The sequence below is a fragment of the Dryas octopetala genome, chromosome 9 (assembly GCF_963921425.1).
Source record: "Dryas octopetala chromosome 9, drDryOcto1.1, whole genome shotgun sequence".
Classification (NCBI taxonomy): domain Eukaryota; kingdom Viridiplantae; phylum Streptophyta; class Magnoliopsida; order Rosales; family Rosaceae; genus Dryas; species Dryas octopetala.
Genome location: NC_141374.1, coordinates 3,700,299 through 3,772,020, shown reverse-complemented (window position 1 = coordinate 3,772,020; position 71,722 = coordinate 3,700,299). Strand labels below are relative to the sequence as shown.

Sequence of the window (71,722 nt, the reverse complement as noted above, 5' to 3'; positions counted from 1 at the left end):
CTTCTCTTTTACCAAATGGCGGTGTCTGACATTGTATATTGTTTTGATTGTTGTTGTATTTGAATCATTCATTTCCTTTAAAATGTTCAAAATCTGCCTCGGTTTCATTAAACTCTTGAACATATCCACCAATAAAGAACTCTCTCATTCAGATAATCTGTCCACAAATAAATGTCCTTCACCATAATCCAAAACCCTATGGTTATGCACTCCACATACCACAGTTAGCGTCCATTCATCATCATTACTAGTGTACACACCCTTTAATGAGAAGGGGCATCCACATCTTTTCGTAATAGAGTTTCTACCATCCTTAGGATGTTTTACCAAACAACTATTGACATCAGACTTGGATGGCCTACATAGACCACTTTGTTCGCAACCAAGGAACACTCTAGCTTTCTTCTTCCCCACCCCTGCTGCATTACACATCATAATGACAATGACTATGTTGTTTGTCCTTCCTTGTGCATGCGCCCAATTAACCAAATTATCCCTCGAATGAAATTTATGCACATATAATTTGCATTATTCACATTTCAACTACATATGCAAGATACATTTTCCAAAAAACAAATTGATACCTCGTTTGTTGTGAATTCATTATTATAGTCATGTGAGTATTCGATCAAACCTCGACCTCAGCCCCAGTGTAGGCTCCAACCACACTGTTTCGAGTAGAAGCACCACCATATTGCTCGTCTTACACATAAAACATGAAAATGGTGTTATAAGAGTGTGTTCGGCATAAGGTTTCTGAACAAAATGACTTTATTCGGTAGGAATCTGCCAAATAAATACCCATCATTCGACAGGGCCTACCGAACGAGATCAATTTTACATAAATAAAAAAATTTCATTCGGCAGATGTCTTCCGAACATATATAAATAATTCGGCAGATGCTTGTCAAATGTTGTAAGTTTACTCGGCGGGGAGTCACCGAATGGTTTTTTTTTTTTAATTTATTTGTAATTTTTATTCGGTAGATATTCACCGAATATATTACTTATGTTTGGTAGATATATGTCGAACATTTGAGAAAAGTTCGGCATTGGTTAATCGAACGAACAACGAACAAAAAATGAAAAACACAAAAAATTACTATCATACTTAAGGCAAATAAGGGACACGTGGAGGCTCCATTCATCAAAACTAATATGTATTTCTACAATATTATTTCCTATATGTAACAAAGAGAGAAAGCTTAGGGTTTAATGAATGAAATATGAAGAAATGAGATTATGAGAGGAGAGAGTGTGCAATGAGAGTTTTAGGATTGTTGTGGTTTGGGTTTAGGAGTGTTGGTTGGGGTGTGTAAGGAGAGTTTTTTTTTCCAAATAATGTGGGTTGTCCTTTATGGTCTTTTCCCTTTGTGTCAATTAGGTAAATTCACAAATTAAGTTTTTTGAGGTATACAAAAAGAAAAAAAGGGGTGTGCAAATAGCAGTTCTCTAAAAATAAAACAAAATAAGCTTGGGTGGGGTATGAGGTGAGAAATTGGTGTGTAAGAGTATGCACAATGAATGTGCTAAATGCTAAATGCTAAATACTATTGCAATAATAGCAATTTTTTGTGAAAATGAGCTCCAATGAGAGGAGATTGCTAAATGCAATTTTAGAAATTGCTAAATTTAGCATCAAAATTTAGCATAGCAATTTGGAAGACCAAGAAAAAGGTGGGGCCCAGCCAAAATAAAGTGGAAATAATTTATTTTAGTGGAATCTAAGTGTCAGTTATTTATTGGATACTTGTTATTTGAATGGGCCCAATTATGTAGTGTGTAGAAATCCCAACGTGAAAGAGCAGAGAGTTTAGCAAGTAAATGCTTTTGGGAATTACTTTACACGTGGCAGCCTGTAATTTACTGTATTTGGAAAAAAATTGCAGCCAATGGCCACATATAGCCTGTAATTGCAGCCAACGGTCATATGCGACAACCAATGGTTGTAGGGGTGGGCATCAACCCGTCCGACCCGCGACTTCGACCGCACCGCCGGCCGTTTAGCCTCAAGCCGACCCACCCCGATAGAGGCGGCTCGGGTGGCGGGTTCCGTCCTCTACCGCCCGTCGAAGCCGAGCCGAGCCGCGAGAGAGAGTGACAGACGAGAGAGAGAGAGTTGCAGATGAGAGAGTGAGTTGCAGTGAGAAAGAGAGAGAGAGTTGCAGGAGAGGGTGAGAGTTGCAGGAGGTCTTCTCTTCTCCTTTTCTTTCTCGGCCAAGCCGTTTTCGACTGCTTCCGACCCGTCCCCGACAACGACCCGAGCCGATTCTCACCGACCCGTTTAGTCGAAGATGGGTTGGGCTCCAAGCCGACCCACCCGCCCGATGCCCACCCTTAAATGGTTGCGTGACACATGGCTGCAATGATAAAAACAATTCAATATGACCGTTTGTGGTTTTTTTTTTCTTCTCGTTTTCTTCTTATTTCTTCCAAAGGGTTTAAATTTCGATTTTGAAGGGGTCCGAAATTTTAACACTGATTCGACAATATTTCGGAATATTTCGGCGAAATATTCGAAATTTCGCCGAAATTTTAGGCGAAATTTCGAATACCCTAACAGCCAAATTTTTTTAATTTCAGAGAAATTTCGTCGAAATTTCGCTTAAATTTCGTCGAAATTTCACTCACCTCCCAGAAACCCAGCCGCCTCACGCAGTCACTTACCCAGAAAGCGAGCCGCCGTCGCCTTTGTTCAGCTTCACCACTCGGAAATGCTCGTCTTTCGTGGATCCGGCAGGGGGGAACGCGGCAGGCGGCGCGGCAGGGGGGTGTGGCAGCGGCGCGGCAGGGGGGGCGAGGCAGGCGGCGCAGCAGGGGAGAGAGAGAGAGAGAGAGAGAGAGAGAGAGAGAGAGAGAGAGAGAGAGAGAGAGAGAAGAAAAACAGTGGAAAGGTTTTGCTGGAGAGTGGAGACTCGGAAAGAAAGAAAAGGGAAGGAAGGAAAGAAAAGGGAGAAAAAAAAAAAGAAAGGAAAAAAAGAAAAAGAAGGAAAGAAAAAGAAGAAGAAAAAAAGAAAAGAAAAAAAGAAAAGAAAAAAAGAAAAAGAAGAAGAAAAAAAGAGAAAAAAAAAGTAAGAAAGAGAAAAAAAATTAAAAGGTTTAGGGTAGATTGGAGTTTGGGGCCTTTGGACAATTGTAAAGAAAATAAAATAGTTTGGGTTTTTATTTGGCTTTTTTGGAGTTTCATTTAGTTGTTTTTAAACCCTAAATTTGTAAACTCTAATATATTTCAATATAAAAAATAATTTAAAATACTCTAAAGAGTCTAAACCCTAATATCATATACCATATCCTAGTTTGAGGTTTTTGGGCAATTGAAAAAAAAAATGATTTAAGATTTCGTTTGGCCGTATTGGAGTTTCGTTTAATTGTTTTTAAACCCTAAACCAATAAACTCTAGTACCTTTTTATATAAAAAATAATTAAAAATATCCTAAAGGACCTAAACCCTAATATTCTATACGATATCTTAAATAATATAGAGTATAGATTATAAAGTATATAGAATTTAGTGTATATATTATAGAGTATAAATAATATATTAATTTTATTTATTCATTATACTAATTTTATTTCATAGTATTTACCTTCAGCGCGCATTATATTCATCTTATATCACATGAAACTTACTATATAATTTGGTTTCTTCAATGTTTTTTATCAATATAGTAGATAATATGTCAAATAAATATATAGTAAAGTTTCATTCAAAATTTCCGTATTTTGATAGTAATTTCCATCGTTTCCGTTTAATTTCTGTCGAAATTTAAAAATCTTCGAAATTTCTGTCGAAATTTCCATCGAAATTTCCTCGAAACCCGAAATTTTATTCCTTGTTTCTTCCTATATTTATGTTACTTTGTGGTTTGTTTTCACCACTTCTTTTTTTAGTACAACTTGTTATTTTTATTAGTTTGGTATCAAATATGATCAAAAGTAAGGAGGCAAATTATTCTCCCGATAAACGAGCTGTCTTGTGCAATGTTTATGTAGAAATTTCTCAAGATCCAATTGTTGGTGCGGAGCAACCCGAAAAATTTTTCTGGAGGCGAGTACGCGAAAAATATGTCCAGATAACCAACGACTACCGATCAGAAGAATCTCTAAAAACCCAATTTGGAAGAATCAAGACGAGTGTCGTTTATTATCATGATTTGCTTACTCAAATTGAAATTGAGCATCATAGTGGGTGGACTCAGGTCGAGAAGGTAAGATTATTCATCTTTTTACCATTACAATTATAATTTTTAGTCTTTGGTTCATATCTAATGATTTGTACCCCATTTCTAGATTGCGCATGCTACAAGCTATACGTGGAAAAGGACCCAAAAGGTTTCAAACTCGACCACTATTTTGAAATTTTAAAAGATTGTCTCTTTGTACTTCCAAAGCCAATCTATATAGGACAACCTGACCTTGAGGACACTCCAGTATCGCAGCTAGTCGATGGAGTTAATCTTGATGACGATAAAGATATGCCCCTGCCTTCTCCGGATCATTATCAAGAAAAAGGCTTATTGGAAGGAAAAAGGCAAAAGAGGCAATGAAGAGGATGACACACGATGATTCCGCTCAACAACGCTCAAATGAAGTGTTGATGAACATGAGTAGAGCACAAAATCGTTTAGCGGAAGCACGTGAGGCACAGCTTGCACTTCAACGGAGTGAGTCTGACAAGCGGATTCGATCCAGGAGCGTGAATCCGAAATAAGGATTCTAGCGATGGATACTTCCCTTATGAATGGTGGAACAAAGACCTTTTTCGAAGAACAACAACATGTCCTGATGGCCAAATACTCAACTAATGCAAAAGGATCCACCATATCAGAATCGAATTTGGATGGCTATGTTCCTTCATTCGATCCTCCATATTACCGTTTATTAGTTTGATTTTCTAGTAGGGTTTATGATGTATTTTAATCGTATTTATTAGTTTAATTTTCTAGTAGGGTTTGTGATGTACTTCCTTTATGTTATCAGATTAATCATCAAACTCATATTTCATCATAAAATTAAAAACATTACAATTATGAAATTAAAACGATATACGGAAAATTAATGACAATAAAACATGAAAAACAAAGACAATAAAACGATACATAGAAAATTAAAGACGATCAAATATAAAAGCCATATGCTAATTTCCACTGCCTTTTCGCGCCCATAGATGCTCAATAAGATCGTTTCAAAGATTAATGTGTGTGTTTTCATTCCGAACATTCCTATAGCGGTCCATTGAGAAAGTCTTTGGGTCATAATGACTCACCACAAAATTACGTCTTACGGATGTAGAGCGGCCTAGTTCTAGTGGAGGCTAGCTCGGCACTAGGTGTTCCTTCTTGGTGATCATAATCTCTAGGGTTGCATCTTCTTCCTCATCTTCATCATCTGAAACTCATTCGTCCTCCACGATCATGTTGTGTAAGATGATGCACGCCTTCATGACGTATGCTTAGACATCCACGTTCCAAGACATGGTAGCTCCTTTGACGATTGCCCAATGCGATTGTAAAATCTCAAATGCCCTCTTCACATCCTTTCGATATGCTTCTTGCATTTTTGCAAAGTGTGCATTCTTGCGATTGCCTAGTCGCATAATGGTCTGCACAAAAGTTGCCCACTTTGGGTAGATCCCTTCCACAAGAAAATATGTCATCTCGTATTCATGCCCATTGATGGAGAAATTAACCTCATGAGCCTTTCCACGATATAGATCCTGGAAGATTGATGATGCATAAAGGACATTCAGGTCGTTGTTACCCCCAGGCATCCTAAAATGCGCATGCCATATCCACGTGTCAAATGACACCACAGTCTTTCCATGATATAGATCCTGTTGGATCCTATCAAATAGGGAGAGGTATATTTTGTATCATCACCGAAAGAAATTGCTATCGTAGGTTGGGTTAGGGGCGAAGTAGTCTAACCAAAGTCGTTGAGCTCTTTCAACCGACCATCGGTACACGTATTTACGCCTTCTCCTCTCTTTCATACGCTCTTCGGCTACGCTTTCTTCCTCCATTTGGGTGTACACAACAATGAAATTTGCAAGATTGCAATCCTCCTCATCACTAAAGCCCTACGAGTAAGGATCCATTAATTTGTTGGGATCCATTGAGAAGTTAGGTGTTTGATGTTTAGGAGGAGATGGTGTTTAGAATGACAAAGTGTGTATGAGGAGATGAGAGTTGTGGATGAGGAGTGTGTCATATGGTTCTCTTTATAATGGTTGAAATGAGAGGTAAATGAGAGTTAGTTGAAGAGTTAGATGAGAGTTAGTTGAAGAGTTAGATGAGAGATAGATAAAAGTTAGTTGGGGAGTTGGATGAGAGATAGAGGAGAGTTAAGTGAGATGTTGATGAGAGGTAGATAGAAGTTAGATATTAAAATATGATTATAAAAATAAAAAAAAATTTAAATATATTCAATATTGGACTCATATTAAAGATCAAATTAAAATATTTCCAATGATATAATTATTAAAATAATCTAATTTATAAATTTTGATTTATTAGAATATATTAAAGGATAAACATATTAACATTTAACTATAGCTTTTGTGCCATTGGAGTAAAGCCAACAAAATTTCTATATTATATTAAAAGGCGTTGAGGTCGTTTACTGTTTATTACTGTAGTTTAAGAACAGTGCTCTCCATCGTAAAAAGACTTTTTTACCCCTGGTTTGATTTTTTTGGGTCGCTGGCCTCTGTCATTTGGTGGGTTGGTTGGGCTGTTTTGGTCATTTTCGCTCTCTTTCCTTTTTACCCCTGCCTTTTCTATTTTTTTTTTATGCCCCTTGCCATCGTCATGCTCCTCTGTTTCCCCTCACATCTTTTTTTTTTTTCATCTACTTGCCATTGTGAGAATAGTGGGGTTGGGTGTGCCTTTTTTGGCATTCACCTGGGATAAGGTTTGGTCGATTTTAGGTTAGATTATAGATAGAGAGACAAAGAGACATAGAGAGGGTTGTGCGAGAAGGAAAGGGGTTTCGAGTTAGTTTACAAATAGAGAAAGAGACAGAGAGAGGAGATATAGGGCTGTGTGATCTCTCTCTCACTCCGACACTCCTTTATCTCATCTTAGGCTCACTCGATCTCTCTCTCACTCACTCTCTCATCTCTCTGCTGCACTCGATCTCCAGTGTCCACCGCCGGATCCCTCTACCTCCAGACACCACAACACTCCATCAGAGAGTCCAACGACACCACACGAAAGGAAGTGTATACTCAAAGCCCATTTTGGTCATTTACCTTTTACATTCTCTTTATTTTCGGTCTCATCCCAGATGATAAGAGTATAAATCAAGCTGTCCCACAAAAGGAAGTGTATCAATCTCAAAATACTTAGGACACCCATATGCACACTCATACTACTCATCACAGTTGAAGCAGTACTGCCAAGCCATGCTATGGTGTCAAAGTTGTCGAGAAAGCAATAGAGCATCAAATAATATTCTCTCATATCAGTCCAAATATACCCAATGGATCTATCCTCTAGAATTATCTATACTTGTATATAAAACTAAACTTTATTGTACATGAAATGTGTGTGATGAATATACAATTTTTTTTATCACCAAAATCTCTCACTCTCTCTCTGAATCTCTCTCATCATCTTGTCCATTTCTACTACTTTTATCTTGGTATCAGAACCATTACTCAATGGTTCTTGATCCTCAGCTGCTCCAACTATGGCTGATCCCCAAGAAACTCAATCAAATACTTAGACCCATACCCTATCCTCTGACACCATAGCCTAAAATTTCAACTCCCTGTTGCAGCTCAACATGTTGCCAACCTTGTTCCCATAAAACTCACTCGAGAAAATTTTCTCCTCTGGAAAGACCTCTTCACACCTGTTCTCTTGAACTATGATATGTTGAGTATCATTGATGGGATTGAACAATGCCCTCCATAAAAAAAAGGGCCAACCCTCAGATCAAACAAACGCAGCTTATACCCAGTGGGTAAAGAAGGATAGAACATGTAAAATTTGGATCAATGCAGCTTTCTCTGAATTAGTTTTACCATACACTGTTGGGTGTGCAACAGTTCGTGCGCTTTAGGCAAACCTTGAGAAACGCTTTGTTGCTATTACCAGGTCTCATTTGTTGCAACTCAAAGCTAAGATCCAATTAATAAAGAAGGGTGCCTCTTCCATGCTTGAATATCTTCAAGCCATAAAAGAGATTGTTGATAGATTTGCAGCTGCTGAAGCTCCACTTGTTGACAGTGACCTCATTGCACATATACTCCCTGGCCTTCCCTCTGACTATGATGCTTTCGCTACATCTATAAGGGTAAGATCTGAACCTGTAGACCCATAAGAGCTTCATGGTTTTCTTCTTAGTGAAGAAATTGTTATTGACTAAGATCTTACCCCATTATTATTCACCCCATTGACAATCCCACACATGCATTCTTGGCCTCTTTCTCAAAACCAACCAGACCCACTTTCTTACATAATTTCTCATCTAGACGCAACGATAGAAGGCCAAACTCAAACAGAGGTCGTGGAAAACCTTCATTCACCCCAACCAACATGCCACCAAATCATTTCCATTAACCAAACTACCAGTCTCACTCTCAAAACTTTCGCTCTCATTTCCACAACCTTACTTCTAACCCTCATTTTCGTTTCAACAACCCTTCAAGAGTTCCATGCCAAATTTGTGACCACACTGGCCACACTGCATTGGATTGCACTTTTCAAGGAAGAGTTCCACATGCTCGACTCTCAGCCATGGTGGCTTCTAGACCACCAACCTTTAATCCCACAACCAACTAAACCTGGTATGCTGACTCTGGAGCTACAAAGCACATCACCAATGATTTGTCCAACCTTTCAATTCACTCAAATTATGGAGGTTCTGACAATGTAACAGTTGGTAATGGGCAAGGTTTGAATATCCTACACTCTGGCCACTCAAATGCATATCTTTCTCAGTCAAAATTCAAGCTTTCCAATATTTTACATGTGCCTCAAATACGTCACAATTTGCTTTCAATTCACAAATTTGTTTCAGATAACCACTACACACTAACTTTTACTCCTTCTTCTTGTATTGTCAAGGACATTTCTTTGGGGAAGGTTCTTTTCCAAGGGCCAACTAATGGTAGCCTTTATCCTCTCCCACTCTCCATTCAACCTACACAACAACCAGCAGCTCTAGTACTCAGTACCAAGGCACCATCTTCTGTGTGGCACCAACGCCTAGGCCACCCTTCTTTTTCAGTTCTTTAGCTTGTATTGTCTGCAAACAACCTTAGTGTTTTAGGTTCTAAGAATGACATGCCTTTCTATTCTGATTGTCAATCAGGAAAAGGTCTAAGTTATCATTTTCTCAATCTCATTGTAATACAACCTATCCTCTACAAATTGTACAGTCAGATCTTTGGGGGCCTACTCCTATCCCTTCAGTTAGTGGCTATAAATATTATATCAGCTTTGTTGATGATTGGTCTCGTTTTTGCTGGTTGTTTCCACTTCATGCAAAATCTGATGCACTTTCAGCATTCAGATCCTTCAAAAGTCTTGTTGAAAATCAATTTGATCTAAAAATAAAAACTTTGAGAAGTGACAATGGTGGTGAATATTCTAGTGTTGCCTTTAGAGAATTTGTATCTATCCATGGAATTAACCATCAATTTAGTTGGCCTCATACACCAGAACAAAACGGCTTGGCTGAGAGAAAACATCGACATATTGTTGAAATGAGCCGAACACTTTTTGCACAATCACACTTGCCTTTTCATTTTTGGGTTGAAGTTTTTCAAACTTCAATTTATCTTATCAATTTACTTTACAAAATGTGTCTCATTTGGAGAAATTATTCACTTGTAGGCCAGATTATAATTTTTTCAAATTTTACGGTTGTGCTTGCTACCCTTGGCTCCGCTTTTATTCCTCCAACAAGCTGGCATTTAGAAGCAAGTTGTGCATCTTCATTGGCTATGGAATCAATCACAAGGGATATCACTGCCTTGATCCATCCACATGCATAGTCTATGTATCACGCCATGTTGTTTTTGATGAGAAGCATTTTCCCTTTCAAAAAGCATAATGTCCACCTGCTATTTCCAATCCTTGCCAAAATTCCACACATGTTCTACTTCCATTACCACCTATTTATGTCCATGATGCACCCTCAACAGCACCCTATTCACCCTCTCCATATATCGAAGACCAAATACTACCAACCTTACCCTCACCACCTCCCCAAATACTCATAAGCTCTACTACCCAACCATCACCAGCTCCCCTTACTAACACACACCCAATGCAAATCCGTTCCAAATCTGGGATTTACAAACCCAAGGCTCTCACAACACGCCACCCTTTCTCCAGTGCTCTATTAGCCTCTTCCAGTCCTCTCTCGGCTCCCACCACATTAAAACAGGTAGAAAATGATCTTAGATGGTAGGACGCTATGCAAAAGAAAATTGATGCCCTACACACTAGTGGCACCTGGACCCTTGTCCATCCTTCACCCACTCAAAACCTTGTTGCCTGCAAATGGGTCTATAAAATAAAACAAAGAGTTGATGGTTCCATTAAGAGGTTCAAAGCACAACTTATCACCAAAGGCTTTCACCAATAAGAAGGGATTGACTATTTTGAAACATTCAGTCCAGTTGCAAAGCCAACTACCATTCGCATTCTGTTATCACTTGCAGTTCAATTTGATTGGCCAATTTCACAGCTTGATGTGTCCAATGCATTCCTCCATGGTCATCTTGAAGAAGAGGTATTTATGGCTCAACCACCTGGTTTTGTTGATCCTCTTAAACCTCACTATGTATGCAAACTTCAAAAGTCTTTATACGGGCTTAAACAAGCCCCAAGAGCCTGGTACGAAGAACTATATCATGGTCTTCTTTCTATGGGATTTGTGGCATCTTCTGCTTACTCATCTCTTTTCATCAAAATTGATCAGCACATCACGCTCCATTTAGTTTCTGTTGATGACATAATCCTAACAGGCAGCTCCCCCACACATTGTCAATCTCTTATCTCTCAACTTAGTACCAAATATGCCATGAAAGACCTTGGCCCATTACATTTCTTCCTTGGTTTTAAGGTTTATCGTGATACAACATCATTTTCTTATCCCAAGCCAAATACACACATGATCTCCTTTCAAGAACTTCTATGCTAGACTCCAAACCATACCCCTCACCTTCCAGCAACTCTAAACCTGATATGACCTCTGGAGATTTGCTCTCTAACCCTTCTTCCTATCGATTCATTGTTGGTGCACTACAATACATTACTTGGACTCGTACAGACATCGCCTTCTCCATCAACTAAGTCTGCCAACACATGCATTCTCCAAGAACATCACACCTTGATGCTGTCAAACGAATATTGCATTTGCTTAAGGCAACCCTAGATCATGGCCTCCGCTTCCGTAAAGGCCACACCAACCTCATAGCCTTCTTAGATGCCGATTGGGCTGGTTGCCCGATTGACCATCGCTCTACTTCCGTCACTGTGTATTCCTTGGCAACAACCCCATTTCCTGGAGTGCCAAGAAGCAAACCATAGTTGCCCGCTCCTCCACCGAATTTGAATATAGATGCCTTGCTCTAGTTGCTGCCGAGGTTCTATGGATTTGCTCCTTGTTTAAAGATATCAGATTTTACCTTCCAAGTCTTCCTCTCCTTCTCTGTGACAATATTAATGGGTTTGCCTTAGCTGCAAACCTAGTTTTCCATGCCCGCATGAAGCATGTTGAAGTGGATTACCACTTCATTTGGGAGCTTGTAATTATAAGGGCCATTAACATTCATCATATTTCTTCCGGTGCTCAATTGGCAGATATCTTTACCAAGAGTTTGCCAGTTCATCGTTTTAAATTACTTAGTTCCAAGCTCCTCACCTCAGCTTACGGGGGGATGATAAGAGTATAAATCAAGCTGCCCCACAAAAGGAAGTGTATCAACCTCAAAATACTCAAGACACCCATATGCACACTCATACTACTCATTACAGCTGAAGCAGTATTGTCAAGCCATGCTATGATGTCAAAGTTGTCCAGAAAGCAATAGAGTATCAAATAATATTCTCTCATATCAATCCAAATATACCCAACGGATCTATCCTCTAGAATTATCTATACTTGTATATAAAACTAGACTTTATTGTACATGGAATGTGTGTGATGAATATACAAGTTTTTTTTTATCACTAAAATTTCTCACTCTCTCTTTGATTCCCTTTCATCATCTTGTCCCTTTCAGTAACTTTTATCTCCAGACACATCGATCTAGGTTTTGCTGTTTTTGTTTGGATTTATGTAGTGAATTGAATTGATTTGTGTTTGAATTTGTAGGTATACCCAAAATCGATTTGTAGTTCATGTTCGAGGAAAGACAAGGTTTCATGATGGCAAGAATTATGTTAGCATTTTATAAAGTTCTGCATGGTAACTATAGGTCTGCTCTACCTACTTTGGGAGTGCCTCTGCCTCAGCGTATAGAGGTTCGAATGCTTTATGAGGCTTGAAGGTGATTTCTTTTTGTTTATATTGATTAGTTTCTAATTTAGGCAACCCTAAACAACACGTTGCTCACTTTGTCGAAACCTGTAACAACGCTGGAACAAAGGGTGATCACCTGGCAAAGCAGTTTGTACGTTCCCTTAAAGGGAATGTATTTGACTGGTACACTGACTTAGAGCCCAAATCCATAAGCAGTTAGGAACAAATGGAGAGAGAGTTCTTGAATCGTTTTTACCGTACAGTAAGCATGATGGAGCTCACTAATACAAAGCAATGGAAGGATAAGCCGGTCGTTGAGTACATTAACCAGTGGCTCTTGTTAAGCCTTGACTGCAAGGATAGGCTTTCTGAAGTATTAGCGATGGAGATGTGCATACAGGGTATGCATTGGAATTTGTTGTATTTTTTGCAGGGTATCAAGTCCAGAATGTTTGAAGAGTTATCAACTTGAGCACACGATATAGAGTTAAGCATAGCCAGTCATGGTGGTAAGAAAGAGCCTGTTGGAGATTATAGAAAAGAAAAGGTGTTCGGCCCAAGGATAGTTAAGGACAAGTCCACAAAGAAGTCCACCAAAGAGGCAATGGCGATCAATACAGCTCCTATCAAAATTTCAACAAGTGTTAAAAGAAAAGAAGTGCAGAGAGTTGAGCCAAATCTAGAGCTAGGGAGGAGAAAACGTACCTTGAAAGAATTAGAGGAAAAGAAGTATCCTTTCCCAAATTCTGATGTAGCTGGCATGCTAGAGGATTTACCCGAGAAGAAAGTAATCGAATTACCTGAATGCAAGAGGCTAGAGGAGATGAATCGAGTTAACAATCCGAAGTACTGTAAATATCATCGCTTAGTCATTCACCCAGTGGAAAGATGCTTTGTCATAAAAGAGTTGATCATGAATCTTGCAAAGCAGGGTAGGATTCAGTTAGACATCGATGACGTGGCGGAGGCAAATCATGCAACTATAGTGTTTGAATCCTTTGATTATGTGCCATTATCTACCTTACCGTTAACACCTTCGTCTTGATCAATGGCGGTAAGTGCCAAGAAAGCTCAACTTGAGCTGAAGAGGGAGACTGTTGAAACGAGCTTCCAAATTAATGTCAACTCGCACGGTGATCAATCAGTCAAGGATGATGAAGGATGGACTCTAGTCACCCGACGGAAGCCTCATAGAAAGCAGGTGTCATACGCACAAAATGAGCATCCGAATAAAAAGCAACAATAAAGGGATACTCATCGCCGCCCCGAAAAGAAAGGTGGAAAGAGGCCGACAAAAAGAGGAAACGTTGATGGGGTGGACAGGCTTTTAAAGCGGAAGCCATACAACTCTATTACACTATAAGACTACTTTCCCAAAGGTTTCTTCAAGGATGAGTTGGTGGAGACCGTTTATGACAACCTACTACGAGACTAGAGATGAGGAATGTACTGCTGATGTTAATGAAGTTGCTGAGAAACCAAAGGTATTATCTCAGCTAGAAGGCCTATCGAAAGGTTTTGATATTCAAGAAGTACTTCGACTCTCAGAAGAGGTGAGAAAAGCGCTGGTCCAAGTACTGGTAGACCCGAGCTTTTACTTTCATGAATTCAATAATGTGGGGAGGTTGGAGCTTGGGCTATGTCAATGTGCCACATGTTGTGCAAACATCACTTTACTGATGAAGACCTTCAATTAGGATCCAAGTCACACAATCGTTTGCTCTTTGTGTCTGCATACATATGAGAGCAAAAGATTAATCGTATGCTTGTGGATAGAGGTTCTGCTGTGAATATCATGCCCAAGTCAATAATAAAACAGCTGGGCATTACAATTGAGGAATTTTCTCGTAGTCACCTCATGATCCAAGGTTTTAACAAAGACGGGCAGAGAGCCCTGACATGATGAGATTAGAGCTCAACATTGGTGAACTAAAGTCACACACTCTGTTCCATGTGATCGACGCAAAGCCCTCATATAACTTGCTGCTTGGACGACCATAGGTCCATGAAAATGAGGTTGTGCCTTCAACCCTCCATCAGTGCTTCAAATTTTATAGAGACACAGAAAAAAAAAGTGGTTGGCAATACGAAGCCATTTACTGAAGCGGAGTCACATTTTGCTGATGCAAAATTTTACACGGACGACAGCTCAGTGGAAGAGGTTGTTCCAACATAAATCTTGTCCACATGAAAGGCAAAATTAAAGAAGGAAAAGAAAGAAAAGTTGATATAGACAAAACATGATGTCGTGGAGCTACCATAGAATGATTAATCCAAAGGAAATAGGTCGTCCTTGCAAGAGTCTGACGTGCTCCCGACTCCAATTCTTCGGTACACTCCAAAGTCTCAACGAAAGGAAGGACAATCTCTATTCGTGGAACATGATGAGAAAGAGCAGCTGCGGAAGCTAGGGAAGACAGATCTTAAGGTTTTGAAGGAGGAATCAATTGTTCCCCTTCCAAAATAAGTAATTCAACTCCTCATAAGCAACCGCTGGGAGGATTTGTTAGACCATCCCAAAATTCAACAAAGCATGAGATTCTTCCAGACAAAAGAACTCAAGGGTTTGATCCTAATGCTTATAAGTGTTATCAAAAGCTGGGTACGACTTTACCTCTACTTCTGAGCTAGGAAGGCTCAGTCCAAATGTTACAAATGACAAGAGACATGGGCTTAATGAAGCTCAAAAGAAACTGTGATAGCAAGGAAACACGGTTAACTCTACCAGACCAGGTCTTGGATTTACCCCAACCGCTAAAAGAAGGCAAATGCAATGCATATCAGTGTGGAGGTGATAGAGGAAGACAAAAGCGAAGATTCACAACCAAATCCTTAAACCTCAGCACTGGACAGAATCCACACAACTTCAAGAGCCTCGATGTTTGACCGCATCAATTTTGGAGCGCCAAGAGCATTTGTGTTTGGTCGCATTGACAGTTCTACCTCTCATTGTGTTAATACACCAACTATTCTTGCCTCAGTATTCAACAGGCTGGCTTTTTCAGACTAAACAGAAAATGACTTACCATATGATGCAAGAAAATCTGCGTTTGAGAGAATTGAGACTTCAAGCAAGGCCTCTGGAAATAAGAATGGTAAGGTGTTAAAAAGGAGAAGACTCGACGAACTGAGAGAAGAATGAAAGCTCCGAAGTCTTATTCCTTCGCGTATGCGTCGTCTTTCAACGTTAGAAGTTAGGATGGAAGGGTACCTTAAAGTAAAAGTGCACACAATCATATTGACAGGTCAGTCAAAAGAACGTCCTGCCGAGGATGACGAAAAGGAAGAAATCGAAGCCGTCTTCCACATCACCATAGAGGAGAGGGTTACCAAGAATCTTCTGAAGATGAGATTGAAGAAGCTTCACCAGTACTTAAGGACGGGGGGGCAAGATACTGTGGACGAATTGAAGGAGCTTAACTTGAACACTGATGAAGAGCCTAAGCCAATTTTTGTTAGTACGATGTTGAGTGACGCTGAAGAAAAAAGTTATCATGAATTACTCCTTGAGTACAAGGATGTTTTTTCCTGGACGTACAAAGAAATGCCAAGACTTGATCCAAAGGTGGCAGTAGATCACCTTGCAGTTCGGCCTGGTACACGTCCAATTAAGCAAAAAAAACGTCGCTTTCGTATGGAGCTTCTCACTCAAATTGAAGCTGAGGTATACAAATTAAAAGCAATTGATTTCATAAGGGAAGTTCAGTATCCAAAGTGGATTGCAAACATTGTCCCAGTAAAGAAGAAGAACGGGCAAATTCTGGTTTGCGTTGATTTCCGAGATTTGAATGATGTTTATCCAAAGGATGACTTCCCCTAGTCGATAATCGAACTTATGGTTGACGCAACTACAAAGCATGAAGCTTTGTCCTTTATGGATGGTTCGTTTGGATACAATCAAATAAGGATGGCACTTGAGGATGAAGAACTTACAGCATTTCGTACTCTGAAAGGTATTTACTATTACAAAGTGATGTTGTTTGGACTGAAAACGCTGGAGCTACCTACCAACGCACTATGCAGAAGATCTTTGACGATATGCTTCATAAGAAAGTTGAATGTTATGTTGATGATCTAGTGGTCAAGACTAAAAAGAAGGAAGATCACCTACAAGACTTGCATACAGTATTTGATAGGTTGCGGAAGTATAAACTCAAAATGAATCCATTGAAGTGTGCTTTCGGTATCTCATCTGGGAAATTTTTCAGTTTCATTGTCAAACATCGTGGCATTGAAGTGGATCAGTCAAAGATCAAGGCTATCCAAGACATGCTTGCACCAAGGAACCTCCATGAGCTGAAGAGTCTGCAAGGTCGGTTTGCCTTTATCTGGCGGTTTATCTCGAATTTAGCAAGGCGTTGCCAACCCTTCAATCGACTCATGAAGAAAGACGTGTCGTTTGTATGGGATAAGGCGTGTCACAATGCTTTTCAAAGTATAAAGAAGTATTTGTCAAGCCCACTTGTCTTAGGTGCACCAATAGTTGGTAAGCCACTTGTATTCTATATCGCTGCTTAGGAAATGTCAGTAGGAGCACTTTTCGCACAAGAGAACAAGTCTGGTAAAGAAAGAGCACTCTATTCTCTGAGCCGAACACTCACCAGTCCCAAATTAAATTACACTCCGATAGAGAAAACGTGCCTTGCACTTATCTTTGCAATACAAAAGCTTAGATATTACATGCAAGCGTACACTGTGCACTTGGTGGCACTAACTAATCCAGTTAGATACATTATCTCAAAGGCAGTTTTGACAGGACGATTGGCAAAATAGGCATTACTTCTCAATCAATATGAAATCATTTACATTCCTGCAAAGGTAGTCAAGAGTCAGGTGAAGAAAGATGACCTAATTCCGTACTTCCAATTAGCTACGAGATTGCTTCAGAAATTTGATGTTGTCACGTTGGTACATATGCCAAGGAAAGAAAATCAAATGACAGATGTTTTGGCCAATCTAGTTGCGACCTTAGCATTATCTGAGGATGAAGCCACGAACCTCCCCATTTGTCAACGATGGGTTATGCCACCAGAAAAGATGTTGCAACAAGAAGAAATCAATGTTATCTCAGTTTTTCCTATTGATGCTAAGGACTGGTGACAACCTTTGATCGACTACCTAGAGTATGGAAAACTTCCTGAGGATCCAAAACATAGTACAAATATACGACGTCGAGCACCGCGATTCATTTACTACAAGGAAACACTTTATCATCGTTCCTTTGAAGAAGTATTCCTCATATGCTTGGGAGAAAAAGCACTCAAAGCAATGGAACAAGCTCATTCAGGTGTGTGCGGTGCCCACCAGTCGGGCCCTAAGCTCCACTTTCAGATAAAGAGGATGGATTATTACTGGTCAACCATGGTTAAAGATTGCATTGACTACGTCAAGAAATGTCAGGTATGCCAATTCCATGCTAATTTCATACATCAACCCCCTGAGTCATTGCATCATACTGTTGCTTCTTGGCCCTTTGGTGCATGGGGACTTGATGTGGTCTGCTCGATATCACCTAAGTTTTCAGCTGGTTATGCATACATTCTAACATCAACAGATTACTTTTCGAAGCGGGCTGAAGCTATACCTTGTAACGAGGTGAAAGGGGAGACTGTGGTAAAGTTCATTAAAGAATACATAATCCATCGGCATGGTGTGCTGCATTACATTATCATATATAATGGGAAGTCCTTCTGCAATCGACTGATGAGCAAGTTTGGTGAGGAGTTCGGCTTCAAACAGTACAACTTTTCCATGTATAATCTCTCGACCAATGGATTAGTTGAAGTATTCAACAAGACCTTTTGCAATCTATTAAAAAAGGTTGTTAGCAAGTCAAAGAGAGATTGGCATGAGAAAATAGGTCTAGCACTTTGGGAATATCGAACAACATATCGAACACCTACTCAATCGACTCCCTACTCCTTCGTGTATGATGTGGAAGTTGTTCTACCATTAGAGCGTCAGATTCCCTCCTTGAGAATTGCTATATAAGAAGGGTTGACAGACGAGGAAAATGCCAAGTTACATCTCCAAGAGTTGGAAGCTTTACACAAAAAGAGACTTGAAGCCCAACAACGTTTAGAATGCTATCAAGCTCGACTTTCAAGTGCCTTTAACAAGAGAGTTCGACCTCGATCCTTTCAAGTTGGAGACTTGGTGCTTGCTGTACGTAGGCCCATTGTCACTACACATAAGATAGGAAGTAAGTTTACAGCAAAGTGGGATGGACCCTATGTAGTACGTGAGGTGTACACGAACAGAGCATATAGGATCGTGTCTGAAGATGGATTGAGAGTTGGGCCAATCAATGGCAAATTCTTGAAGTGTTACTACGCCTGAAAAGCACCCACTTTGCTCCTGGCTCGCATGAGCCTAAACTGTGTACGACACCCAAAGAAAAAGGAAAAAATGGCTCGTTGGACTGAAAACCTGAAAGGGCAGTCCAAGCAAAATTTAGAGCACAAAAAGTCTGTTGAGCTGAAAAACCTGAAAAGGCGGCTCAAGCAAAAGTTTGGACAAAAAAAAAGTTTGTCTTGAACTACGTTATGACTTGATCCCTTTCTAGAGAAAGGTACGTAGGCAGCTTGGAACAACTAAGTCCAAGTTCAGTAGCATAAAAAAAAAAATCAAGTTTATCAGAGAAAATTTCAGGTACCTTCATAAAAATAAAGTGAAATGCTTCATATTATTATAAGGTTCAGCTAATGCTGACTTTATTACAAGACATGAGGTTCGGAAAAAAAAAAAAAACTAAAAAGCATTAATCTAGGTTGAAGTCTTTGAAGTTACTTCATTGACGCTCAAGTGAGTTTTACAGTGTCTTCAAAGTCTCAGCATCTGAAGAAGTCAATACAGGAGCTTCAGCGATAGTTGACTTCTTTTTCTCTAAGCGGGCAACCTCCTCTTATTGTTGCAAGAGTTGTGCATCACTCTCCGAGTAATGGCTAATAAGTTGATTAACTTGTTCCTCCAGTCATTCTTGTTCCCTTTTCAGCTCCTTTTGGCGTAATTTGGCAGAGCATAAAGAGTTGTATATCGACTCGCGATTCTGCGCTTCTTTATGTTGAAGGGCAAGAGCACTGGAAAGACAAGACTCAGTGGCAGCTAAATGTTGGCTATGCACCTCGGGAGTCATCTTTTTGGAATGGGAAGACCATACAGAGTTGTACGCAGATGCATCTATCATAAGGTTTTCAAGCTTGACTTTAAAAGGTGAAGGATTCAATCCAAAATTGCTAACTGCAACAATAAGCCTATCTAGCTCCGCCTTGAAATGTGAAATTCGTTCTAAAGGAGACTTCAATATGATACTTTTGATTTTCTCCTGTATCACTAAAGCTGTCTGCAGGTTAGCTTTCCGAATTATCTTGTCAACATCAACTGTATTAGAACCACTCAAAGTAAAGTCGGAAGCAGCTATCTGATTTGCAAGGTTTGGCGAAAGTTTTTTCCACATGCCTGTAAACAGTCAAAGGCATCAACACATTAGTCAACGTATTAAAAAAAAAAAACTTGACATTTACCATCTGAATTAGCATGTAAGTTTCTTTTAGGTTGTGCAAGGTTTCTTGCTCCTTCAACTTATGAGGATGGAATGTTTGAGTGCTCTGCTTCAACGGATGCAAATTGTCCTCTTGAAAAGATGTTGCCAATCAAGCCCTCTGCATCAAAAGCCTACAAGGAAACATGATCGAAAAACATTATATATTTATAAGAGCTGAGATAAGTGGAAACAAACAATATTGCATACCTCGTCAACCGGTAAAGATTGTGAATAATCAGGCACTCTATCCAAAAATGCACTCTCATCAAGAGTAAATGATGCATTTGGATCGCAGAAAGTGGGACCAAGACCTGAGGTTGCCTTTCGGCACTTGAAGTTGGCATCACTATCATCCTGACTATTGTCACTTCTCGCTCTTAAGTTTGTGGTCACACTTTTCCTTTCTATGATCTAGCCAAGGTCTTCTTGCACGTTTGTAGTATGGTCTTATTTCATAGAGTTTGAGGTAGAATGGACTGGAATATCTTTAATCAGGATGGACCGTCGGGTCTAAGACATGGAGGTGTTGGAGCTATCTTCAACTTCATCTCTATCATGTAGAAGTTCACCTCTATTTTGTTGTTAAGGCTTTGAAGCAATAGGAGGCTTGTTCACAATTGTGATCTTCATCGCCTTGGTGGAGTCAAAACGGTGCACTTTTGACCACCAAGTGACTTAGTCTTGTGTTATTGAAAAATCATCGAGCTCATGTCCAGCAGGTAAAGTTAACTTAGAATTAGTGCCGAATTTGGTACATGAGGCCCAACAATTGTACACCATCTCCAAGGCGCTCGTACGAATGTCATCCTTGAGTCGTCCAGGTACATCTTAAACAAAGTTGAATTGTCTGCTAAATCGATGAGGACTGTATGGCTGGACGATTCGATCATTATCCTGACGCAAAGAAAGGTAGCTAGAACAAAGGCTTATGAAGTATCCATAGTCAATATTGCTTATGGAGCTTCTGTCAACAGGGTGCGCTCGCTTCTTAAGTTTTCTGGCCAACTGATTCATAGACACCCCTCCATGGCTACTAAATAAAGCGTGGGCCTCTGAAGCCTCAAAACGTTTGGCAAAATACTCTCCAGAGAATCTCACCATACTAGGAAAAGTCATGTCATTCAGCTCAGACCTGAAATGAGTATCAAAGTATTCGCTTAGCCACCCATATATGAAGTGAAATGGAAGTGCAGTCGAGCAATTGCCAAGATCAGAGGAATCAACCATGTCATTCATCCTCTGGTAGATGCTCGCTAACACTGGTATGACCAAGATAAAAAAATTATTGTGCGCCATCTTGCTCACAACTTTCAGAACTCCAGGTCGAATCTGATTATCATGACCTTTGGAAAGGGTGAATTTGCATAACCCACACGCTAGAAAAGCAGCCAAGTACGTTGATTCTATGTCTGTGTCTTATACCGCCAATTTCTTAAACACTTCTCCTTCCTCCACAGTGCTGGTTGAGCTTCATCGATCTGCCATGACAGATTGTTGGCACCTTGTGGCTTCTGAGTCTTATTTCATGAAGTTTTCGTCGGTGGCTTGGTATACTTTGTTGGCCCCTTGTACCAATATTTTATCCAAGATATTTTCACCACATGACGCCCTTTGACCTTTCGGCAAAGTCTGTGATAAGCCAAATATAAGTGAAGACAGCTGGGCGGAAAGTAGAGGTTTCCCTTCTTTGTTTTTTCCAATAAATTCTTCAGCACTCGGAACTACTTCTTCATAAAATTCCCCATCAATGGTAAGCGAATGATCCTGTATAAATCCTAAAGAAAAATAGAGAGTTCTCCTTGAAAAGTGTGGACGGTGTTAGTGGCGGAACACCAATGCTCGCAGAAGGCACGAATTACCGAAGCCTGACGATCATAACTGAATAGGGAAGCATAAACAACCTCATAAAGCCCCATGTGATCAAGATATTCTTTGTTTTGGCTCAATACGTTTTCAAGCCAATCCCAATAACCTTCAGTATAGGAAAATTCGCTACTTGCTTTAAGTGCTGATCCCCATCGTACGTCCCTTCTGCGTATGCTGATCCCCATCGTACGTCCCTTCTGCGTATGCGATCCCCATGAAGCATGAACCGATCTGATGAGTTGTTACAAATATGATACAAAGACTTCAACAATAAGACATCTGAGATATCCTTTCTGTTTGTCGAGGGCGATTTTCAAAAATTAGTAAGCTCCCGAGATGCTGTGTAAGACCAAGAAGGCATATGGAATAGATTAGTTTTAGCGGGAAGTCTAAAACTCGATGGCCAATTAAAGGCAGGCATACTGTCAAAGTGGTTCCTTCTTCTACGTTGTCGTCTTTGTTTTCAAGTATGGTCAAAATAAACTTCTTGAAACTCCTGAAGTATACCATGACTGAGACAAAGCAAAACACACATGGATGTTAGCCATAAAAAATTTTAAAAATTAAAAAAAAAAAAAAAAAAAAAAGTACCGGCAAGATCTTCTTGTGAGGCAGGCTTCTTGTTAAACAAACTTTTTAAGGAGCAGATCTTGACACTTGGGATTTTCCGCCAAGTCAGCGAAGTGACATGTAAAGCCCAAGTGCACAAAGACCTATGGAGAGAATGGTTCAGCACAATCTTCTGATAGAGATCTATACACTTGGGATTTTCCGCCAAGTCAACGAAGTGACGTGTAAAGCCCAACTGTACAAAGATCTGTACGTGACTAGCTCTCTAGTAAATCTTGGTACTTAGGGTTTTTCGCCAAGCCAACGAAGTAATGTGTAAAGCCTAATCACGCAAGTATTTACCCACGAATGACAAGGATTTGCTATTGTATTGTTTCCTCTTTGGGTCACCTAAAAAAAAAAAGAAAAAAAAAGTAAATCATAAGTGGTGAAAAAAAAATAATAAATAAATAAATAAATGTGACTGGATGTTCAAGACATGGTTATACACATTCATGCAATGCGTGCTTTACCAATGAACATGATGTGAGACATCAAATATTATTCACATAAAAAACAAAGTAAGGGATTAAAAAGGTAGAGTGCTTTTATATATATTTATATCTATACAAATATATATGAAAGGAAAAGCAATGATGAAGATTGGATGCAATAAAGTCATGCACTAAGTACTTACGGCACAATGCTCATAAACTTGTCTTTTGATTATATATATATATAATAATAATAATTGGAATGACATGAAGTAAAGATGACCCTTCTTTGATCTTTGGTGTGCTTACTGTGTGACGTGAGAGGAAGACATGTCTGGGTCTTGAGCAATCCGTGGAAACCAAGAGGAAAGAGGATGATTTATGTTGATTCAGAAATCAAAGTGACGGTGCACGTTTGCAGAATACCAAGTTTGTGTTTGTGATTATTAATCTAGACACACGGTGGTGACTCTTTTGTAATCAATATCAAACTTGCAGTACAAGTATTTGGCTAACTGGGTTCCTAATTGTTTGGGGAAGACAGAGATCTTCATATATTCAATTCCTAATTTAGACTCAAAATATCTTGATAGGAAATCATGTGAGTAATTACCCATTGACTCAATCTCTACAAAGTTTGCTCGAATATTTCTTACTTGTGGTGTATCCAATATGGATAATTTATGTCCAAGTAAAAAAAAAAAAGGGAAATTTGAGGGATCAATGTTGGAGCAAGGGAATTCACACACCAATTCCATTTGTCATCAGTTGATACAAAAAAAAAAACCCCCCTCCATTATATATATGCATATTCACATTGTGTATCGTGCAACCGGCGACTTCAAGTTACGTTTCCTACACCTGACAAGCATGAGTCTACAACGCATCTTGAAGTGGGGGCATTTGTAGACACATAAATTTTGGTGATTAAAAAAAATCACTAACAATTGTTGGGTGGTCAATAAATCAAATTTTGACTGGTCAAAATCAAGTCTACATGGATTACGTGACCTACGAAATTACAATACGTGGGGTGTGACTACTCCAACAAAATGGGCTCGAAGATAGCACATGACAATATTCAGAGTGCCATGCCAATTAAACTAAATAGATGGGCTTTTGATCTAAATTAGTCCAATTAGTTTGTAAATTTCTGAATCATGGAAATTAAATCTTATTGGGCCACTTTAAGGATTAAATTACACGGGCTCAAATCAAAAATCCAAATCAAAGTCTAAGGTCCATCAAGAGCCTTGAGGTGCCTATAAATACACGGCTTCACAACAGAGTAAGATACACAATCTTTTGGTAAAGAAACAGTCAGAAACTCTCTCTACACATTTCATCAAGTTTGTGAGAAAGCCATCAAGCCCAATTACACAGTGCCGGTTCTTTCATCACCTATCTTGTTCAAGATCAAGTGTTCATCACCCTTGAATCAAGATCAAAACCTTAGAGATTGAATCAGAGGGGTCTTTTCTTGTGAAAAGCAAAAATCAGAGATTGTAACCCTAAATCATAAATACAATACATTATTTTGTACACGTGTTCTTGTTCATTTAATTTTGTAGGAATCGTGATTACACTTATCTCTTTCAGATCACTAAAGTACAATAAATAAATAGAATGGACTTTGATTTAGTTTCAAAAGTTTATATATCTAGCATTTACATTGATATTGAGTTATTCCTTCTACACCCAAAAATCTCACTCAAATCAAGTTTTTGCATTCAAACATTTTTCAACTCCACTTTTAAATTACATGATTTGACATTTGGATGCTTATCTACACTAACAACTGACATTTTCCAAATTTGCAGCAAAGGAGAATTAAAGATCTCCGCAGAAGACATGAAAGGAGAGAAGCCCCCTCTAGAACCTAGCCAAGAAAAGAAAAATCCCCCTCTAGGAGAAGACACCAAAATAGATAAGAAGCCCACCTGTGAACAATGAGCAGTTCAATACTACTATCTTTTAATTGGGAATAATGACATACAAATATCTCACCAATATTGTAATATCTTTTTGAATGTTGGTTGGTTTATTAAGATATAATCAATATCTTAATATAACAAGTAGCATATAGAACATGTTATCAATCTACCTTTTGTAACTTAGGCTTGCTAAACAAAACAATGATGTCATTGTTTAGATTTCCATATATATGTAAATGGTATTATCTTTCCAATAAATTTTTTAAACATATTTGCTAAAATTTTATAAACTTTTTACACATTTTCTAAAGTTTTAACACCCACAGCATTGCGCGTGCACTTTTTCTAGTTATAGCTAAAGCTAAAAAGTTGTGTTAAATGTAGCAATTAGCAATTGAGTAATTGCACTAAATTGCTAAACCATTATACATGCTAGAATCAAGGAATAAAATTTCGGGTTTCGAAGAAATTTCGATGGAAATTTTGACGGAAATTTCGAAGATTTTTAAATTTCAACAAAAATTCGACAGAAACGACGGAAATTGCTATCAAAATGCGAAAAATTTTGAATGAAACTTTATCATATATTTATTTAACATATTATCTACCACATTGATAAAAAAAAAACATTGAAGAAACCAAATTATATGGTAGGTTTCATGTGATATGTGATGAATATAATGCGCGCTGGAGGCAAATACTGTTAACAAAATGCGTCACTAATTAATAATTACTTCAATAACACCTCAATTTTATTTTTACTACAATATTTCCACATGAATTACAAAAGTAGTCAATACCACATAGAGTTTCTAGGAGGTTCAAAATTTTCGCTGTCTTCAGTATCATCATGCCCAGAGTATGTCTAATGCGAAGAATAATCACCCTAAGATACTTCTCCAGCATAATTTTGCATATAATTGCCAACATGCCAACCATATGGATCAGGAACCTGTTGTGGTTGAATTTGCCCATAAGCATACTCATTTGAAGAGTTTGTCTCTTGTTGTACCAATGAGTTACTATCAGACTCAATCGAGTAAGGCAGATGTGGTGGGTAGAATATTTGAGGGTTTTGCCCATAATTGTAATTGTCACTTCCTACCCCGATAAAGCCAAAAGTGGTGGATAATGAATCATCTTCTTCTTGTGCCAAACTCTCATGACCTCTTTGTCTGCGACTATAGCCTTTTCCTATGACACAAATTCCTGGTCCGGCATGCCTACTCCCATGATCCTCATCTTGTGTTGTATGTGTGTAGTTTGCTTCAACAAAAAATGGGCTCATATACTCTTGAGAATATCTAGTGCAATCTTCATTTTCACCACCACCACCACTACCTCTACTACAACCACTACCTCTACCTCCACTGTTGGTAGGAGTGCCCAATCTTGTGTCGGAGTTGCCTGATCGAGAAGGATTAATGGGAACCGGCTCATTACGATGTGTCGACCTTGGTTGCATAAGTTCATCAAAACTTTTAGTAGGGCTCACCTCCTCATTTAGAACTCTGTCCACATTGATACCTTCCCAGCATGCTTGAGCTGCAATATCAGAATCTGGATTGTCTGCATCGTCATCTAAATGGAGGGGCTTTATCCATTGATAAACCTGGTTTTCCTCCACATCATCACCCCCTATAGCAGAATCATATATATCTAGCGGATCATATTCATCGATGTGATCATCCTCTGCTTTCTTGTCTCGAAGTGCAAGCCTCATGTTATAGTAGCAATACACCATCTTTTTTAACATACTATATAAGAGCCTGTTTCGTTGTTTGGTGTGTATGAGTGCGAAAGTACTCCAGTTTCTTTCACAAGCTGATGATGACGCCGTTTGTGATAAAACTTAGACGGCTAACTTTCTCACAGTAGGCGCATCACTCCCATACATGACCCACCATTCACCTGAAATGAAAATTTTGTTTGTGTAAGTGTAACTATAAAAATAAATAATTAAGTTAATCTAATTTATACAAGTACGATGTATACTCACTAGAAGACATTCGTGATCTAGCGGCCTTTGCAGCTCGCTCTCCGAACATTTTCCGCGCATCTTTAAAATATGTTAACTAGATACAAATACAATACAAATTATACAATATCAATCAAATATATAATTTAAGACAATCAAATTCTATAAAGTATTAATATTTCTCGTAAGGATTCTTATGGGCCTTATGGCAAATTATTTTTTTACCTCATTTCCAAATTAGTCAACTTCTGGTGAATAGGGATCCAATTTGGAGAATACGTTGTGCACAGTCCGAATAATTAAGTTCACCATCATCTCCAACGTCAAATCTATATTGATAGCGAGGATTCAAATAATAGGCTGCAATCATGCATCAAGTACATATAGAAATACATAATTAGTAATTTAGTACATTAATTGAAAGCTAAATCAATTAAAAAAAATACATAACCAAAATAACAAATAAATTATTGGGTTACCTGCTGCATGCAAATCGTGTTGTAACGTTTTAAACCATCGATCGTTGATGATTTTTATCACCCACCGTGCACTATTTTTTTTTTTCTAGCTCTTCCTTCACAACACGCATCAACTCATAAATTGATCCCATTGTAGGATACATTTCTGTGTCGACAATACGTAAAACTACGTAGAGATGTTCAAACAGACCACACACTATATGCACCTGTTGCCAAAAAGAGTGATCAAGAACTATATTTTCAATCATGATGCCTGCATCTGAACGCCAGAAATTGCTACGATCCTAATCATCACTGGTGAACAATTGCTTCAGCCCCATCATCTTACCATACAAACTATCCAATGCAATATAGTTTATAGCAAATAGGGTGGCACCAGGACGAACAATATCTCCCTTCGTGATCTCTCGCATCTTTGCCAACAACCAGTTATGGTTATAAATATAATTCGTGATTATTCTGGCTTTTTTAATCACATTAACAACCTGCTCATTCTTCCCCATCTCTTCAAACATTAGATCAATGCAATATGTTGCACACGACGTCCAGTACACATTGTATTTGTTCATTAACTTATTACATGCTTTGACAAATGCGGAACCATTGTCGGTCACAACTTGAACAACATTCTCCTCTCCAACCTCCATGATTACATCCTTCAATAGCCCATAAATATATTTATGATCCTTTATGCAATCTGAAGAATCAACGGACTTAAGGAATACCGATTTCCCTTTTGAGTAGGCCATAAAGTTTATGATAGACAATTTGGTTGGACCTGTCCAACCATTGCACATGATTGTGCAACCATAAGTTGCCCAATCGGTCTTCAATTTGTTAACATGCTCTTGCATTTCTTGAAACTCCTGGTTCAAAAATTCAGTGCGTATCTGATAGGGTGTTGGAGGTTTCACTTCTACTCCTACCTGTTGACATCCTATCACCAAATTTTTGAAATAATGAGATGCTGCTTTTGAAGGAGGAACATTTTCATATATGAAGAACTTGATGATCAAGCGTTATATCCCATCTTTGATTGACCCTCCAGAAAAGAGATTTTTAACACTCTTTTGGCGTCCTTGAGCTGCCTTGTACAAGCTTGGTGCTACTGGTGGTGTTGGTCATGATTTCCTCATGCTTGATTCTCTTTGCATCTGTGCACCACTACTAGACCCAAAACCTTGTCCCCTATTTGGGACTTTATGTAAGTGTTCCCTCTGTCATTCTGCTGCTCTAGAGGCTCGAAGTGCAACTCGAAATTCTCTTTGCTCTTGAGGCCCCATATCATCATTATGATCCTCATCATCATCACTCAGCTCAATTTGACCTTGTCCTCGAAGCTCTTCCCTGAGCTTTTCCATCCGTTGTATTTTTTTGCTCTTTCGGTGTTGTTTGTGTTGCATCCCTGCAATGATGAATTGTTTCATTTCTAGTGGGACACTATTGCATCGTTGCACATTGTTTCCAATATCCAAACCACTAACGTGGTATTTCAGTCGTGTCACTCCAGCACCCTTCATTACAAGGCCACAATATTTGCATATTGAACCTTGTTTGCTACCCGGTAGTGGATCGGCATGATCCCAAGCTGGATCATGTGATCTCCCTCCACTGGCCATTGAATCCTAAATTCTTAATAACAAAAAGACATACACAGTAACACAATAACAATAACAATTAACAAGAGAGTTAAATTTCATATTAATATCATAGCAGTATATCACCAAGAAATTAATATTATATTAGTTATTAACTTATTACTAATTAGTAATTTTATATCATATTGATATTACCAATTGGCAATTCCATATTACTAATTTGTAATTTCATATCATATCACCAATTTCATTTTCATATTAATTATTATTTTATTACCAACTCCATATTAATTTCACTAATTCTAAATTACCAATTCGACAATTCCATACATGATATATATTAGATACTATTAACAAATCATACAAATTCCATATTAATTATTAACAAATCATACCAATTCCAATTCCATATCATATCATCAATTTCATCTTCCATATCAATATTTATATATCATACAAATTACATAAATCATACGAATCAAAATTAACCCAAAATTATACGATTAAAGATTCAAAAATTAACCCAAAATCATAAAATTATACAAATCAAAATCAATCCAAAATCATATAATTAATTCTAAAGTTATACAAATTATACAATCAAATATGCAAAATCTCAACATCAACCCAAAATCATACAATCAATTCCAAAATTATTCAATTAACCCTAAAATTATTCAATTAATCCTAAAATTTTAATTCCAAAGTCATACAATCTTAGATAATACTATAATAGGTGATAATAATTTATCTTGGTGCTAAAAATTTTAACTGTAAAATTGTAAATAGAGATAATGGCTTACAAAGTTACAAACTCCTACTTACAATTACAAACCGATTTCTAGGGTTAAGAGAGAGAGAGGTCGGAGTGGCTTTGAGGTGGCCGGATGCTTCGAGATGGCCGGAGTTGGTGAGAAGACAAAGAACAGATCGACACAGAGAATGCCGGTGAGAAGAGAGAGAGATGTGTCCAGTCCAGTCCAGGCGTCCAGCAAGCCAAGGAGAAGACATAGGAGAGAGGAGAGAGAGCAACGCTACAGATCGAGTTTGAGATCGAGAGAGGCGTGTGAGTTGCGACTGTGCAGGTGAGGAAAGTTGGTTAGCTGGGTTACTGGGTAAGTGAGCGAAATTTCGTCGAAATTTCTTTCGAATTCAAAATAATTTACTTGTTAGGGTGTTTGAAATTTCGCTCAAAATTTTGGCAAAATATTCATCAAAATTTTGCCGAAATATTCTAAAATTTTGTCGAATGTGTGTTAAAATTTCAAACCCCTTCAACATCGAAATTTTCGACGAAATGTAAACCCTTGGCTAGAATAAGATGGGTGTACGTATAGCACTATATATAACAGCCTCTTTTTTTTTTTTTGTCAACATCCGAGTCCGTTGTATAAGTAAATGATGCAAAACCCTCCTAAAACCCTCATCTTTTCGAAAATGTCTCCCATAAACTTGACCTTCCGCTCACTCCCAAAACCAAAACCACAGTCTCAGTCCCACCACCAGGACCTCAGCCGCAGCAGAACCTTCGTGGACACCACCATAAAATGGGTCCGAGACCGTGGCCTCGACCACGCAGTCGAGAGGGAGAAGAACCTCAGGTCACTGATCAACATCAAGAACTTTATCAAATCAGAGCCCTCCAAGTCCCTTCCCATTTCCATCATCTCCCAAAACAGACAATCCCTCATGATACCCACGCGCCCCATCGAATTCATCCGCAAATACCCTTCGATTTTCGAGGAGTTCCTCCCCGGCGGCGTCGCAATCAGCCCCCATGTCAGGCTCACTTCCCAAGTGCTCGACCTCGACGCCGAGGAGCAGTTGATGTATCAGAGCGAGACCTACAAGCAGCAGGTGGCGGACCGCCTTTTGAAGCTCCTAATGCTGGTAAGAACCAATAAATTGCCGCTAAGTATCATTGAGCGCTTGAAATGGGATCTGGGTCTTCCTCAGGATTATGAGAAAAGCATAGTCCCTGAGTATCCAGACTGCTTTAAGATTGCAGTTGGCAAAGATTCGGCATCTGGGTCGGAGGATTTGCGGGATTTGGAGTTGGTATGTTGGAGTAATGAATTGGCAATTTCGGTTTTGGAGAGGAAGGCAATGAGTGGGAATTCGGGTTATGTGAAGGGAATGCCAATTGCGTTTCCTATACAGTTTTCCAGAGGTTTTGAGATGGATAAGAAGTTGAAGAAGTGGATTGATGAGTGGCAGAAATTGCCTTATGTATCTCCATATGAAAACGCAGCTCATCTTTCATCTCAGAGTGACGAATCAGATAAGTGGGCGGTTGCAGTTTTGCATGAGCTTCTGCATATTTTGGTTCCGAAGAAGACAGAGAGGGAGAATATTCTGTGTCTTGGAGAGTATTTGGGTCTGCGGTCAAGGTTTAAGAGAGCATTGCTTCATCATCCGGGTATATTATATTTGTCAAACAAGATAGGAACTTATACTGTTGTTTTAAAAGAAGGGTATAAGAGAGGTTTGATTAGTGAGAATCATCCATTGATGGACATGAGAAGCCGGTATATTCACCTCATGAACACAGTGAAAGAAGATAGTAAAGTGATAAGTGTGCCTGGTGGAGTTACTCAAGAAAAGAAGGACGGAGTTAGCGATTCTAAAGGAAAAGGTGAAGAAGAGGAGGATAATGAAAGTGAGGAAGAGCTGGAAGGGGAGTTGTATGATTCATCTGATGCTGAAGTTGAGTTTGATGATGTAGATGGTGATAGTGATAGTGATTGTGATGAAGAGGATGAAGATGAGAGTAAGACAAGCATTCAAAAAAATGCTGCTAATAGCAGAAGAAGAAGAGGTAGGAAATCTGATTTTGATGTGATGACAAATTCCAAAAATGCTGAAAAAGGAAGGTCAGGTGGAAGAAGAGCTAGGATATCTGATTTTGATGTGAAAGCATCTTCCAGAAATTCTGTAAGAGGAAGGTCAGGTGGACAACACCCTGGTAAGAGCAGGGATGATGTATCACCTAAAACTTCCAGAAGAGCACAAACTGATGTTAGGCATAATGTCCGTCAGGATTCAAGAGAAAGATCCAATCTAATCTCTCAAAAAGCAAGGGTAGGCCATTACCAGACAAGAAGACTAGTATTTACTGAAGATTCAGCTAATTTTCTGGAACAACATTGTGATAGGTTTGTCTCAAGTTCTAGATCTTCCCTTTTTATAAGCTTGCAAATATATATATATATATATATATTTATCTGCTTAATAATTTGTGATTGACTATGGCTTTGCATTTGAATATATGCATGCATATATGCTCACTCATACAATGAAAAGGACATATCAATAGTTAAAAAGTGAGTATTCCGAGGAAGATAAAATTGAAGGAAATAGCAGATGGATGAGTATGGAAGGGAGGAGCACATACAGAAAGCAGTTTAACACCAAACACATATAAGTAGAAAGGTGAATCAGAAAATTGTTGCCTGTTAAACTGCATAAGCTTGTTCACTGGACTTCCCATCATAATTAAAGCTTCCTTCTTGTTATTGAAAAATGGAAAAAAAGAAAAAAAAAACGAGGCAGAGGAAATATCCTCACAAAAGGAACTTACCAATTTCATTTCTTTTTTTTTCCCCCTTTCTCATTGGTCATATGGGAAAGAAGTTTCATAGAAATTCAGAAGGTTCTTTTACTCATTTCCCTGCACAGGTTTTGTGTTCCCCGCCTTCGCATTGTATATGACTCCTGTATTTGATCTCTCCTTTCGATGAGATAATGGGTTTCTTGACTTGTGATCTATAGGACCAAGTAGCAAGGATGTCCAACTTTCAAAATAGAACAAAACCTTTACTTCTTGAGGTACACTTTTTCTGTCCATTTTTTAATTCTATATTTATTGACATCCAATGGTACCTTGCATTTAAAAGCTGATTTTTATTTTTTATTTTTAATTTGTTTACTTAATTTGTTTGTTTCTAGCCTCTAGGAACGGGGTTGCTTAATTTGTAAAAACCAAATTGCATCATGCATGATGCATTTATAAGTACAGACCAAATTGCATTAGCCAATTCATTATAACCATCTGGCATTAGTTTGTTTGTTAATTATTTAGTGAACCTCACTTGAATAGACTAGAAAGTGTCAAATAAACACAAGAAGTTGTGAGTTAATTGTGAATTGCTGGGGTGGCAAGCTGGAGACCTCAAGAGCAAGTTATTCCAATATCAGGACTGATTTGCTAGTGAGCTAGAGTAAGGTTTTATAGATTTCTATCAACAGTCCAGATATGCATGTTTCTTGAGTGATATTGAACACTGCAATCTTATCTGGATATGTGTTTTTGATGCTATTGGTTTAGACTGGTGTTTAGTTTTTGAATAGTATCATTTTCCAATTGATGATAGCTTCTGCGAGGAGTAGGAGAAGTTGATAATAGCTTCATGATAGTTCTTGAATGATTTAAACTGTGAGGTGACCAAGTGTGTCAAGCTCTTGTGACTGACAGGGCAATCCCTGAAGGGCTTATAAACATGTCTTGTGTTGGTTAGCTAGCTATATATAGATGTAATTATAGATATAGATGTATATGTTTAATCATGGTGCAATATATATTTAGGTGCGAACATTTGCACATAGCGCCAAGCGCTCAGTAGTGCATAATTTTTTAGTGTCGAGTGCTCGGACCTGGTTTGTCGGCTTTTATGTTAGGGTTGGAGCCGAAAATCCCAAAGTTAAACCCTAACATAACGCCTCAACAAAGGTCATTCCACATCCTAGGAGGGTATGGGGTGATGTCGGCCTATACCCTCAATAACGGGCGAAGGAAGCAGCGCCGAGCGCTGCAAGAAACCATTTCCTATTTTAAAAAAATTTCACTGAGCTCTCGGCAACGTTAACAAGTGTTCAGTATCAAGTACGAATGTGCGCATGTTTGCACTTGAACAGCATCGTATATATGTATATATATATTTATATATATACATGTCCTATTTGTGCCTATTGTTCCAGTATATTATTAAAGGCAGTTTGTTTTTATTTTGTGGGATGGTTATTAAATCATACCATATGTTTTGTGGGGAGTGAATAGTGGAGTTGTCTGCGCTGAAATCCAATGTGTATATAGTAACTTTCATATTTTTTCTGTTCAATATGATGTTGTCACTAAAGTATATCATGATTTCTCTCTCTGTTTAGGCTCTACATGTTTGCATCTTTGTTTGTTTGAGGTGTCCTCAGTACTATGCAAGGGTTCATTCTCTATTTGTATTTCTTTTTGGTGATATTTGTGGTTTCTTTTGTGGAAATTTCTCTCTTTCTCTTTGTCATTGGTGGTTGAATAGGATTAATTGTTGCCAGTTGCAAGAGTTCTTCACTGTGCATTGCTAGCTAGTATAAGAATCAAGAGTTTACCTAGTATGTTTAAGACAAGCCCGCGATGGTGTTTCAGTTGCATGCGTGCTTCAATGTTTTATGAACTTATGATGGAAACTGAGTTCTGTGATTTGTAGATGATCAATGAGAACCCTTGCTTGTATTTGTCAACTAGTTGTCATTCATTATTAGAGGTTCAATTTTATTTGTCAACTAGTTGTCATTCATCAAATGTAAGTTGCTTTTTTCCAATTATTCTGCATGTGGGGACTGGAATTTTAATGAGGCTTGTAGTTTGATAAAATATACGAGGCTTTTAGCATCAAGTTCTCTGAAGCAATATAATGTTTACAAAATGCAATTATGGACACTTATTTGCATAAGTAAGAGCATGTGTTGCCATTGTTTTAAGTATAACGGGTCACCAAAACATAGTTTTTAAACTAATTTAAGCATTTTTGTTGGCTGGATCAATTCATAAGCTTATAATTTAAGCATTTTTGTTTACCATTTTACTTTGACTCAATGGATTGCAGATATTGGAGGCAGATCAGCACATCAATTATGGAGTTGCTACAATGTGATTAAAAATGGATTTGATTTTCCCAGGTGGGTGCATTCGGGGATTAAAGAGGAGTGGATTGTTAAAAGTTTTTTACTGGGTTGAAGTGGAGAAAGGATGGTGAATTTTTTGCAGGTAGCTTTGAAGTGCATAAATTCCTCTCCAAATGAAAGGCCAAGTATGAGTTGAGTTTCAGTTATGATAAAGCCAATCAAAGTGGATAAGAGATGTATATCTTTTGACCTGCAAGAAACACAGAAGTAGTAGCTCTTGCTGGTGGAATTTGGTTTTCATTATTCAAATAAGTTTCTGTGTATGCAGAAAAATTGCTTCAACACTATTGGTCATATATGGATGTATCTTATTTTGGCTTATTATCTATGTTGCCCCCAAAATAAGTTCATAAAACATTGAAGCACAAAATTCATAGAACAGTGAAGCACAAAATTCATAAAACACAGGATACATACTTTGATGGTTGTTTCATTTTAGGACATTAATTTTGATTTGTGTTAATGAAGGACATATTTTCATTTTTTGTCAATTAAGGACCATATTTTTTTTCAGTTTTTATCTCAACTTTGGTCCAACGTTGGACCCATCAAAATTCCACTAAATTCAGAAAAATTATACTGGGTTTAAAGATATGCATCTCCTCTTTACAACCATATAAAGATTATCTAAATCGGATCTCTACAACTCCAGATAATTGGCCCCAAAATAGGGTATCCGAAACTGTCCGATTTTTCAAATATGGTTTCTCAGAGGTCCGATTGGATATTTTCGGGTACCCGACTTTTGGGTCAATTATCTGGAGTTGTAGATGTCTGATTTGAGTGATCTTTATATGGTTGTAAAGAGGAGATGCATAACATTAAACCAAGTATAAGTTTGCTAAATTTGGTGGAGTTTTGATGGATTTAATGTCAGGCTAAAGTTGAGATAAAATATGATCTTTAATTGACACAATAAAAATATGTATCATTCATTAACACGAATCAAAATTAATATCCTGAAATGAAACAACTATCAAAGTATGTGTCCTGTTTGTAAATTTTTCCCAAATTATTTTAAAAACTAAAATAAAATTCAAAAAAATAAATAACTGGAAAAAAAAAATTAAAAATTGAAAACAACCAAAACCCTGCCCACCCGCAGCAACATCAAGCACTCTTTAATAATATGTTTGGTGTTGTAAGTACATGAGTTGTGGATGATCAACATAACATCCATAACCTCCATCATTTTAACATTTTGTAACCTATGTCTTAATGGTTGTAATCAATGAGTGTAATTTCGATTTCGAGGAAATTTTCGATGGAAATTTTGACGGAAATTTTGACGGAAATTTTCGCGGAAATTTCGATTTCGATAAAATTAGACAAAAACGATGGAAATTACTATCAAAATACAGAAATTTTGAATGAAACTTAACCATATGTTTATTTAACATATTATCTACTACATAGATAAAAAATATTGAAGAAACCAAATTATATAGTAGGTTTCATGTGATATAAGCTGAATATAATGCGCGCTGGATGCAAATACTATTAGAAAAATGGGTCACTGATTAATAATTATATAAATAACATCTCATACCCTAAACCCTAAACCATGTATCATATCATGTAAGGCTATAACCCTTCATATACCCTATATCATGTAAGGCTATACCCTCTATATACCCTATACCGTATATTATTAAATTTACTTAACCCTACCTCCTAAACCAGAAACCATCAACAATAAACCACTCCCTAAACCCTAAATTATATTAAACTTATATACTTACAAACTTATATAAAATTATAAACTTAAATACTCCATAGTGATATTTAGTTTATAAACTTATATAAAATTACTAAACCCATATTATAGTTTTTCTAAAAACAAAACCATATTATAGTTTATATTGTTTTAAACTTTTAATTAGGTTTTTATTACATTTTTAATACCCTAATGTCTGATAAAAAAACATATTTAAATATGTAATGTATATAGTTTTAGTACAAAGTTTTTAATTAGACTAGTTAATACCTATAAATTATGTAATTATGTTTTTTTTGGTACAAAAATTATATAATTATGTTTATATAGTTGTTTAGTTTATATATATTTTTTTTATTATTAAATTTTTATACTCAATATTCCTAAAACTCTAGAACTCTAAAAAATTATAAAACCTATTAGGCTATTACTTCCACCAATTTGTAATACACTAATACTAATGCAGTAATACCCAATATGCTGAATTGTTGATGGCCAAAAAAAAAAACGTAATACACCCACCCGCTTAAAGGCTTACACAGCTAAAGCCTTTCCCAAAATAAAAAAGCTAAAACAGTAAAGGCTGTAAAGCACTAAAGCCTTTGAATAAGTGAATAACCACTTAACCCTAGTCTGCTAGTCATACTTGTGCTGCCGCTCCTCTCTCTCTCTCTCTCTCTCCCTCTCCCTCCCTCTTCCTCATCTTTGTTTCTCAGTTCTCTCTCTCCCCTCTCTCTCTCTTGCATCTATGTCACCTCACTCTCTTTCGCCGTCGATCTCTGTTCTGGGGTCACGAGGGGAAGCCATCAAGGAGGAGGGGCTAGGAAATGTAGAGAAGTCGCCGAAGGAGAGCTGGGAAATGTAGAAAAGTCGTCGGGGGGGCTGGGAAGTGTAGATAAATCACTGGGGAGGGTTGGGAAATGTTGAAAATGGATGGGTTCGAAATTTCGATGAAATTTGGGTGAAATTTCGCCAAATTTCGCCGAAAGTTTACAAAAATACACGTGTAGCATCTTCGAAATTTCGGCTGAAATTTAAGCGAAATTTCGAAAATTTCACCGAAAAATTATCGAAAATTAATGGGTATGTTATAAAATTTCGGGGCTCCCCAAAAACGAAAATTTCGACGAAATTTCGCCGAAATTTTCGAAATTTCATTCCTTGGTAGCCTAGAACCTGAAAAATTAAATAGAATGATGTTAACGTACTTCATATATACGTATATATTTGAAGGAAGTTCTCGGATGGAAAAATATAGAATTGTGTACTTAGTGGTTTATAAGGTGTTGGGTCTTCATCCATTATTACATGTCAATTAGTTTTGGGTTGAATGCTCGAATTTTCGTTATGGTATCAGAGCGCGCAAGTTATACAAGTGTCATGTCAAGCTGCTAACGTGCTCTCACATCACCCCAGTGTGAATTGGCCACATGTTAGACTTGAGTGTAACTACACATACATGGACGTGTTGAGAGAAAGATTCAACATTAGAAAAATATGACATTTCTTAGTGGGTTATAAGGTGTGGTTTATCACTATTGCATGTAAATACTTATTTGATTAATTTTTCTTTTGATGAAAAACATTTGATGAATTAATTGATCTTAGAAAGAAGAAAACAAGTACCTGGGCTCTGCGCTAGCAGTTTGATTGTCGGGGGAATCAGAATCAACACTAGTATAATAGGCATGCCAACCAGAGTGCAGCTTGGGGTCATTGACATTGTCCTGGCCAAAAATATCAGAAGCTGAGACCAAACCGACGTCTAAGTCAATACCATATTCTTCTGTCAACTTGGTTCCTCTCCATGAAATCAGAATGTCCCTCCTCCCCAACACTTGCTTTCCTTCATAACCGAGCCAGATTGATTTCCCGGGCAATCTTTCGGTTGCTGCATATAAATTAATACTTCTTCACCGAGTACTTGTACGGGTTACCTTTCTCCAAACCCACCGCGGAGAACAAGTTCCTCTTGGCATATCGGGAAAGTCCGAGGTTGTCTGATTTTGTCTCGTCAATGAAGGCGTCGCCTATAGCGGCGGCCCTTTCACCGTAGTGAATGATGTAGCGGCGGAGATCAATGTCGACCCTCCACTCGTTCTCGCCGCTCAAAACCCTCCACCTTGTTGCTATGCTCCCCATGAAAGGATTGATTTAATTGATGTGAAATATGCTTGATGGCTTGAATCGCTTGATGCTTTTGCCACCATCCAAGCTCTTGTATTTATTAATTTATAGGTGATTAGTAATTTTATTTTGCTAAACTATTATAATTGTTTTGTTAATTAATTTTATTATTGGTATATACTTATCCTTCTTTTATCTTCTTGGTTATTAATTCATAACGTACTACAACGTGAAATTAATGTATGCATTTTAATAAATTAATTCACGTATGATTGAACATCTCAAAGCATGTGTTTAGTTTAATTAATTAGCCCTTTAATTGCTGGCTTCAGCAGAATGGTGACAAATTAAGAGCTCAAAATATTAACAAGAATTGGAGAATGATCCGTCTTATCTATTCGGTAAATTTTGTTTTACATAAGTCGATCAGCTGCGTAGCTCCAATCCAAGAGTTAACAAACTTATTACATTTATTAAGCCGGCCATTACGTGATTCACATGTTTATTATAAGATAATTAATTGTCATACATATGATTTTGTTAAGGTTCATCCTAATCACTAATCACCACTGAAAGCAGACATGCATTTGGTTAATGGAATATCCAGTTTAATCAAATTACGCAACAATAATAATTCAATAATTCTGATTTGGGCCTCCACGTTTTCGATTACCTCGTGATACTCTTTTGGTACTTTTACAGGATGATTGGGCCTCGACGTTTAATATGTGCTGAGGCCCAGATTGATTGTAGCATAGCTTTTCTTTCTATTGGGCTTCAGCTCAATTATACCGAAAGAAAAAATAATAATAATACAATAATGTAAGGCTTACCAAAATTGTTTACAAAATCAGTTAACCAAATTATGTCTGTGCACATTCATTTATCTTGTAAGAAATAAATAACATCTAGAATGAACTCAAATTTGAATAAATCAAATACTAACACATTTGTTGAACAAAATTTGATAAATAAATTTAGTAATGGTAGCAGTGCTCATAATAATATCATAAGGAACTCTCTCTTTCCCTCCCCCACCTCAATGAATATTCAATCAAGACCTAACGGACGCCTAAAATGAATATTCAAAAAATTAGACAAAAGAAACTGAACTTCATTAATAAGCCGCTTGTCATTGAACTCAACAACTTTCTGCTGTTTTTTTGACCAAAACTTGTTCCAATTAATAACAAAGGAAATGAAGCAATTGTCAAAACTAGAAGATTAAAGAAAGGAGACGATTTGGCACTCCAAAAATGACTTCTTGCACTCCTCTACACTCACACACATGAGGAGTGCATGAGGTATTTTTGACTGCCAAAAGCATCTCCCTAAAAGATGCTTCCCTCACCAACCTATAAGTAGGAGTTTCAGGAGGGCCATCCTAATATATAATCCGTTCTTTGCTTGCCTGAAATAGGCAGCTCTCGGATCCCCATCAACATCGACAGTAATCTGCATGTCATTCAGAGAATAAAGAAATTAAAAAATAAAACATTTGGTTTTTTTTTTTTTGGTATAAAAAACATTAAGGGCGCAAAATCATTTAGAAATCACATGCATACTTCATCAAGTCTAGGCAGAGGGTGCATGACCACAGCATGGTTCTGCATCACCTCTAACACACGACGATCCACAATGTACTTTCCTCGAGCTTCTTCATAGAGGTCAATTCTCTCTCCAAATCGTTCACGCTGTATGCGAGTTTGGTAGACAACATCACACTTAGAAGCAACTTCCATTAAGTCAGCACTTTCTTCCCATTCAACTTTCATTGATGTCAAGTAATCCTTTATATCATCCTGGAAAAGGAAATATCAAAAAGATGAGACTCCAATCTCCTAGATTTCTCATAATTTTCTAGACTTCCCTCAATTACCAAAATTTGATGAAAGCAACAAAACTAGAAAACTGATCTGAAACCCTTTCTGAAATTTACCTTCATTTTTACCACATCAGGAGAGACAAAGTAGATCTTCACATTTGTATACCTTGCGAGCAGGTATGCAAGTGAGCGCACTGTCCTTCCGTTAGCAAGATCTCCAACAAGCGCAACTTTAATACCATCCAGTTTTCCTATCTCTCTTTCAACAGTATAGACATCCAAAAGAGCCTGTGAAAACAAGCAAAGCTTTTAACTGAACAGGTTATAGGATGTATTACAACCAAGTAAAAGATACTGAAAATAACAGGATCTGTGCTAGCAGTATGCCTTATAGATGTGATCTGATTATTATGCTACTAGTACTAGCCACATCTGTAATTAATTGGCATGGTAATCATCACTAACTAGCACAATGAATTATCCCTCTTATATGGGGATTCCTTTCATAACCACTCTTTTTTTTCCATGCCAGAATTATCCCTCTTATACACTACCAATCTTTATTTTATTACGATAAGTTCACCTCTTAACATGATTTGAAAAAAACTGAACAGCCAACTCCCATACTTGCAGTTTCATTAACTAATCATTGATGTTTTTTATTTTTAAAAGTTTTATATTAACAGTATTCATTTGTGAAAATGAAAACAAACTCACAAGCTCTCTAGTATGGGATTAAGCTAATGGAACAGACATCTAGGACTGCTCAATTATATAAGAAGGATTGCTATCTTTGGTTCTTTACATTCATTTTTGCACAATCTTTGATCTTTCTTTTCCGTACAATGGGATTTTTCATACCATCAAACAACATACTTCATTCTTCACCTGTTAATTTGCAATGAGGAAAATTTTCGGCATACCTGAGTTGGATGTTGTCCAGGACCATCTCCTGCATTTATCACAGGAATGCCAGCAGTTGCTGCAGCTCTTTTGGCTGCACCACTCTCAAAGTGCCGCATCACGATAATATCCGAGTAACCCTCAACAGTTCTTATAGTATCTGGAACTCAAGCCCCCAAATCACTACCAAATTGTAGTAAACCAGCCTCTAGAGACCTGATAAGTAAACGAAAGGACATACCTTCAAGTGTTTCTCCTTTAGCTGCGGACGAGAACTCCCTTGCATTTTCAGTTGTCAAAACTTCCCCGCCTAACCGTCTCATTGCAGACTCGAAGGAAAGCCTAGTTCTAGTGGAGGGTTCATAAAAAAGAGTAGCCATAAGATAGCCTTTAAGAATTTGGCTACCTGGTGAATTCTTTTCAATCTTCTCCATGTCACGCGCAACTTCAAATGTAGCACTGAGAACATCTCTATCAAATTGTTGAGCTTCAATCACATCATCAAGTTCAAACTTCTTCCCTACTGAAAAGGAAAGTGAATTTTCAATTCCCAATGCCCGAAACAAAATCCCATTCTTTTGCGAGAATTTCTCGGTTTGTTTGCTTTTTGATGATTTCTCATTGGGTAACATCCTTGAATGTGTTAGATCCTTCAAGTTGGGGTGACCCAATTGTTTAGAACATATCTTTGTTTCGTGAAATGGCATGACGCCTTGGAATGAACACGAAAATAGTGATGATAAAGCAGCCATTTCAATATGTAAAATTGGCTTGATGGGTCAAATTGTCTACCAAGAAATCTGAAGCCTCTGTACAAATAAAGAACAAGATAAAACTGGAAAATCAATCAATTGCATGATAAAAAAAAGTCAAATTAAAAAAAAAAAAATATATATATATATATACATTCTTTCATGGTTTCATAAGCAGAACAAAAATCCAAATGTACAGAATTCTAAACATATACTTCTATTGAACGACAAAGAATCAAGTATTGCATACAACTCATCAATCAATTAAAATTTTAATTGACACTAATTAAATCCTAAGTTAGAAAACAAAATAAGAAACTAAGGCCCTGTTTGGTATCCAATTAAAAAAAAATTCAAAAACATGGATCCATTTTTAAAATGTGAGATTTTAATTCCAGTTTTTAAAATTTGGAAACTTGTTTGGTATGAAACTTAAAAATTGTTTTTAAATTTTAAAATTTTTGAAAACTTGTTTGGTTGATATTTTATAAAATATATATTTTTTTTCAATATATTTGTATAAGGATTTAGACTTAGAGTTGGAACTCAAGACTTAATACACAACCGTCGAGACCTAATATCCGAAAACCGAGGCCCAGGATCTTGGACCCGAGACCCGAGACCCAGGACTTGAGACTTTATACACAAGGACCGTAACCAAAGACCGATAACAAAATTTCATAGCACAAATTCAAGAATCATTCAAAATAATACAAAGTTTACTTCAAATTAACACAAATTCAAGAATCATTCAAACATCCAAGATAACAAAATAATAAACGTGAGTGATGTTCACGTAGATTTGTAATTACGAGCAACTCTTCAAGTGAATCCTCTAAATCAGTGGATGAATTACTTTCAGAACTTGAATCATCATTGTCAATCTCAGTTAGGTTCATCACTTCATCCTATAAACACACACAAATAAGCTATTTATATATAAACATGTGTTAAAAAAAAAAGTTTGATAACAAACATAAATATAATTTAGATAATAATGACCAAATCAATTGCCAGACAATTAATATAGATCATTAATGTTGTCAAGCTGCTCAAGATATGAACATATCAGCTTGACATCATGTCAGCTTGACAACCATATCATCATCTAGTAGTATATTGCTTGGCTTCAAATCACAATGGACAATAGACATTGAATAACCATGGTGGAGGTATTCCAATGCCAATGCAACATCAGTCATTATGCTCAACCTTTGTAGGATATTCAAAGAACAGTTTTCAGAATACAACCAATGACACTCTAGCTCTAATGCAACCTTTACATAGATTCATGACACATCCACACCAACAAAATGGCAACAATAATGGAGAGACCATGCACATATCAGATAGAATGCAGCACACAACCAAATAAGCATATAATCAAAGTACATCAATCTCAAGTGCAAACACAGTGCAAGGTAATTTATGCATACCTTAATGTAGGATGCCCAAACCTCTTCAGTTGCAAATGACAAACATGACTGGCTCAATTGGAGAAAGGTTGCTGATGTAATTAAAGACTGAGGAGTCCTGCAGATTGACAAGCAGTAATTCTCATTGCATAATGGTCTTGAAAACATAATAAATTTTAACTCATTGAGAAAAATCACAAAGGGGTTTATAAATAAGCAAACTAATAACTTACAATTGTGTGTGTTTTAAATTTAAAATTAGTAGCTTATAATTCTCAATCATAAGCTACTGTGAAAAGACACAGAAAACTATTCTCTGGATATACAACCTACAGGGCACGACCTCTTTTGTTGGCTCTTCCTCTCTTCTTGCTTATTTCTTTTTGTGTGTTTACTATGGTGCACCAAAAGATAGCAATAGAGCATCCCACCAAACAAATCATGAAAAGGGCACAAAAGCAAACACAATGAGTCTGCATTAAAGCTCATCAAAACAAGAAACAACTAATTAAGGACTAAGAAGATAAACTGAAGAGTGGCCTAAAAACATATACTAAAGCAAACTCATTAGCACAAAGAATTTAGCAAATGACAATAAAATATGGGAAAAAACACGAAGAGAGGCTTAAGAACATAAAATGAAGCAAACCCAGATTGTCAAATTCAAGCCCCCGTAAAACCCAAAACAACCAAATAAATTGAACCTGAAACTATACAAAAAACCCATATAAACCAAATAAATTGAACCTGAAATTTAATAAATTATCAAAAGCCACTAATTCATTGTCTCAAGAAACCTAAAACAGAAAATTAAAACCAAAATCAATAAACAAAAGAAAACTCAATCTATGGGTGAAAATCTATTTACCTTGATATTGGAATTGGAAGAGACTGCAACCATAGAGAAGGAGGTAACCAAACGATTTTAATTTTCTTAGTAACCAAACATCGATGTTTGAGGCTGGAGAGAGCGATCGGGTTGATGACGGAGAGGCTAGGTCGAGGGGAGAGAGAACGGGGCGAGGCAGAGGTTACGTGAGAAAAAAACGGAAAAAACGATGTTTAGTCGTTTTTATAAAATGCCCGGTTTCTGAATTTTTTTTAAATATTCATTTTTCAAATTGGCTACCAAACGCATTTTCTAAACTTAAAAATGATTTTGGGATTTTAAAAACAAAAAACTGGTTTTAAATAGAATACCAAACGGGGCCTAAAAAAAAAGAAAAATGAATACCTGGGTCAATGGGTAAAAAAGAGACCCAGAACACAGAATGGCACAAGTGAAGTGAGAGTGGGAGGGAGAGGGTTGGGTACGGGTCTCTAGACCCTGGGGTTGGGGAACAGGGCCTGGAGAAATGGGCTACGTTTAGGGACTGGGTTGGGCTGTGGGGTTCTAGATTTAGATACATTGCTAGAATTTTTCATTTTTGGAAAATTCTAAAAGGGCTCTTTTTCTTGCTCTCTCTACACTCTATCCAAATAAAACTTAAGTATGAGGATAGCAAAGCTAAAAAGAGGGTCATTTTAAAGTTTCCCTTCCTTTTCCTTTGGTAGCACAAATAGGTCCGATCAATAAACTAGTTGGGTTAGTAACCATTTGTAGGCTTGCACTACTTCTTCAATGGGGTATGTCATATGCGATATCATCTCACAATGAGGTAGGTCTCATCTCAATGTGAAATGATGTACATAAGGCATGCCTCGTAGAAGACTATTTTGAGCAGCCACCTCGATGGGTAACCAGCCGCCTTCAAAATCTTTAATAAAACTTTATGGGAGGTTGTATTGGCATTTCCAAAAAGTTATCATGTATTCCTTTTTTTTTTCTTTAAATCTTATTTATCAATTTAATTTCCACATTACCCCTATTTCTTTTTATAGCCTGTTTAATTTTTTTTAAACTTATTTTATGAATTTAAAGCAAACGTCGAGTCCTCAACCACCGACCCTAAACCCAAGAACCCAACCCCGAAGCTTCAATTCCGAACTCTAGATAGCGAAAATTCGAGTTCCAAACCCCAAACCATAAACCATAAACCCCAAATCCCAAATTATGTTTCTAAAATGAATAAAAAAGGAATTAAGGTTACGTACTTTTGGCAATTAATTGATCAAGAGATTAACAAAATAAAAAATAAGATATGAACGCATACATGATGACTTTAATTTGAGCATTACACCAAAAACAAAAACAAAAAAAACAATAACATCCCCAACTTTTTTAATGTGAATATGTAAGGAGGCCCATTTTAATAGACTCCCATGACATAAAAAGTCTAAAAAGTGTAGTAGTCCACACCAGTAGTTAGCTTTATTTAATTACTAGCCTCTCCGCACTCACTCTCGCGAGTGCGAAGCGGCTCTTTCTATTGCGCATACGTTAATTTTTGGGCATACATTCTATTTATTAATGTGCACCTTTGAAGTTTTTTTGTTTCTAGTGTGAGAATGTTTCATGTTTTTTTAGATTGGCATCAACTTTTTTACGCATACACCGTTGATTTGTTACAATAGTTGTTGTTCTAAGTCTAAGTATCGGGTTCATCTCAAGTAATACATGCGAGAGGCCGGCTTTTCCCTTCTGACCAAATTGTCGTCGCACTTTGTAGTAAATGTTATCACTTTTTGAGGCATGGATTAACTGAGAATGCAATTACTAAATTTATTGAAATAGTTCTCAAAATATATGTGCAAATGGGCAATAAAGTTGTAGGGAAAACCACCCTAATCCATATGATTAGGTTGCTTATAAGAGACAAGTCATACGTTATCGGGTTGGAGCAAAACTTCTTAGTACACCATATTTCTGGTAAAAATGCCACTTTCCCCAGCTATTGAGCCTTTTTTTATTTGAACCTTAGTTGTTGACCTTGAAACCCCTCTCGATAAAGCCACATACAACTCTGCCTATGACTGAAAACATGATTTCGAAGATAAATGCCTACGTGTGGTATTGTCTGACCTTGAGATGTGTTTATAGTCAAGGAGAAACTCAATTTAACTGGAAACTGCTTCCTTGTCAATTCAAATAGGAGTCCAGCAGTCTCTGCATTCTTTAGCGGAATTCTTGGTAGAAAAACTCTAGTTCCCGCAAATTGCCCAGTTAGAATTTCTGCGTCAATGAGGTTTTGGTAAGAACCACGGCACAATAATCTGGTACCATTACACAATCCCAATTTCGGATCAATATTCCTTAGCAAGATGATTGGAGCACCTCTCTTTAACGTCAATTTGTGTGGCGGAAAACCACCAACCGTTATTGCATTTAAAAATTCTGGTTGATACAAATTTCTTGTGTTGTCCTCGACCTTGTCAAATGAATACAAAGTCTCTTCCATACCTGGAAAGATACCAATTATATTTTCATTCAACATGTCAACAACTTCGTTTGTAGGGGTTATTAAGGCTCTTTCCACCAAAAATCCCAATGCCCGGAACAACATCCCATTCTTTTGCGAGAATTTCTCGGTTTGCTTGCTTTTTGATGATTTCTCATTGGGTAACATCCTTGAATGTGTTAGATACTTTAAGTTGGGGTGACCCAATTGTTTAGAACATATCTTTGTTTCGTGAAATGGCATGACGCCTTGGAATGAACACGAAAATAGTGATGATAAAGCAGCCATTTCAATATGTAAAATTGGCTTGATGGGTCAAATTTTCTACCAAGAAATCTGAAGCCTCTGTACAAATAAAGAACAAGATAAATCTGGAAAATCAATCAATTGCATGATAAAAAAAAGTCAAATTAAAATATATATATATATATATACATTCTTTCATGGTTTCAAAAGCAGAATAAAAATCCAAATGTACAGAATTTTAAACATATACTTCTATTGAACGACAAAGAATCAAGTATTGCATACAACTCATCAATCAATTAAAATCTTAATTGACACTAATTAAATCCTAAGTTAGAAAATAAAATAAGAAACTAAAAAAAGACAAAAAGGAATACCTGGGTCAGTGGGTAAAGAAGAGACGCATAACGCAGAATGGCACAAGTGAAGTGAGAGTGGGAGGGAGTGGGTTGCGTACGGGTCTCTAGACCCAGGGGTTGGGGAACAGGGCCTGGAGAAGTGGGCTACGTTTAGGGACTGGGTTGGGCTGTGGGGTTCTAGATTTAGATACATTGCTAGAATTTTTCGTTTTTGGAAAATTCTAAAAGGGCTCTTTTTCTTGCTCTCTCTACACTCTATCCAAATAAAACTTAAGTATGAGGATAGCAAAGCTAAAAAGAGGGTCATTTTAAAGTTTCCCTTCCTTTTCCTTTGGTAGCACAAATAGGTCCGATCAATAAACTAGTTGGGTTAGTAACCATTTGTAGGCTTGCACTACTTCTTCAATGGGGTATGTCTTATGCGATATCATCTCACAATGAGGTAGGTCTCATCTCAATGTGAAATGATGTACATAAGGCATGCCTCGTAGAAGACTATTTTGAGCAGCCACCTCGATGGGTAACCAGCCGCCTTCAAAATCTTTAATAAAACTTTATGGGAGGTTGTATTGGCATTTCCAAAAAGTTATCATGTATTCCTTTTTTTTTTCTTTAAATCTTATTTATCAATTTAATTTCCACATTATCCCTATTTCTTTTTATAGCCTGTTTAATTTTTTTTAAACTTATTTTATGAATTTAAAGCAAACGTCGAGTCCTCAACCACCGACCCTAAACCCAAGAACCCAACCCCGAAGCTTCAATTCCGAACTCTAGATAGCGAAAATTCGAGTTCCAAACCCCAAACCATAAACCATAAACCCCAAATCCCAAATTATGTTTCTAAAATGAATAAAAAAGGAATTAAGGTTACGTACTTTTGGCAATTAATTGATCAAGAGATTAACAAAATAAAAAATAAGATATGAACGCATACATGATGACTTTAATTTGAGCATTACACCAAAAACAAAAACAAAAAAAACAATAACATCCCCAACTTTTTTAATGTGAATATGTAAGGAGGCCCATTTTAATAGACTCCCATGACATAAAAAGTCTAAAAAGTGTAGTAGTCCACACCAGTAGTTAGCTTTATTTAATTACTAGCCTCTCCGCACTCACTCTCGCGAGTGCGAAGCGGCTCTTTCTATTGCGCATACGTTAATTTTTGGGCATACAGTCTATTTATTAATGTGCACCTTTGAAGTTTTTTTGTTTCTAGTGTGAGAATGTTTCATGTTTTTTTAGATTGGCATCAACTTTTTTACGCATACACCGTTGATTTGTTACAATAGTTGTTGTTCTAAGTCTAAGTATCGGGTTCATCTCAAGTAATACATGCGAGAGGCCGGCTTTTCCCTTCTGACCAAATTGTCGTCGCACTTTGTAGTAAATGTTATCACTTTTTGAGGCATGGATTAACTGAGAATGCAATTACTAAATTTATTGAAATAGTTCTCAAAATATATGTGCAAATGGGCAATAAAGTTGTAGGGAAAACCACCCTAATCCATATGATTAGGTTGCTTATTAGAGACACGTCATACGTTATCAGGTTGGAGCAAAACTTCTTTGTACACCACATTTCTGGTAAAAATGCCACTTTCACTGGGCTATTGAGCCTTTTTTTCTCTTGAACCTTAGTTGTTGACCTTGAAACCTTTCTCGATAAAGCCATATATAACTGCCCAAGACTGAAAACATGATCTGGAAGATAAATACCTACGTGTGGTATTGTCTGACCTTGAGATTTGTTTATAGTCAAGGAGAAACTCAATTTAACTGAAAACTGCTTCCTTGTCAATTTGAATGGGAGTCCAGCAGTCTCTGCATTCTTTAGAGGAATTTTTGGTAGAAAAACTCTAGTTCCCGCGAATTGCCCAGTTAGAATTTCTGCGTCAATGAGGTTTTGGTAAGAACCACGGCACAATAATCTGATACCATTAAACAATCCCAATTTCGGATTAATATTCCTTAGCAACATGATTGGAGCACTTCTCTTGAACGTCAATTTGTGTGGCGGAAAACCACCAACCGTTATTGCATTTAAAAATTCTGGTTGATACAAATTTCTTGTGTCGTCCTCGACCTTGTCAAATGAATACAAAGTCTTTTCCATACCTGGAAAGATACCAATTATCTTTTCATTCAACATGTCAACAACTTCGTTTGTAGGGGTTATTAAGGCTCTTTCCACCATGTACCTCGCATCATATACATGATCTTCCAAATTACGGAAAACCTCAGCAATCAGTTGATTAATGGATTGCTCGCTTTCCCACGATACAACCATATTTTCCGGTATTTTAATCATGTCATCATTGACCACATGTTCTTCCCCATTGCCAACACGAAGTAATAATTCAGAAAAGTGTTCATCATTTGTAGATGTAACGCCCCAAACCTCGGGCCCATGAAAATACTGAACATCAAACTGTTAAATCTGCTTTCTCTTACTTTTGAGCCATACACAACAACATAAGTAAATATAATTCTGTCAAAAACATTTTAAACAAACCACTGAGTAAAAACAATTAAATAAGTCTCTCTGGGTCCCACTGCCTCGTCTTCTCCCCACTGCCTCGTCTTCTCCCCACTGCTTCCTCAGCCTGCTTAACCTGCAAAACACAAATCCTACACCACATCCATGGTGTATCGGGTTATACAACAAACCCGGTAAGCTCACTAGAGCTCGTATGAGTGAAATGACATAATAATAATTGTCCTCAATAATTTTCTCAATCCCCAAACTCAAAAATAATTCACAAAATATCCGCAATAAATCCAAGGCGTAACTAATTAATCCTCATAAGTCCACAATTCTTCAATCACCTAATATTCCATCAATAATAATAATTATACTCTGACAAATCAATTGCCTAATCATCAACCATTAACCTCAACCTCAATCATTCACATCCTAATTAATATCCTCAATGCATAGACACCATCATTTTCGTCCTCACGATTCAAGCCTAGATTTTACTAAGTCCTAGCAAACAAATGCAATACAAGCAACCCAACAACCATCTATCTAATTTTACACACTTCGTTTCTTGGAAATCCTCCAGCTTTATAACTACTTTCAAAAATCTCCTTTCAAAACCACTTTTAAATCCCCTTAACCGTAAATCAAGCTCTGAACTGAATTTATCCTTGGAAACTAATATCTCGAAACACTTATTCTTAAAACTCACATCATTCTCGTACCTGTACTGTAGACAATGTCCTGGCCACAATCCCGCGCTCGGGTAGGCTCAAATCCTGGCCACAATCTCGTACGGAAGGGTCACTCCATATGAATAGGCTCGTATCCTGGCCACAGTCTCGTACGGAGGGTCGCTCCATACGAGCAGGCTCGCATCCTGGCCACAATCTCGTACGGAGGGGTCTCTCCGCACGAGCAGGCTCGCATCCTGGCCACAATCCCGTGCATTTTACACAGGCAGGCTCGACCGGTCAACACGTGCATTTACACAGCAGTCTTTAAATATTCTTTTCTAAATTCTCCTTATCAAACCCACTCATCAAAAGGAGGTGTCTCTCCTCAAATCACAACGTCTTAATCATCATTGTATAAATAATCAATTATAAACAAAATCCACTCACTGTTTACTCCGATCTACACCGAAACCTTTCCGAGATTGACTTCTACTCACGACCCTTCACTTGTTTGTCACTCAAATCATACCAATACTTCTTCAATACTCAATTCGATCAAATCGGTATAATAATCGCCTAATCATCATTTATTTACTTCGACAATAAACATTTCCTTCCTAATTCAGCAATTATCCTCATGACAAACTCTAAAATTCCCAATTAATTCCTTAACCTCAGATCCTCATCAATTCATTCTCATGATCCAAATCCTACCCTTAGTCTTCCTAACATAAAGCAACAAACACACAAAACAGACCATTCAATAACAGTACTCTATATTAAAATCCGATAAGAATCATTCACAGTTCCACTACGTAAAAGACCAAAATACCCTTCACAGTGCCATTGCTCGGATACCAAATCCGGCAGCATAACGGCATCGGAAATTATATTTTCCGAATCCGTATACCTGTTAAGACCAGACAACCAATATTTAAATATTCAGGTTTCACAATTTGGCCGTTCAATGACCGAAATGGGCGGTAACCACCACGCACGGTGGCTACCCAGCCCCAAATTACACACAATACTCACCCACACATAAACAAACCCTAGGGTTGGCCTCTAAGAGTCCTGGGGAAGCTGATTAACAAGAAAAACCACCCAACTCACCGCCACAAGTGGCGGAGCCGTCGGTGGCCGCGGCGGCACAAACCTAGAAATATCCAAATTCAACTCCAAACAATCCTAATCATATAATTGAACCTTCAATTGCACATAAACATCACAAATTTGAGTCCGATTTCAAGATATTCAAAATAGACATAAACCCAAAAATCGAATTTCTAAAATCTCAAAATTGAACATCAACACCTTAGGGGAAAGATTACCCGTACCTAGAGGATCGATTTTGTCAACTGGACCGATGGCCAAAAGTCGCCGGAATCGACGGCGGAAGCCGACGGCTGGCTTGGCTTCTCGAGCTCATTGCTCCGCCGTGGGGCATCGTCAGGGCAAGAGGACACCACGGCTGAACTCGCCGTGATGAGAGGAATGAGACCCAGTGGGTCTGGTGTCGCATCGTGGCCGGAAAACACAGATCGCCGGCGAGGAGGATCGGCCCTGTTTTGCGTCGTTTCTCCATCGGGGGTGGTCGCCGGAGCAAGGAGTGGCATGGCTGAACTCGCCGGGGCCTGGGGAAGAAAACCCAAGTGGTCGCCGCCCTCAAATCCGCCGAAAAAGGGTGAGTCGTCGCCGGAGGCCTAATCGACTTGAACTGGGTTCGATTTCTGGGGGGTTTCTGGGCTAAACGATGCACAGAGGAAGGAGGAGGGAGGAGAGGCGAGCTCGGAGAGCTTTCGTCCGCCTCCATCCGCCGCCGGACGCGCGGCCACGCGCCGGTGACAGTGCGGCGGTGCTGAATGGGCGAGAGAGAGAAAGAGAGAGAGAGTATCGGGGAGAGGGGAGAGAGGAAAGAGAGTGTCCAGAAATTTCTGGATTTTGGGTATTTAAAACCCACTCCTACAAAATTACAAAATTGCCCTTCCCTTCAAATGCTCGTATCTCTCAAACTATAACTCTGTTTTGTACGTGCTTCGTGTCTACGAACTCGTAGACTGGAGATCTATCAAACGGACCCAAGGTCAAAGACGAAAGTCCATTAGTTTTAAAAGTCAACTTTGGGTCAGGTCGTTACAGTAGATCTCATATTTTCTTTGAGTTTCAGAATCTTTATTTATGACCAAAATGATGCTTTCACCACACTGGCTTGAATTAGTTCAGATTTGGTCCCTTTCGGAACTACGGGAAGAACTTGTCGAAAATCTCCACCAAAGATCATTATCTTCCCCCCAAACGGTAAATCGAGATCTAATATATCTCTGAAAGTTCGATCCAATGCTTCAAAGGCATGACGATGCGCCATTGTGGCTTCATCCCAAATGATTGTTGTTGTCCTTTGTATCAATTTTGCAAGATCAGATTATTTACTAATAAAGCACGTTGATGATGCATCAGGGTTTAGTGAAATCTTGAATCTAGAATGGGCTGTCCTCTCACCAGGCAATATCGTAGCCGCTATTCCAGAAGTTGCTGTTGCCAATGCTATTAGACCTAATCTCCTTAAGTTTGCCAACAATGCACGATATAAGTAAGTTTTTTCAGTTCCACCTGAACCATCCACAAAGAATATTGAATTTTCATGATGGTCAACTACGCTCATTATTGTGTTGAATGCAAACTTTTGGTCGTCATTTAGACGCTCAATTGCATCGAGGTCCCCTTGTGGAATGCTAATCAACATTTCATCTTGAATACATCTCGGCTCCGTTGAGCTTGTTTCGACATCACTTGTCATTTGGGGAAGATCGTATTGTGAAATGTTTTTGTTAAACTGCTCCAGTAGTTCGTTTAAATCACGCAAGAGTCTATTGACGACGAACACATCATTTACGTCTCTTGAAGAAGGATAATCTTCAATCAAGAATGGATAAAATTCGTCTCATAATCTCCGTACACCAGTTGGTTCACAATACACCAAAATTGTGACGAATAATCTTCATAAAGCTGATGGCATCCTCATAGTAGAGGCCTCATGTAAACATTGTTGAATATTGCCATCTTCTTCTAATAAACCTACACACAAAAACCACAACAACATTAAGAAAGTTAAAAAAAAAAAAATTCTGATTCAAATCATTTGAAAATCAAGAAATAAGATTTTATTGGCTAACCCCGTCTTTCGGCTGCTTGCTTAAACGTGGGACACATTACATCATCAACAGTTCGTAAATCCTCGAATGATCTTGGTCCTTTCACATGATTAAGGAGGATGCGAAGATAAAACTTTTCACCTTCATAAGGTGAGACTGTGTATATCCTCCCAATAACCCTTTGAAGGCCTACCCGTTTAGTCCATATTTTCTCCTTACTGATCCATCTATAGTGTTTAGTCATCTCTCGATACAAATATCTTCTCGCTTCCACTTCCGTACGATTCAGACTGAAATATTCAGTAAGCATTGTCATTGATAATCCATCATTTGACAAAATATTTGTTATAGTGTCATTAGCCTGATATTGGACTTGTTGCATGTTCGGAAGATGTATTTGTAATCGCCACACTGATGGGCATATCTAATTCATGGTAAATTTGAAAATATGTCATAGTGCTTCCGGTGCACAAACCCATCTTGCATCGACAAATTGCCTTATTTCGTCTCTAATAGGATCTGGCTATACTTCAAGGGCGACTCTGTCTGGTCCTTTGTAAACATACTTATATAAGTACTTGACGCTTTTTATACTGCAACATATTTCTACATTGATGTGACAATCATACTTTAAAAGCAACCACGGATTGTATGAAATAACCCAACTATTATCAACCATTACAGTTCCACGTCGATCTAGAGGGACGGACATGTGATCTCCTCATCTTCGATAAATTGGATAAGAATCACTCCCTAAAATAGTGACGGGTGCAAAGGATTTAGGGTAACTTCTTTTACATCTGTCATTTTTCATGCGTGGAGAATGTTGGTTTTGTACTCCACATGGACCATGTATCATATGTTTTAACACTGCATTGTAAAGTTGCGGCTCTCCATCTTCGTCCGGTATTTCAGCTCTAACAATGTGGTCATAATCATCTGGGTTGTGAACCTTATCATTTTCATCTAACACAATAAGCATGTGCACATGAGGAAGGCCCCGCTTTTGAAATTCAATGACATAAGCATGTGCAACAACTTTGCCCAATACCCCTTTATCCACAATGTCTTGCTTTAAGTCCGTAAATTTTGCTCGAAAAATTCTGGTGAGTAAGTCAGGACGATCTTGAGGCGTTTGGCCAGGGTGTAATTCACTTTTAATTTCTTCCCAACTTGGGTTGCATGTCATTGTGATGAAAAGATCAGGCTTCCCATATTTTTTAACCAAAGTCATTGCATCTTGGTACCGCTGATACATGTCATGTGGGCTTCCAACAAATGATGATGGCAAAATGGTTCTGCGACCGATGTTACCTATGGCATTAAAATTTTTGTTTGGTAATTACTTTGCACACTTCTTACATGGTAGATAATATTTATTTATGATTGTGGAGAGAGATCCATACCCGCATTATTTTCACCTGCATTTAAAGAGTCCTGAGCCTTGGTAAAGTTCAGCTCGAAGTGTTGTTTGATGGGAACGTACCCATCTAAGTCTGTGTGATTCAATTTTCACGTAATTATCCACAACGTACTGTTGTAAAAGACGACCCCCTCGAAGTAGAACTGATGAATCATCCTCGCGTATCTGCAAAATCAAAGTTTGGGTTTATATTTCAAAATTCTCAGAAATTAATTAGGTGGTTTTTATTTCTTTACGCACCTGTAAAATATACGCATAATAGTCGCAAGGCGATAGTTCTCTTTCACGATCGTCACGACTATTAATATCTCATCCATATAATCCATACGACAATAACAACGGATACTGTAAAGGATCATAGAATCCAGCCGTGTCTTGGACATTTATAAGTTGCCCTTGAGCTGTCTGAACGATGAAATTTCTTCCATTTTGATTGGTGGCTTCATTTCCGCTTATTATAATTGCAGCGACCTGAGATGCAGATGGTAAATTATATTGAGGCCGGTTTGCTGGTTGCTCCTTTAAGATGAGTTTGCAATTTGGCAACTGTGGGTGTCGCCCTAAGTGTTGTAATGTCTGAGCGAACAGATTATGTTCATTAAGAATCCGTTGTATCTTTTCAACCACACTTTTATCTAGAATATCACTCTCAGCCAACCGATTTTCAATTGCATGCTCGGTATCATATATATAAGCTTGTAGAAATCGCGGTCTATTACCTTCTATTGGTAGAAGACTACCAATTTTATGATATATAGATCCTTGTGCTCGAAATGTATAAATTCCACGTCCTCCAATATTAATTATGTCATCAACATGGACACCCATTGAAGTGAAGGCAAATACATGATTGTAGGCTCGAATATTTTGCCTCAAGTGTCTACCCTCCGATGTTTGGTCTATGAAAAGTGTTACCATTTTTGGCGGAGATGGTATCCATGGCAAGGCAACTTTTCCGTTGCAACAACACATATTGGAGGTCTCATTATGAAATAATTGTGCTACGCACTTTGAACATATGGTTGGTATAGGTAATTGGCATCCTGGGACTCCCATGCTCTCACAATAATCTCTAGCACAATTATGATTTCTCCTTTTTCTTGGCCTACGTTGAACTCGAGATACGCTATTGCTGCCTGGCCCCGCATTACGATTCGTTGTTTTATTAGGCACTTCTGCTTTTAAATAATTCACTTTTAATTTTGAGTGAAAGAATTGTAATTCAAACTAAAAACAATGCAAAAAATAACCCACCATTAGGAGCAGAATTTAGATTATCCTCGTCGGCCATTCGCAACGTACCCGAACGTGCCATTCATCTTATATGAGTCAAACGTCTTCTAAGAGTTGCTCAATGTTGTTGCCAGAATTGGATAAAACTCTTGTGCTTGGGCCTTCATCCTCCACCTGTTCAAATAAATTTGTTTCCGTATTTTAACGTGGCATCTGCGTTATATGGTTCACATGCATTGTAGAAGCATATTGACCTTCATTCTCATGATTTGACATAACTTTTGAACTTGGGCCTTCATCGCCAACTCGTTCTATCCAATTGATGATTACACTTGAGTATTATATAATTTTAATTTCACTTTTCATGCTTAAAAAATTATAATTAAAGAAGAATAATAATAAAAATGCTATTTAATAGTGTAAACAATATATGAACTTATTTTAAATAAGAATCCCAAAAATATATAAATAATAGTTAAGCGTACAAAAAATACTAGGGGATGATTGATCTCTATTACTGGTGTCCGCCTCAATTTGATCATCACAAACATTATCAACCATTGGTCGCTTTCCTCGAGATGCATCCCGCCGTCGAGCCAAATAATTGCGATATTGTGAAGAACTCAATGATTGTCTCCATTCTGTTGAACTCATCCTATAAAAAAAAAATAAGGATAAAATAAAGACGTGTGAAAAAATTAGGGTACATTTTATTTTTAAGGAAAATTATCAGTCAAGTTTTTTATATCATGGTGTACTTTAAAATTAGCATAAGGACAACCATGTTGATTGACTACAATCCCAAATATTTATGGTGGGCTGCACTCAGAGAAGGTAAAATCACACCATCATCCTCACTCTCTCCTCCTATTTTTCGTATTTATTAATTGTATTCCAATATGTATTCTAGATTATGAAGGTAATATATAAAAAGTGTGTTATGAAATATGGAAGTTTGAAATTCAAATGTGATGCGCAGAATTAAGATGAGTGTGTGAAAGACTTTTTTGGGTGTATCTTAAAAATTGCAATGGATTAGGCAAAAAATTGTATTTGACTTTTGATTTGTTTCTCAAATATATTTAAAGTTATGAAGGTTTATGAATTAGTTATTTGATGATATTAGTTTAATTTTCTAGCACCATTGGAGAAGATAAATGATATTTATGAAAAGAAGCCTTTATTTTATTGCATGGGAAAAAAACAATTGTCTAAAGCATATGGCATAAATGTAAATTCTGCAAATAACATCCACATGCAGTCATCAAGGCCACGCACGCCAACCATTTCTTTTCACTCGATCCTCCATGTTTTGCTTGTCAATCTATTAATAGATGATACGAAATCAAAATAATCGTAACAACCAATTGATGGAATAATTATTTAAAATCATATAACATACTTTTATATTGGATAGCTTAACCATAGCATCATGCCTACTCCAATTGTTGGAAGAAAACTGTACTGAAAAACAATGTGCATGTCATGTTCATATTGACAGTTTAACATTGTGTCAATGACATTGAAGTAGAGTATTCATTGTTACCTTAATCTTGTGCTTTAACTTCCTCACATAGTGGCGAGTATGATGCTTGTAAAACTAAGGTAACAATAATATAAGTTATACTTTAAATTAGTTTAAGAAAAATGGGACAGAATGCATAAAAATTAGAATGAATTAATAAACATTTATACCTGATTTAGAAAAACCATATGATTTCGATGTATCTTCTTCCTAAACTCACGAAATGAAATTGTTACAGAATATTCACAATCTCGCCATGAATATAAGTTTGTTTTTCATGTATATAAGTTTTGTTTTTCATTTACAAAAACACACCTAATTTGCCAAATAGTGTTGTAGATGTCAATGAGGTGAGGGAGAGGGGCTGTTCTAATCTCTGCTAATGCCTGATTTTTGCGCCACCTGCATGTTGAGTAGATGTGATTACGTACTCGATATTACAAACTTAGTTATTTGTCATCTAATTATAAATATGACATACTGTTCAGATTTCTTTTTTTGCCATTTTTTCAAAATCAACTGACCAAAATGGCTAGTATTCATTTTAATTTTAATTGAATAGCTAAAACCTGAGGAGAGCAATGAAACATGTCTCTGACATTGCATTTCCTTAATTGTTGTGTTCTCCATGTTGTCGTTTTTCTGCAAACGATGAACTCAAAGAAACAATAAACTTACGTATAGAAAATAAAAACATAAAAAATACAAACAATAGCCTCCTGTTTTTTTATTGGATTATATAACAAAAGTTTTCAGTGTTTAGAATATTCATGTTTTTGTCACTTTTTGTTTATTTGGTTAGTTAGCAGCTATGTTGCTGATTAGCAGAACATTCATGATGCATGTAGAAAGGAAAACCTTACTATGTACGAATGGCATTCAACAACTAACATCTAAATAGAAAAAAAAAATAAGAACAAACTCCTATGCAAGTTTATTAGAATTCCACTAACTTGTTGACCAAAGGGAAAACAAAAATACTCTACTCACCGAATTGGAAAACACAAAAAGTCACTTAAATAAATGTGAGAACATCCTCATTTTTGCTCAAATTTTTCCCCAAATTATATTAACAACATTATACTCACACTTGCTCATGTTCATACACTCTGAAATCTCTCCCATTTTGTCATGAAAGAGATCGGCAAAGGTAAAAATAAGCCACAGAGGATAGGTGTAGAAGTAGTGATATAATAGCATGATCCATTAAAAAAAATAGAAACAACATCATGATCCATTAAAAAAAATAGAAACAACATCATGAGCAGTGGGCAAAACAAATACCAAACAGAGAAGATGTTGAATACCTCACATTCTTGAGACATGGATGCGTCTTCTTTAGAGGAGGGGATAACAGTGGATTCAAGTTTTGTTGAGAGTTTGGGAGCAAGCGTTGTTTTAAGAGTGGGAAAGGTATGTGGGTAATATGAATATTTATGGTCAAATTCTGTTATTTTATCATGTAAACTTGAATTTTAAAAAATTATTTCAAATATCCACCATATCCAAAGAAAAGTTATCAACACAAAAGTTATTACCCATGAAAATAGGAAATACAATTAACATGAGAAGCCACAGCCGTTCTCTTCCGAGCATGACCACAACTACAAATTTCAATTTTTGCTTCCGCTGCTTTCAGATTCGCACAAAACCCAATCAACGCCTCAATATTCTCTTCTCTCCGAAAGCTCTCCAAACCCAAATGGAGCTCTATCTCAGTCACCAACCTTTCTCTGATTCTCTCCCACTTCCCATAGTCTCTCCACCATCCTTGTCACCACCAAAGACCCATTAATTTGTAACTTTAAACCCATTATTTTGCTTTCAGATTCGCACAAATTAAATTATTTTGTAGAGAAAAGAATAAAAAGTTCAAAGGGGTTATATAGCTTACTTGACGCCGTTGTCGAACAAATCCATAAACCAAAACAGAACTATAGAAATTTCATGAGGTGAAGCAGTATCCCAGAAATCTCATGATAGAAATAAGAGAATCTGATCATAAAATCTAAGAAACCTCCACCCATAAAATTGAAAACCAAGAAAAAGAGAATTGTAGAAGAAGAGCTTGTATAAATAAAGAGAGAACGTGGTTTGAAAAAAAGAAAAAAAAAGAACGTGGTCTCTTAGTGCATCCTATTTAATTTTTTTTTTTTAAATGAATTTGTTGAATTGATCTGTTGCTTGATTTACTCATTTGTCCTTATGGAATTAAAATTGTATGTTATAACAAAGTTAAGTAACCATGGATATTTGTGAGATTTCGCAAAATTTCACCTAGTGGAGGTGTTTGCTTTATATATACTAGCCTCTCTGCAAGCGCTATCGCGTGTGCAAATTTGCTTTTTGTATTGTGCATACGTTAATTTTTTGTCGTACATTCTATCTATTATTGTGCATTCTATCTAGCCTCTCCGCACTCGCTCTCGTGAGTGTGAAACGGCTCTTTCTATTGCGCATACGTATATTTTTGTCATACTATGGACTTTTTATGTTTTTTTTTAGCAAATTGATTCGACCAAATTGTCATAAAAGAATGTAAATTGCGTGAGTTAATAATGCATTTAAGTAAAATGCGACATAGGTTTGAGAGAATTTTTGAAAAGGAAAAAAAATGTATATTTATCGTGTAAACTTGAAATCTCTATAAGCTGTTGTAACATAGCATTTTCGAAAATTTGATTGTACTGTTATGCAATAAAGAAAGTAATAGCCATTCTCATAATAGCCTGTAGGTGTGGGGTTTTCTAGGTATGAAACCAATTTGCAATCCTGATCAATATTGACACATGGATGTATGCATTTCTATCAAGTTGTGTTGAGATTTTGTGACCATTGTATGGACCCCAGGCAACGTGGTTACAAACTCAGGCAACTTTACTAACCACAATTCCATACAGTTAATTACTACAAAATGTAAACGTACCTTTTTATTCTTTGTAAATTATAAGCAGAGTTTTACAACAGTAGTCACACAACATTTCTCACAGCAGCAAAAAGTTAATGAAGAATTAGCAGGATTCAGCTCACATTTATAGAGGAAGTAAATGTGAGAGCAGCTACAGTTTTAGAATTATTTCACATTAACATTGCTTAATGTGGGTTCCAGGTTTTTCAAAAGAATCAATGGGGGTGGTGCTCAAAAGGCTTTGTTTGGGAACCAATCATGTTGTGTACGTATTCATCTTCTTCGCCTCTCTCTTCTCTATTGTCGTTTTCCCTTCTACACCTCTTTTATTCATCTCATTGTGCTTGCACCAGTAGTCAAATTAACATTGCTCACAATTGATGCAACATTTCTCATTTACCCTGTGCAATAGTATAAACTGAAGTATGATCAACTCCATGGCTTTTCTCAATGGCAGCAGACCAACTTGTGCATGCAAGACTGGCCTGCAACGCAGCAGCTTCTTCTTTGACATTCGAGTTGGATACAAACCCACTGAATTGTCTTACTGCCTCGTATGTGGGTTTCCATGTTTGAACGTGGAAGCCTTCTACTGGGGATGGGTTTTCTTGGTTCTTCTTCGGCACATAGAAGCTCACCACGAATGAGGATTCACAGAAGGGTCCATCGCTTGGTGAGACTTCGCTGAGCACTGAGGCAATCATCTCTATTTTCTCTTCATACTTGTTCTTCCCCTGAATGTAGTCAAATAGCCTATTCACCAAAACACCAAAAACAACCATCTATATAAGAACTTCCACAATTCCTCATTTCTTCAATAAAATTTTGCACTCACATAGACCAAAAAAAACCTAAAAGTAACAGTGCAATTCATTTCAAATTAACAGAAGTCGTATGTTTTACTAAAATACCAAAAGCAGATAAACCAAGAAGAAGGGTAAAGAGGCAACATACATCTCTAAGAATATTCTCCAACTGTCTCATCTTTCCATCACAGTTCCCATGATTGTTTCCCACAGATGTCTTCAAATCATCCACAGATTCTGAAGGTGACGGGTTCTACGCTCTAGTTGTGTTAGTCATGCACTAACCCCTTCCAACACATGTAGTAAACTATCAACATGCTTCCTCATGGTCCGGTCAATCTCTGACACAATTGTAGCGTCAAGTACGTTTCGGTCCTTCTCCAAAATAACTTTTCCAAGTTCAATGGAATCGAGAGAACCATAATTCTGTATAAACATGGAGAGAGTGGCACCATGTAAATGTAAATAAGTAAATGCCAAAGCTCAAATACATTTATCAAATCAGCAATGCATTGCCTACCCAAAATTTTAAACAGCAGAAGGATTTTCTCGGAAAATCAAGGGAGGCTACTGCATTGGAAAGGGGAAGGGATACAAACAGGGCAAAACAATAACTATAAGCCTCTAAGTTTGTTATTTGGCTTCTACCCTTTTCCTGTTGTATAAAATCATAATAAATTGCAAAATTATAAAAATGAAGAAAATTGAACCTAAAAAGAGAGAGAAAGAGGTGACTAATGCAGGTGCAGTCAAGGTGATTGGCCGTCATAGCAGCAGGGGTTTCGACGACCAATTGGTCTAGCTAGATGGTGGTTACGCCATTGTAGACGCCAGCGCAAACCTTCTGGGCCACCAGCACAGGGTCGCAGTGGTCGATGCTGAGGCCATAGCACATTTTCAGCCTCCTGCCACCCATCTCTATTCAGCTTCTCTCTCACTTTGTCTGAGCAATTTTGTCGAACAGGTGTTGTGCAAAGCAAAAGTTTACAATTGAGCAAGGCAAGGGAGAAAGAAGTTGTCCCCTCTTCTCATTGGTAACCCGCCACCGCATATGTAGAAAAAGAGGGAGCGGAGAAGGAGGAACAACCGTTTTATCTGCTTCTCATAAGAGAAAGACGTGGTTGTGATGGTTTTTTTATCTGCTTCCTAGAACAAAGAGACGTGGACATGATGGTTTTTCTGTTCCTTAATTCATTTAATTATAATAGTGATTGTTTGGTTAATTTACTTATTTATCCCTCTTAAATAAAAATGGTATATATGTTATAAGTTATAACAAATTACTCCAACCATGGGTATTTGTGGGTCATTTGAAAATTTCACCTAAAGAGCCTTTGCTTTATATATATATATATAATATAATATAATATAATATATATATAAAGCATTAGTCTATATTATATTATATTATTATAATATATTATATTATTATATTATCTATATCTATCTTCTATCTAGATATATATATTATATATATAGATAGAAGATAGATAGATAGATTAAGACCTTGGGGTCTGTTAACTAACAGGGCACGACCACTGACTTTCTTAACCAAAATTCAAATTGACCCATTTGAATTTGATAAAAGCACTCCACCTCAAGTTAATTACACCATTGCCATTGTCACTAGTCCAATAACACAGAACGCAATAACATCCTAAGGCCCAAGTGTCCTAATTAGCCCAATCGACTCTTCAACCTTTACTTCCTTAGAAAATAGCTGAATTCATACAAGAATTAATTACAAAATTCTCTACTGCAACTGCAAACCCACGTACCTACTTACAATAACTCTCCAAAACTCTCTAAAACCACCTCCAATTGCACCGATTCAAATTCCTTAGAACATTTACATTGCTAGGCTAAATGCAAGACTAAAGACAAGATTTAGCCCAAAATATGAAAAAACCTCTATATTGCTGGGCCAAATGTAAGGCAATTCTTGCCATGGAAAACTTTTAGGCTAAATTTGGCCCAAAATCTTGCTATTGCCTTTTGCTTTGCCAAGCCAAGTGGAGCCCACAAAAGAGAAAAGTTGATGGTGAGATAGTGGAGTCCACGTGTCGGCGCGCGATTGTAGAGAAGAGAAGATGTTGTCTTCTTGTAGGGGACAAGACCAGCAGCAGCACCAATGAATGCGTGACACCTACCGCTGCTGGCCCACTTCACATGGTGAGTAGCAGCTGCTTTATTTTATTTTTAAATTCCCACCAACCACCAATGTACACTTAGCACCAATGATTAGAGACTGTTGCTTCTTCATATTGCACACTGCTATTTTATTTTTTTTACATTTTTTTACATTTTTTCTTCTCTTTCGAACGCCCTTGGCTTGAGCTTGCTTCCTCCATTTCAGTCCACAAAACCATGAAATTTGTCAAGTTGGTATCCTCCTCATCACTCGATCCGTCAAAAGGTACAATGGAGGTCATGGGATAATTGGAAAAATTGGGATTCATGGGGAAATTGGGGGCCATTGGGAAATTGGGATCCATGGTTGTTGGAGATGGTGTTTTGGATGAGGTAACAAATAGATGAGAAATGAGAGTTGAGTTGAAAATGATAGTTGTGAATGAAGAGTGTGTAGTGTGGTTGTATTTATAGAGTTGAAGATGTGAGGTAGATGAGGAGGTGGATGATGAATGAGGTAGATGATGAGGTAAATGAGAAAATATATATAGTTGATAAAAAAATTTAAATGGATATTAAAATAATAATATTTAAATATATTCAATATTATACTCATATTAAAGATCTCATTAAAATAATTACAATGGTATAATTATTAAAATATATTAATTTATAAGAATATATATAAATACACTTAATAAATTAAATATCTATCTTTTGCTTTTAACTTTTAGCAATGTACAAATTTGTTTATTCGGCCAAGACAATAGCTAAATCTTGCCTTTAGCCTTGCCTTTTGCCTTTAGCAATGTACTTACTACAGTCCTCAACTCAAAGTTGGCTAAACTTCGTAACAAGGATATCAAGGTAAAATATGATATCTACCCATTAAAACCAAAAGCCATTTTTCATAACTAGGCAAACTAACTTTCATCCCTACAGTTTTGTGCAAAAGCACTAGGTTTCGAAAATACCTGTTGGAATGTCAGCAGGTATTAAATATGGGATTTTTTAAAATACAAAAGGAGTTAAGAAAATATATGTAAAATATCAATATTAATAGCAATTATATAAACAATGTGTTATAGACATATATACTGCATTAAATATGGATTGTTACTTGCTAAAAAGAGTAATTTCGAAGAAATTTATGCCAGCATGTTTGTTTGGTACCCCATATTTGGGCTGCGAATGCCAATTAATTAAATTAATATACCATATGCAACACACATACAAGAAAAAAAGTCTTTTCAAAATTATAAGTGAAATTTTTCATTGACTATTCAATGACTTGGGAATATGAATTCAAAGAAAACGACTGCGTGTTGAGGCAGCAAGAAAATAGAGAAAAATATACACACATATAAATGTGTGTGTGGGTACATGCATTGTGAATACTAGAACAATGTTTTCGTCACAAAAAATATGCTTATGTTTTTTTTTTTTTTTTGACTTGTATGTCTTGTTTGTTGAAGGTCAAGTCAACAACCATTGCTTAAGGTTTAAGCAACAACCTAAGCACTTTTTGAAAGTACTTCTACGAAGAATTATATGACTTCCATGAGATAGTTAGGTAACAATAACATGACAAAATCATTAGCTCACGTGCAATTAAATTTGAAATTATTTTGGCTGATTAAATTTGTTAGTAGTTCAGCCGGCAATTGAATATTAGAGTAAAGTACATTGATTAAATTTAAGTTGTATTAGTTTTAAGCTGTATGTGTCTCAGCCTAATTTGTTTGTATATGTAATAATTAATCACTTCATAAATAATAATCACTTGCTTATTAATTTTTTTGGCCATCACTTTTTTATTAATTTTTTTAGCCATCACTTGCTTATATGTAAACTATTTAAAACCCCCAATTTAGAGCTAGGTTCTCTCATAACCCCTACCCTAAATCAACATCTCCCAAAACCCCCTATTATAAACTTAACCTCTCTCAAAACCCCCTAATCAACCTATATCCAGCTAGATTTGACCCCCTCTATTTTGAAAATTCCGATTATAACCCTTGGCTATTGAAAATCAGATCTGAAATTTCATTTATCATTTTCACTCTCTCTCTCTCTCTCTCTCTCTCTCTCTCTCTCTCTCTCTCTCTCTCTCTCTCTCTCTCTCTCTCTCTCTCTCTCTCTCTCTCTCGCGTCTCTCCCCTGCCAGCAAGAACTCACCTTCGCCGCCCCTGTCACCAGCGCATGGCGACGGTTGCCGGCGATACTAGTCCCATCACGCTCACCTCTCCTCCCTCTTCCTCTCCCTGCCCTCCACTCTCCGCGAAACCAAACGTCGACACCGGATCGGGTCTAGGCAGACCCGAGCTCCCTCGCCGACGATCCACCGATTCCGGCGACGACAAGGTCCCGGACCACCATGGATGGCTTCCTCTCGTCGTCCCGAGTCCACTGGTGCCATCAGAAGATATTGACGACCCCTATGCTCGCCGTTTCGAAGGAGAGAAGCCGGCGACATTCTCGCCGGCGTTCTCTATTTTCCGACAGCCATTTCCGTCGAGTCAGGTACCCATCTTCTTCTCTTCGTTGTGCTGTTCAGTTCTATGTTTTTGGTTTGGTGCAATTGTTAATGAATCGGAAAACCCCAAATCGATCAGATTGGCTTCATTTTTCTTTTCTTTTGGGTTTAATTGACTACAGGAGCTAGCCATCTCATGCTCGTGTTGAGGCCAAAGGTACAATTTTTATTTGACGAAAATATTCTTCCTAAAACTTGAAAACCAATATTATAAAAGTATAATTATCTCCTAATATCAAACCACTAATAAATTTGGTGTAAAGGACTTTAACTTAAAAAGTTGGTGTAAAGTACAATTTTTAGATTTTTTACAGATGCACTTGTTGTATTTTTACAGTTGCACTGATTTTGCAGATGCACTTGTTGTATTTTTACAGTTGCACTGATTTCGTAGATGTACTTGTTGTATTTTTACAGATGCACTCACTTCTTTGTGCAAATGTACTAATTTCACAGATGCACTTGTTGTATTTTTACAGATACAATGGGTTGGCTCTTATTTGAATTTTGACTTTTAGCTCAACTTACTTGACTGGTTGTCCTTTATACCAACAATTCCAGTTGTCGAACCCTACAATCTAACGGACCCTATAAAACCAAAATCAATTAGAAATTATCAAAGATTCTTTTATAGAAGACAAATTAATTAAGAAATTAGAATATTAAACTCTAAATCAATTAGTAATGAGTGGAGAGATATAAGACTTTGTAAAATGTTAGGCAATACTTTACTTTCCCTTTATCACTCTCATGTCATATACTAAGAAAAAATAGAGTACTCAAGCCAAAATCAATGGACAATAAATAAATAAAAAAATAAATTATACCTTATAAATTGTTAGAATGAGTTTTAAGGTTAAAAATTCGTTTTAAAAAGTTATTTTAATTAAATTTCATAAAATTTAACTCCCAACTATCTTACACATTAATGCCAGACTAAAGCTATTCCCTCCTAAGATCTATCCCATGTGTACCCACTAATTAATTATATACTTTTTAGTATTTACACTCTAAACACTAGAATTTTATTGGTGTTTTTTTTTTTTAAGAAAAACAAACTTATTTATTCTAATTTTAAAAGAACTTAGATATTTAAAGGGTGACGATTTTCACACTTCAGTTTTTTACGTTTGCACTATTTTCTCTTGTCTTTATGCCTGAATTAAACAAATAAAGGAAGAAAAATACGAAAGAGCTAGAAGTGCAAGTGTACAAAATTAAAGTGTTAAAATCGCCATTCTATTTAAATTACATAAACTAAAAGTTACAACATCAACGACTTACTCTCTCATTGAGTACAATATTAATTAAATATTTTTAAATGAACTCTAAATATGTGTGATCATTTGTAAATCATATGTTATGTCAAGCAAAGTAATTGTGAGAAAGTAGAGTGAAGTTAAATTATATTGGAAAATTATAACCTTACATAGTGGTTTATAATGGCTAAGCCTCTCCACCTACTATCAATTGGTTATAGGTTAGATATTCCAATTTCCTTCATAGTATCAAAGTAGATTTACTTACGTGTGTTAGGCCGAGTGACCACATTAACTCCACGTCACCTAATATGAGTTGTCCATGTGTGTGTATTGTCCCACAATGAAAAATAAATTATAACCTTGTGTAAATGCTTATAAAGGTTTTGGGCTTCTATGATGATCCCTTTCAAAGCCGGTTAAACGTTAGATGGTGGAGGTTTTGGCCTTGGTCTATGTGGGTTGGGTGTCCGTCCTTCATTCCCATCCTTTACAAGCAGGGTAGTCGTTACACCATTCGTCTTTGCGAGTAGTGCCATCTTCCCCGCTAGCTGTATAGGCCGGTTGTCCCTCACTGTTGCATTTTGTCTTAGGGTTTTCTCACTTTACATGACGCAAGGTCACACATTATTGAACAAGCTCATTTATCTCCTTTTATTGCCAATTGGTTTTGGGTTAGATATATGACCGAATTTCTTTCATGATATCAGAGCCAGGTTTACTCACGTGTGTTAAGTTGAGTGACCACACGTGCTCCACATTACCCAGTTGTTCACGTGTTTGGCTTAAATAACTCTACATGTGTGGGAGCGTATGAAAATATGAAATATTGTCCTACATTAAAAAATTGAGCAAATTACAATTTAGTACCTCAACTTTACATGTTGTTTCAATTTAGTACCCCAACTTTGAAAACTTGCAAAAAAGTATCTCAATTTTCAGTTTGTTTCAAAATAGTACCTCCGTTAGTTTTTCTGTCAAATAAACCGTTATCTGCTGATGTGGTAAAGGTATTTTCATCTTTTTACCAACATTTAAAAAATAATAATATTTTAAAAATTTTGAATAAAAAAATTTTCTAAAAAATTTTCTTAAAATAATTAAAATAAAAAAAATTTAATTATTTTAAGAAAATTTTTTTATTCAAAAGTTTTTACAATAATATTAATTTTTAAATATGGGTAAAAAGATGAAAGTACCCCTGTCACATCAGCAGATAACGGTTTATTTAACAGAAAAACTAACGGAGGTACTATTTTGACACAAACTGAAAGTTGAGGTACTTTTTTACAAGTTTTCAAAGTTGGAATATGAAATTAAAATAACATATAAAGTTGAGATACTAAATTGTAATTTGCTCTTAAAAAATTATAACTTACACAATAATTTATAAAGAATTAAACTTTTTTACTTATTATCAATTAATTTTAAGTTAATTGAATGCTCCACTTTCGTTCAGTCATATCAAGCAGAAATTTAGTTGTTGTTGTTATTAACTATTAATTATTAAGTGGACTACCTCGGAATTGTTAATTTATTTGTAAAGCCAAGATAATGAATGAAGAATAAAAAATAAATCAATGAAGAAGAATCAATCAATCAAGGTATATATATATCTAAACAATCAATGAAGGTATGTATCTAAATGCATGGCAAGTGGGAGGGAAGTGGGAATCCCCACTATCTCTTCTCTCTATCTATCTCTCTCCCTGTACTTCTTGATCTTGGTACAATGTTAAATGTTTTACTACTCGATCTTCTCTAGTTTCAAAAACAAACTATAATTAATTCATGACCACTTCTGCTGAAATCTCACTGGAGCTTCAACTGTTTTAATTATTCAATGCGCATGTGGATTGCACTCACAATTAATGTATCAATTACTAGACTTTCAAAGGGCTATCGATGCATGTTGTAGCATCCCCAATACATATATATATGCATGCATTATCATGAATCATAAATTGCCGTTCCTTGATTTTATTTAATCTTATTTAAGAAAAAATGTGAGAAGAGAACTCTTTATATTATACAAATTTGGTATAATGGTTATTGGTTAAGCAATAATTAAGCACTATACCATAAACCACCAAGTCATTTAAGATACTGTTCATTTGTTAGATAAGATTTTATATTATCAGACTATAAATTTGGATTATATGCTCAACGATGTATTAATTTAATTAACAATTCTAATTCATCATTTGGTAATATATTGCAAGAAAAGTAGTAAAATTTTTATTTGTGTGTGTATAGATATATATAGTATGAAAGAAGTAGTGGAGACTCATACTACTACTTGTAATTAGAGGCTTGTACCCTAGTACCCTACTATTTATGATTGTAAATACTCTTCTATCCTTATAAGCCTATAAATAGAGGCTTCACCAATATAAAATGACAAGTTAGATAAAAAACTATATTTTTATCATTTTAGTCTCTCTATATCTTTTTCTATAGTTTTATAACATGTATCAGCACAATAATTTCTCTTATAAACTCTTCTAGATCTAAGAGTCATATGGTGCATGTAAGTTAATCCTTGTACATCTAAAATACACACACACACAGCCAAACAAATAAGTTGTTCAATGTATGGTTATTCTATAAGCACAATAAACACAAGTTACTGACCTGATGATGCCATGGTGATTGCAGGGGATAACCAGCAAACAAGATGCACGCCAAGTGCTTGTCTGTTAGTCTGAGTGCACCAGTCTTCCAACCAACACAGTCCTTGAAGAGCTTCACACGAGAAGGGCAGTGAGCTGAATGCTAGGTCAGTCTGTGTGGTCAGGGACCTGTGCTATATATAGGGTCTTGATTCCGAGTGTCCTCCCACTAAGGTAACTCTTATCAATCCTAGTTAGACTCCTATATAAAGACTTGCTTATGATTGTGTCCAGCTGTTAGCTAGTAGCATAAACAACTAAGTAATCCTAGTTCATATAGGTTTAGGATACCTAATGAATTATGAACTAGTTCTGAATTGGTGTGAACTCCTGTTACTTGCTTCTCAAGTTTAGCATTTAGTTGATTATCCAAATAGGACAATACCAAAGTCCATAAGGATCTTACATTCTCCCACTTGGACTGGTATTGTTCTCAATCGACCAATTCACTAATAATTTAGTAAGTAACCTGTAGATGCGCTGGAGTGATCAACCATACTCTAACTTAGATCAACTTAGTCAAGACATAAATCCTTGAACATTAGACCATGAGAGGTACTCGGACAACTGTTGTCTGAACAACTCATAATCATTAATGTCCAAACTTATATCTCACCTTAGTCATTACTGGACATAAGAATGGAATGAGTTTGCAAAGCTGATAGCAATTCTGAAATTTGCAAACTTGGTCCTAATGTATGTATTGCGAAACTAGATGCAATACTCTTAACTCTTTAATAAGATAGTTGTAGATAGACAAAGTGATGCATAATCATTATTCATGGTATGCATGCTTATACCAGATTATGCAACTGTATTTGCATATCATCTTCGAAAAAACATAAACTGAAAATTAAAACAAATTTCTATTGTTAATAAATCAAGTTTACAAACTGAAAATTATGATAGCTTAATTTCTAAAATTCATAACACTAAACCTGTAAGAAAACAGCACCAGTAATAAACATAGAAAATAACTCCCACTCTTCTCATGGCTCCCACTCAATTGCAGCACCAAATTCTTCAAATACTCCCATATTTTTGACATGTCTTTTGAAAACTCCCACTGGTAATGCTTTAGTAAAAGGATCTGCCAGCTGATCTTGAGTACTAACAAATTCAATTTGTAACTCACCTTCTCTCACTTTTTCTCTAACCAACAGAAACTTGGTTCCAATATGCTTGGACTTGGATGTTCTTTTACTATTCTTAGAAAAACTTACTGCATGCACTACTGTTGTCACAGTATATCTTTATGGGATCAGCTATAGTTTTTATTACCTTGGTTTCTAACATGAAATTCTTTAGCCAAATTGCATGAATTGATGCCTCATAGACTGCCACATACTCTG

General features: G+C 37.0%; 6 protein-coding genes and 4 pseudogenes across 16 annotated transcripts; 2 read left to right on the top strand and 8 right to left on the bottom strand.

The window, feature by feature from the left end:
* Nucleotides 1-5,452: 5,452 nt before the first annotated feature.
* LOC147273226 (uncharacterized) lies at nt 5,453-6,022 on the bottom strand. The gene is made up of 2 exons (XM_086228180.1): nt 5,955-6,022; nt 5,453-5,843 (listed from the first exon to the last, which is right to left on the bottom strand). Exons 1-2 carry the CDS (start codon nt 6,020-6,022, stop codon nt 5,453-5,455), a joined length of 459 nt encoding a protein of 152 aa, XP_086084306.1.
* Nucleotides 6,023-12,886: 6,864 nt separating this feature from the next.
* Nucleotides 12,887-18,474, top strand: LOC147273225 (uncharacterized; annotated as a pseudogene).
* Nucleotides 18,475-19,294: 820 nt separating this feature from the next.
* On the bottom strand, nt 19,295-22,077 carry LOC147273224 (uncharacterized; annotated as a pseudogene).
* Nucleotides 22,078-27,610: 5,533 nt separating this feature from the next.
* On the bottom strand, nt 27,611-28,180 carry LOC147273223 (uncharacterized). The gene has a single exon (XM_086228179.1). The coding sequence runs from the start codon at nt 28,178-28,180 to the stop codon at nt 27,611-27,613; it is 570 nt and encodes a 189-aa protein (XP_086084305.1).
* Nucleotides 28,181-30,361: 2,181 nt separating this feature from the next.
* Nucleotides 30,362-35,200, top strand: LOC147273222 (Ubiquitin carboxyl-terminal hydrolase family protein). Of its 2 annotated transcripts, XM_086227598.1 has the most exons (3): nt 30,362-32,079; nt 32,696-32,752; nt 34,801-35,200. In XM_086227598.1, exons 1-2 carry the CDS (start codon nt 30,362-30,364, stop codon nt 32,703-32,705), a joined length of 1,728 nt encoding a protein of 575 aa, XP_086083724.1. In that variant the 3' UTR covers nt 32,706-32,752; nt 34,801-35,200. The 2 variants fall into 2 exon arrangements, with proteins under 2 accessions (XP_086083724.1, XP_086083722.1); XM_086227596.1 differs by lacking the exon at nt 32,696-32,752.
* Nucleotides 35,201-37,765: 2,565 nt separating this feature from the next.
* Nucleotides 37,766-38,738, bottom strand: LOC147273221 (phospholipase A1-IIbeta-like). The gene is made up of 3 exons (XM_086228177.1): nt 38,534-38,738; nt 38,223-38,487; nt 37,766-37,772 (listed from the first exon to the last, which is right to left on the bottom strand). Exons 1-3 carry the CDS (start codon nt 38,736-38,738, stop codon nt 37,766-37,768), a joined length of 477 nt encoding a protein of 158 aa, XP_086084303.1.
* A 915-nt stretch (nt 38,739-39,653) lies between these two features.
* On the bottom strand, nt 39,654-44,869 carry LOC147273220 (aspartate carbamoyltransferase, chloroplastic-like). Of its 10 annotated transcripts, none has more exons than XM_086227915.1 (9): nt 44,487-44,869; nt 43,852-44,091; nt 43,640-43,736; nt 43,000-43,111; nt 41,693-42,260; nt 41,472-41,611; nt 40,663-40,836; nt 40,289-40,525; nt 39,654-40,178 (listed from the first exon to the last, which is right to left on the bottom strand). In XM_086227915.1, exons 5-9 carry the CDS (start codon nt 42,201-42,203, stop codon nt 40,071-40,073), a joined length of 1,170 nt encoding a protein of 389 aa, XP_086084041.1. In that variant the 5' UTR covers nt 42,204-42,260; nt 43,000-43,111; nt 43,640-43,736; nt 43,852-44,091; nt 44,487-44,869; the 3' UTR covers nt 39,654-40,070. The 10 variants fall into 10 exon arrangements, with proteins under 10 accessions (XP_086084041.1, XP_086084037.1, XP_086084038.1 ...); XM_086227911.1 differs by having other exon boundaries at nt 43,852-44,012; XM_086227912.1 differs by having other exon boundaries at nt 43,016-43,111; nt 43,852-44,012.
* A 1,509-nt stretch (nt 44,870-46,378) lies between these two features.
* On the bottom strand, nt 46,379-47,124 carry LOC147273219 (uncharacterized; annotated as a pseudogene).
* Nucleotides 47,125-49,105: 1,981 nt separating this feature from the next.
* LOC147273218 (uncharacterized) lies at nt 49,106-49,857 on the bottom strand. The gene is given in 2 exon segments (XM_086228176.1): nt 49,106-49,198; nt 49,201-49,857. Coding segments are annotated over 2 exon segments (750 nt in total).
* A 3,291-nt stretch (nt 49,858-53,148) lies between these two features.
* LOC147273217 (uncharacterized) lies at nt 53,149-56,616 on the bottom strand (annotated as a pseudogene).
* Between the last annotated feature and the right edge of the window lie 15,106 nt (nt 56,617-71,722).

What these genes read in the sequence shown, in the direction of transcription:
- LOC147273226 (XM_086228180.1), bottom strand. Translation starts at nt 6,022, where the DNA reads ATGGAGGAAGAAAGCGTAGCCGAAGAGCGTATGAAAGAGAGGAGAAGG. An exon ending in CGTAAATACGTGTACCGATG is followed by an intron (nt 5,844 to 5,954) that starts GTCGGTTGAAAG and finishes CCTATTTGATAG; the next exon opens with GATCCAACAGGATCTATATC.
- LOC147273222 (XM_086227596.1), top strand. Translation starts at nt 30,362, where the DNA reads ATGTCTCCCATAAACTTGACCTTCCGCTCACTCCCAAAACCAAAACCA. An exon ending in CTGGAACAACATTGTGATAG is followed by an intron (nt 32,080 to 34,800) that starts GTTTGTCTCAAG and finishes AATGGATTGCAG; the next exon opens with ATATTGGAGGCAGATCAGCA.
- LOC147273223 (XM_086228179.1), bottom strand. Translation starts at nt 28,180, where the DNA reads ATGCAAGAGCATGTTAACAAATTGAAGACCGATTGGGCAACTTATGGT.
- LOC147273221 (XM_086228177.1), bottom strand. Translation starts at nt 38,738, where the DNA reads ATGGGGAGCATAGCAACAAGGTGGAGGGTTTTGAGCGGCGAGAACGAG. An exon ending in CGCGGTGGGTTTGGAGAAAG is followed by an intron (nt 38,488 to 38,533) that starts GTAACCCGTACA and finishes ATTTATATGCAG; the next exon opens with CAACCGAAAGATTGCCCGGG.
- LOC147273220 (XM_086227915.1), bottom strand. Translation starts at nt 42,203, where the DNA reads ATGGCTGCTTTATCATCACTATTTTCGTGTTCATTCCAAGGCGTCATG. An exon ending in TAAAGGAGAAACACTTGAAG is followed by an intron (nt 41,612 to 41,692) that starts GTATGTCCTTTC and finishes CTTGAGTTCCAG; the next exon opens with ATACTATAAGAACTGTTGAG. An exon ending in CTGGACAACATCCAACTCAG is followed by an intron (nt 40,837 to 41,471) that starts GTATGCCGAAAA and finishes TTGTTTTCACAG; the next exon opens with GCTCTTTTGGATGTCTATAC.